Source organism: Balaenoptera musculus, chromosome 20 (assembly GCF_009873245.2).
Source record: "Balaenoptera musculus isolate JJ_BM4_2016_0621 chromosome 20, mBalMus1.pri.v3, whole genome shotgun sequence".
NCBI lineage: Eukaryota > Metazoa > Chordata > Mammalia > Artiodactyla > Balaenopteridae > Balaenoptera > Balaenoptera musculus.
This window is the reverse complement of record NC_045804.1, coordinates 25,612,349-25,674,316: the sequence shown is the minus strand read 5'-3', so window position 1 is coordinate 25,674,316 and position 61,968 is coordinate 25,612,349. Positions and strand designations below refer to the sequence as shown.

General features: G+C 43.2%; 1 protein-coding gene and 1 non-coding gene across 3 annotated transcripts; both read left to right on the top strand.

The window, feature by feature from the left end:
• The first annotated feature begins 18,396 nt into the window (after positions 1 to 18,396).
• Positions 18,397 to 39,791, top strand: CALCOCO2 (calcium binding and coiled-coil domain 2). Of its 2 annotated transcripts, none has more exons than XM_036837285.1 (13): positions 18,397 to 18,470; positions 25,040 to 25,229; positions 29,135 to 29,237; positions 29,394 to 29,527; positions 30,328 to 30,453; positions 31,323 to 31,411; positions 31,791 to 31,860; positions 32,368 to 32,490; positions 32,792 to 32,878; positions 35,400 to 35,495; positions 37,074 to 37,209; positions 38,212 to 38,240; positions 38,754 to 39,791. In XM_036837285.1, exons 2-13 carry the CDS (start codon positions 25,050 to 25,052, stop codon positions 38,925 to 38,927), a joined length of 1,347 nt encoding a protein of 448 aa, XP_036693180.1. In that variant the 5' UTR covers positions 18,397 to 18,470; positions 25,040 to 25,049; the 3' UTR covers positions 38,928 to 39,791. The 2 variants fall into 2 exon arrangements, with proteins under 2 accessions (XP_036693180.1, XP_036693181.1); XM_036837286.1 differs by having other exon boundaries at positions 18,443 to 18,489.
• A 4,626-nt stretch (positions 39,792 to 44,417) lies between these two features.
• Positions 44,418 to 44,490, top strand: TRNAG-CCC. The gene has a single exon. It is a non-coding gene; the product is annotated as a tRNA-Gly (tRNA).
• Positions 44,491 to 61,968: the final 17,478 nt, after the last annotated feature.

Genomic DNA, 61,968 nt, shown 5'->3' with positions numbered 1-61,968 from the left:
GGCCGCCGAGGGCTCAGGGGTCTTGGCTTCTCGAAGTAACACCTTGACTGTCCTCAGGTGGAGAATCAGAGTAGTGACTGGATTCAAATAATTGTGGTTTCCTAACGTTTCCACCTGTCTAAACTCTGAGTCCTGCCTGCAAAGGATTGGCAGCCAGTAGGGCTGTTTCTGCCTGGGTTGATTCAGGATTGGTGAAAGATTGAACAAAGGATAGATTTTAAGGTCTTGAACCATAGTGATTTGGAGAAACTCCCTTATGGATTGAGCCGAGGAGTCTTGTTGCCTGTGTCCATCCCTCTTCATTCTTTTTTTTTTTTTTTTTTAAAGTTAATTTTTTAAAGCAGATATTCATTTTTAATCAATCAATTAATTATTTATTTATTTTTGGCTGTGTTGGGTCTTCGTTTCTGTGCGAGGGCTTTCTCCAGTTGCGGCAAGCAGGCGCCACTCTTCATCGCGGTGCGCGGGCCTCTCACTATCGTGGCCTCTCTTGTTGCGGAGCACAGGCTCCAGACGCACAGGCTCAGTAGTTGTGGCTCACGGGCCTAGTCGCTCCGCGGCATGTGGGATCTTCCCAGACCAGGGCTTGAACCCGTGTCCCCTGCATTGGCAGGCAGATTCTCAACCACTGCGCCACCAGGGAAGCCCCCTCTTCATTCTTGAAATTTTTCCAGATGCTTAACTTTATGCCACTGAAGTGTAACTGCTCCTGTAAAAAAAGATCATTTAGTCCCAAGGAGTAAGATTTATGTAAGATTTGATCATTACTCTCTACTGAGGGTGGAGCTCTTTTCCAGCAGTTGAGGGGAGACATGTAAAAAGGAGAAACAAGGCCATCTCAGAAAACCTGTAGTCGAAACAACTAAGGAAAGAGGCAAAATCCACATCTCTGATGTGAAGCATGTTGGCGTTAGTCCAGGAGTGTTTCTTAGAGCATGTAAGCTTTTAGCAGATTCATTGGGAACATTCTGGTCAGTGACTATGCCCAGGACTTCATGCTACGCTGTGATAGGATATTGGAGAAACAGCAGGTGAAGGGACTGAAAAAACCCTTCAGGATGGTTTTTACTTTAAGGTGGAAACATTTGAGCTACAGCAGATGCAGAAAGAAATCTTGTCTGAACTTCGCTTATCTGAAAAATGCAGAGGTTTACAAGAGCCAGCAGTTACAACCCAGCAACACCCCCACCCCTCCAGGGAGACCTCCAGTCAGGGAGGCACCATCCTGGGATACACGGATATTCCAAAAAAACTGTCTAAATAAGTCTCATCAGAGCCTTCCATCCTTTGAAGCCTTAAACAACCCCCCCCCTTATTAAACTGATGTACAAACCTTAATTCCTAGCTATTGGGGGAGTTACTCACTCTTGACTGCTCTCGTATGCATATAAACTGTTACCTTTCAGACCTAAATTGGTAGAGAAAAGATTTCCTGCCAACACAGGACACCGCCCCTTTACCTGCTGATCTGACCAGGCAGGAGGATAGAGGCAAAGGCATAGCTTAACCCGAAGCAGACACTGAAATCCTGCTACGTGGTACTTAAATTCACACTGGAGGGCCCGAGGTGGAAGCAGCAGCCCATCTGCTGCTCTTCCAGAAAACTCTCTGCCGTCCTGTCCTCTTCCCTCTTCCCTTTTCCCTCTTCCCTCCAGGTGGCCCTAGGTCATCTTGCCCTTCCCCCTCTCCAGGGCCTTGGGGACCCAGGTGACCGTCATCGACTGGTCACTCAGCAGATGCTTCCCTAAGACCAACTGTCCCAGCTTGGTTCCCCTCCCCCATCCTGCCTCTTTCCCCAGTGTCCTACCAATCTGCTCTGGCAAGCTCACACTTTGGTCTCTGGTTCCTCTGGAGTGATATTGTGATGGAAATGAGGGAGAGGATGCAGGAGGGAGCTGCAAAGATTTACAGCTTCCAGAGGGCTTCCATTAAAATCCCTGACAACGGGTTATTTATGAGAGGGTTGGCTGCAGTGGGAGCCAATAGGCCAGAGCCTGGCACTGCTGTCCTTTCAGGGGTGATGACAAGAACAAACACAGGATGAATAGTAGAGCTGCCCCCACTGTAGAACAAAGCAGGCTTCGACCCCATTGGGCATCCTCTCCAGGGCTAGAGAGTGACAGCCAGGAAATCAGAGCGCATCAACGATTTGTAGCAGACAAACCAGAAACAGAAAAATCCACATGACAAATACTGAGGGGTTTTCTGAGCCTGGGTGTGAAGGTTGAAGCAGTGTATTGGAGGGTCCTTCCAGTCGTTGCAAAATGTGAACTATGTCCCCTCCTCTTAGCTCCTACTCAGAGGAAAGAGTGTGTGAAAAAATACAGGTCTGAAACTTCTGTTTTCACTTTTTGTTCCTAAGGCACCCACCTGACTAAATAAATAGTAAGACAATAACAAAACCCTCAGAAGGTTGTTTACTCTACAGTTGACACACACTCTGTTTCTCAGTTTGAGATGCTTCCTTTAAGTAATTAATGAAAAAAGAGAGAGTCCTGCCTTTACTCCCCTGAACCAAGGTCCCACCTAGAAGCCCTCTCTTCCTGTGCCAGTCAAAAGAAAGTCTTGGTATATGTACCAGGGATGAAGTAGGGAGCTGAAATGCTGCAATGTATTAGGGAATGTTATAGAACTGTGTCCAATCACAGAATCAGAAGTCTTGTTAAATCAGAAGAGATCTTAAACACCCTGGTATTTCTCTTGTTTTCAGATGAGGAAAGTGAGGCCCAGAAAAATATGGTGGCTTGGCCAAGGCCTTGCAGGGTTTCATAGAGAACTGATCCTTCCTTCACACATTCTTAGTACTGTTATTGGTGAAATAGAAACAGAAATTGCTGTCCAGCATCTCTTTTGACATCTCCCATTTTGGTATGTATCTGGTGGAACTGAGAGAGCCCCTGGGAATGGGGCTACTTGACGAGGGCAATGGAGCTTCCAGGCTTCTGGGTTTTCTTTGTTTTTTTGTTTTGTTTTTAAATTTATTTATTTTATTTATTTTTGGCTGTATTGGACCTTTGTTGCTGCACGGGCTTTCTCTAGTTGCCGCGAGCAGGAGCTGCTCTTCGTTGCGGTGTGCAGGCTTCTCATCGTGCTGGCTTCTCCTGTTGCAGAGCACGGGCTCTAGTTGTGTGGGCTTCAGTAGTTGTGGCTCGTGGGCTCTAGAGCGCAGGCTCAGTAGTTGTGGTGCTCAGGCTTGCTCCGCGGCATGTGGGATCTTCCTGGACCAGGGCTTGAACCATGTCCCCTGCATTGGCAGGCGGATTCTTAACCACTGCACCACCAGGGAAGCTCTCCAGGCTTCTGTTTTTATCTTGTCCTTCTTCATCTTCCCTCTGCCTTCTGGGGAAAACAGCTTTCCTTGAAAGGAGCTATTCATGGTTGTTTTTAGGGCACCCTTTTCTTGGCATAGATGCTCTTAGAAATAAGTTCCATAGAAAGTGCCCTGACTGCAGCTGAAATAACAGGCACATTACTTGAACAATTTCTATGTGCAAGGCATGGGAGACACCCAGACACATGCACTTATAAGTGCACTGCATGTAGCAAAGGATCCTCTGCAAAGTTGCCTTTTTATTTTTCTTCAGAGTGCTTGGAACACTCATTTCCCACCAACACTTCTTTTTGGTGGGCCTAACAATATTTGTGTGTGTGACATAGGTATATAGTATGGAGTCCTCTCACTTACACATTGGTATCATTTTATAGGGTAAAAATAGTAATGATAGTCAAATTCAAGAATTACAAAGCAGGGCTTCCCTGGTGGCACAGTGGTTGAGAATCTGCCTGCCAATGCAGGGGACACGGGTTCGAGGCCTGGTCTGGGAAGATCCCACATGCCACGGAGCAACTGGGCCCATGAGCCACAATTACTGAGCTTGCGCGTCTGGAGCCTGTGTTCCGCAACAAGAGAGGCCGCGACAGTGAGAGGCCTGCGCACCGCGATGAAGAGTGGCCCCCCCTTGCCACAACTAGAGAAAGCCCTCGCACAGAAACGAAGACCCAACACAGCCATAGATAAATAAATAAAAATTAAAAAAAAAAAAAAAAAGAATTACAAAGCAGTTAAATAGATGCAGAATCTTTGCTCTTTAAAAGTTGTTTAGGGAATTCCCTGGCATTCCAGTGGCTAGGACTCTGTGCTTCCACTTGCAGGGGCATGGGTTCAACCCCTGGTCAGGGAACTAAGATTCCGCATGCTGCACAGCACAGCCGAAAAAGAATATAAATAAATAAATAAAGGTTGTTTAATGCATAACCTAAATATTCAATGGTTAGAGAATGGGGAAGTAAACTGTGGTAGAATCACTTATGTAACAACAACCAAAAAAAAAACAAAAACAAAAACCAATCATTATGAAGTTTTACAGCAGTATAAAAGAGTTTTTTACCTAATAGTAGTAAGTGAAAAGTAATTTTATAAAGGCTATGACTATAATTATGTCAAACATGTATTTGTATGCATTAAAAGTTTGAAATACTAAGAGAATGTTCACCAAAAACAGTAAAACCGGGGCTTCCCTGGTGGCACAGTGGTTAAGAATCTGCCTGCCAATGCAGGGGACACGGGTTCAAGCCCTGGTCCGGGAAGATGCCACATGCCACGGAGCAACTAAGCCCATGCGCCACAACACTGAGCCTGTGCTCTAGAGCCCGTGAGCCACAACTCCTGAAGCCCGGGCGCCTAGAGCCAGTGCTCTGCAACAAGAGAAGCCACCGCAATGAGAAGCCTGTGCACTGCAATGAAGAGCAACCCCTGCTCGCCGCAACTAGAGAAAGCCCGCGCATAGCAACAAAGATCCAATGCAGCCCAAAATAAACAAAATAAAATAAATTAATTAAAAAACAAACAAACAAAAAAAATGGTAAAAGCATGACTCATACTGGTATAAAAGTGAATGCGGGCTTCCCTGGTGGCGCGGTGGTTGAGAATCTGCCTACCAATGCAGGGGACATGGGTTCGAGCCCTGGTCTGGGAGGATCCCACATGCTGCGGAGCAACTAGGCCCGTGAGCCACAACTACTGAGCCTGCGCAACTGGAGCCTGTGCTCCGCAACAAGAGAGGCCGCGATAGTGAGAGCCCCGCGCACCGTGATGAAGAGTGGCCCCCGCTTGCCACAACTAGAGAAAGCCCTCGCACAGAAACGAAGACCCAACACAGCCAAAAAATAAATAAATAAATAAATAAATAAATAAAGTGTTAAAAAAAAAAAGTGAATGCATGTTAAAGATGTTATTTAACTTATTCACTGAAGATAGTCAGATGGATTGTTCAGCTGGTTCAAAAAAAGCAGCACAATTTGATAAAAAGAATTGCCAACACAAATAATCAATAACCAAACTATAATAGGAATATAAAAGAGTTGTATTTGAGCCAACCAGGAGACAACCTCTCAGATAACTCTGAGGAACTGCTCTGGAGAAGCATGGTTTTCAGCACAGTTTTATATCTTGTCAGAACAAAGAACATCAAACAAGTCAGGGATACATTCCTTCAAGGTTTCCAGGAAAAAAGAAAAACAACAGATCAACATGTACACAGCAAGTCAGTATGGCCTTGGCACTTGGGAAGAGAGTCTTATCATCAGAAGAGTACCAGCACTGGTGTCCCAGGAACTTTATTTTTAACATGGATATTCTTTACTTCTGGTCAATGTCCCCTTTTCTTTGATGAGTAAAGCAGATGCATAATGTATGTTTGATAGGCCACAAACAGTCTGTATTAGTTAGCATAAAATTCAACTTAAATCATCTATAAGCCAGAATGACTTCCCCATACCTCTATATGTGAAAATTTCTTCCATTATTTCCCCCTTTTGATCGTAAATCTTTTGATAGAAAGCACTGATGATCAAAATATTTGTCCCTCAATTCTGGGGCGGTTGCTGCCTGCCCTGGGTCCATCGTGTCCCTCAGTGCTAGGCCTCCTTTTTTGTTTGTTTGTTTGTTTATATATGTATAGAGATTTCCCTAGTTATCTACATTGGGGAGAAACTAAACAGACATAGTGAAGAGAATAGAAGTAAATACTGATGGGGAAACATTTTATAGGCTATCCATTTTATCAATTATATCAAATTGTCATACAGACATTGTTCATGTGCTTTTAGCAGTAGGCTTAAAGAAAGCAGTGATACATGTCATGAATAGTTTGATAGCTAGGAAAAGAATAATAATACATACTATGACAATGATTCAGATAATTGTCTATAAAGCAAAGTGGAAAAATTATCTGTTCCTAAGGGGAGCCAACTAAATAGATCATTTAAAAGGTCAGTTTTTCTTACATCTTATAACCATTTTGCCTTTTGGGAAATCTTTTCTAGGTATGTCTGTACTTCTCCAGAGGTATCAGTATAAGTGCAACAAGTGGTATGAGCAATAACACAAATACCTCCTTGGTCAGCCAGTAGAAAATCTAAGGCAACTCTGTTATCTAATGCTATGTGGGCTAAGGAGATTAGGGATGTCTTTTGTGCAGCAGTGCTTTTTGCAGTCTCTGGCTATTTGATCAATGGTGGCTGATAGATTTCTGATTACATATAGTCCTGCACTAGGAATTAAGATTCCCAAAAGATTTTGCCACGTGGTATCTTGGTATCCTGCTAATGTGGATCTCTTGACTCTGTAATGGGAAGAGGAAGGAAGTTCATCTGTTTCCTTGTGTATAGACAATGGGGTAACATAATGTCCCAATAAGCAAAAACCTCCTATCTGCCAGCTATTAAGACATTTATGTGCCCATCCTTGGGAAGGTGGGTCATTTCCAATACCACATATGAGACAAAACCTGGAGGGGCACAAGTGATCCCTCCCAGAGTGCTCTCATTGATAACCTCATTAACTGGAAGTTTTTGTTAACAGGGTATTAAACCATGGGTCATTTCTCTTGCAGGCTTTCCAAAAGCCATCAATATGGTATTTGACATAAGGGAGTTATGGGCATAATTTACTTATTTTTTTCTCTTTAAGACATTTGTTTATTAAGTAAGGGATGGAGTGAAGGGATCCTAGGGCAAGTTGTGTCCAGTCTCTAAGGATTGAGGACAGTATCAGACAAGGGATGGACACATTAATACGTTGAAGAATTTGAACCTGAGAGGTTAGGCCAGAGGGAGGTAGGTCTAGGTAAATGGTAATGTTAGGAACATCTTAAAAGTTGGTGACAGGAATTATGAGGGACCTATATTGATCTTGTATTGACTGGGGAATTTGATGACAGATCCAACAATTGGTTAGATTACCCCAGTAGCTATACTCTGTGACAACTTTACTAAAGAATTTTCTTTCCATCCTGAATATTGGGGCAAAAGTATAGCTAGAAGTAAAACAATAATTTTCAATTTTGATAGGGAGACAAACATTTAGTAAACAGTACAATTGAATTAGTAGGATGAGTCTTACAAGCCTGGTTCGGATTCTTGTGTCAGCAGTTTACCACCGACGTTGTCTTCTTGTCCTGGTGTGGGTGTTGTTTGAGGTCAGCAATCCTTTCTATAGACCAGTCCAGTATAGAAACCCTTCTTAAGTGGGAAATATGAATTTAAGAGTAAATTCCCTTCATTTTCACTGCGTGTGAACTACTTAAGTATACCTGATAAGGGTCCTTCCAAATAAGTTGGAGGGAGACCTTTAAATGATGTCTTTTCCAGTATGCATAAACCCCTGGTTGCAGGACATGGAGCATCTGGTCTTCATCGAAAAAAAGTTTACTATGATCAGCTTCAGAAACAATCTTAGGGGCTTCCCTGGTGGTCCAGTGATAAGAATCCGCCTTCCAATGCAGGGGACACGGGTTCGATCCATGGTCAGGGAACTAAGATCCCACATGCTGTGGGCCAAATAAGCCCTCATGCTGCAACTACTGAGCCCATGCACTCTGGACCCCACGCACCACAACCAGAGAGCCTGTGCACCACAACAACTGAGCCCATGCACTCTGGAGTCCGAATGCCACAACTAGAGAGCCTGCGCACTGCAACTACTGAGCCTGCATGCTCTGGAGCCCAAATGCCACAACTAGAGAGCCCATGCGCCGCAACTACTGAGCCCCAGCACTATGGAGCCTATGCCACAACTAGAGAGAAGCCCCTCGTGCCGCAATGAAAGATCCCACATACTGCAACTAAGACCCGATGCAGCCATAAATAAATAAATAAATAAATTTACAGAAAGAATAAAAAGAAACAATCTTAGAATATCCTTTTAATAATTTAATTAAACTTTACAATAATGTAACATAGCAACAAAGAGGTTATCTTAGATGTAGAAAGTATATACAAAACTTCAATATCCACAAAGGTATATTATTGAAACATAATTTTTCTTTCTAAATTATCCTCATTTATACCAAATGTAGTCAAGTTAAGATTAATTTGTTTGCAAAATAAGTCTGGTTTCAATAAACTTGGCATGATTATTTACATAAGTGTAATTGATCATATAGCCTCTTTTAAACTTGTCTTTGCTGGAACTTTTTAAAGGCATCTTAAGGCCAGGAAATCCATGCCAAGCACTTGGCCATCAGATTCCACCTGCAATACCTACAGGTTTAAGTGGATTCCTCCCTTCTCAGGGTCCAAAATATCTTGAAGTTCTTGCATCTGCCAGGAAGTGGCCTTCCTTATTCACTTGGAAAGGCTGCTGAGAACCTAAGAGTTTCCAAATTCTGGAGGGATCAGGTAGAAAGAAAAGATAAATGCTTCAATTCTGCTTATAAAAGTATAATTTACCAAACTGCTATAAGCCATACTTAGCTTAAGGGGAAAAGTTCCCTTATATCTGGAAAACAAAGATTAAAAGCCAGTAGTATTTCAGATAAAAAGTCACAAAAATCATAATCATATTTACCAATTAGTCAAATCCCATGTAGTTGATTTTTGTTCTGCTTGAGTTTAGTTTTTCCTTTAGTTTTGTTGACCATGCCTGGTGATTGAGGTTGATAGTGACAGTAATAATTTTAAGAAGTTTGTAAGGTTTTTTTTAAGATTCCTATGATTGGGAATTCCCTAGAGGTCCAGTGGTTAGGGCTCTGTGCTTCCACTGCAGGGGGCACGGGTTCGATGCCCAGTCAGGGAACTAAGATCCCGCATGCTGTGCGGCACGGTCAAAAAATAAAAAAATAAAAAATAAAAAATTTTTATTTTTAAAAATAAAAGATTAAAAGAAGACCCCTATGATTTGCCCAGGGAAGTGGGTGCCTTGATCACTGGAGATTGTGGAAAGCATACCCCACATGGAAAATACATTTTCTAACAGTTTCTTTGTCCTTGGGAGGATGTCAGCTTTGCAGCAAGGGAAGGCTTTAACCCATCAAACAAAAAGAGGGTTGCCAGGGAGCCAGGAAGAGCCAAGCAGCTGTATTGGGTTTCCCGTAGCCCCAACTGTTTAATTTACAGCTATTGTTTACTCATCTTAATTTCTCTGATTTGGGAGCAGACTGTTGTCATGTTACAAAGACATCAAGACGGCAAAAGTCTGACAGCAAGGGGTTCATTTTTGCAAAAGCAGAATGGACTTTATCTACACGTGCCATAACCTTTACAGATTCTGTTGTTGTTGCCTTCGTATGAAAGTCAGCTAGAGCATTTCCCTAATACTCCGGTTCAGTCCCTTTAGTGTGAGCCTCAATTTTGATGACGAATGACATTTTTATGTGAGGACATATAAGACTTCCAGGAGGGACTTCCCTGGTGGTCCAGTGGTAAAGAATCCACCTTCCAATGCAGGGGACACAAGTTCAATCCCTGGTCAGGGTACTAAGATCCCACATGCCACAGGGCAACTAAGCCTGCCAGCCACAACTACTGAGCTTGTGTGCCTCAACAAGAGAGCCCGTGTGCTGCAAACTACAAAGCCAACGCTCCCTGGAGCCCGCATGCCACAACTAGAGAGAGAAAACCCACACACCACAACTAGAGAGAAGCCCCCGCACCACAACGAAGACCCCACATGCCACAGCTAAGACCTGAAGCAGCCAAAAAAAAAAAAAAAAAGACTTCCAGGAATTTCACATAATTTCTGGAATGTTTATAATATATATTTATATAGGCATAACATAAAGAAGGCTTAATGTTACCTTTTATTTGACAATGCTTCCCATGTAATTTAACATACCAAATAAACCCAATTAGTTTAATAACTCTCTTTGAGACACTTTAGGACAAAATTACTTTCTTTTCCCTTAACAAAATTCATTTCCATTCCTCATACCATTTTTTTTTGGCTGCATTGGGTCTTCGTTGCTGCACGCAGGCTTTCTCTAGTTGCGGCGAGCAGGGGCTACTCTTCATTGCGGTGCGCGGGCTTCTCATTGTGGTGGCTTCTCTTGTTGCAGAGCATGGGCTCTACGCATGCGGGCATCAGTAGTTGCAGCACGTGGTCTCAGTAATTGTGGCACATGGGCTTGGTGGCTCTGTGGCATGCGGGATCTTCCCGGACCAGGGATCGAACCCATGTCCCCTGCATTGGCAGCTGGATTCTTAACCACTGCGCAAGCAGGGAAGTCCCTCCTCATACCTTCTTTTACTAAAAACACATACCTATTTTCCTTGTATACTGAAATGTTTTCCATATTATTTCTAGTAGCTTTAATTACATATGTATTATAATTTTTAGCCCTTAAAAAACCTTAGTTGCTAGATTAAGAAACCAAGAAGCAAGCAACTGTAAACTGTTTGTCATACCAACATTTCCTGATTGGCAAACTTATGAATATATTCCCAAACTTCTAGAAACATACATTTTCTCTTCCAATAAACCCAAACATCTAAGAAGACAAAGTAGGTAAACTTAGACTTGCTTAGCAATTAATGTTTTAGTATTTTATCTTAGTTGGAAATGATCTGGATATTCAATGAGTTCCATTATTTAAATTAATTTAGCAAAACCCAAAAATCTGGAGAACCTATTTTTAAGTAGACATACCAGGGAGATCCCTGGTGGTCTAGTGGTTAGGATTCTGGGCTTTCACTGCTGTGACCTGATCAGGGAACTGAGATCCTACAAACAGCATGGTGGTGGCCAAAAAAAAAAAAAAAAAAAGACATACCATAAAATGTAATTATTCTCGGGACATCCCTGGTGGCACAGTGGTTAAGAATCCGCTTGCCAGGGGCTTCCCTGGTGGCGCAGTGGTTGAGAATCTGCCTGCCAATGCAGGGGACACGGGTTCGAGCCCTGGTCTGGGAGGATCCCACATGCCACGGAGCAACTGGGCCCGTGAGCCACAATTGCTGAGCCTGCGCGTCTGGAGCCTGTGCTCCGCAACAAGAGAGGCCGTGATAGTAAGAGGCCCACGCACCGCGATGAAGAGTGGCCCCCGCTTGCCGCAACTAGAGAAAGCCCTTGCACAGAAACGGAGACCCAACACAGCCAAAAATAAATAAATAAATTAATTAATTAATTAATTAAAAAAAAAAAGAATCCGCTTGCCAATGCAAGGGACACGGGTTTGAGCCCTGATCCAGGAAGGTCCCACATGCCATGGAGCAACTAAGCCCATGTGCCACAACTACTGAGCCTGCATGCCACAACTACTGAAGTCTGTGTGCCTAGAGCCTGATCTCTGCAACAAGAGAAGCCACTGCAATGAGAAGCCCGTCCACTGCAACAAAGAGTAGCCCCCGCTCGCCACAACTAGAGAAACCCCACGAGCAGCAACAAAGACCCAACGCAGCCAAAAATAAATAAATAAAAATTTAAAATTAATTAATTAATTCATTAAAAAAATAAAATTTAATTATTCTTAATCACCTAAAAACTCTTATCCTATTTGTCTCTATTTTATTACTTACGAAAATATCATCATACCAAGTTAATTTTCTTGTTGACAAGTTTTATAACAGAGATAACATAAGTTTATTGACTTTCAGTAAACCCAGGCACATTAAAAGTATTATACTTAATGTTGATGACTCCAAAGACATGCCTGTATTAATAAAACCAACAACTTAAACTCGTTTTCATTCATTAAAGATTAATCTTAGATCATGTGATCCCTTAAAAATTGGGGTTAGTTTTTTGTTACATGTAGAAATATTTGATTTGTAAGTGCTTACTTTTAAGTCAATTAAATAGAGCTCTTTTACAAATTAATTTTGATAATATCATCTGGAGGTAGAAACATCATATTTATAACACACACACAAGACACACGTATATCCAGATAGACACACACAGAGATCTCATAGTTTTCTTGCTTGAGTTTAAAAGGCCTCTCCCCTCCCTTTCCCCCCACCTGCCCTTTTGTTTTCAATTTTAGTTTCCAGTAATTGAGCCAAGGCTGTAGTCTCAGGCAATGTGGGCTGTGTTTGCATTTCAAGGACATGACAAGAGTTATAACTTCAAGTTTTCTCCTAGGAGTACTTTTGTTCTCTCAGGGTAAGAATTTTGAAAAGATGTTTTATCAAGCCAAATTTCTTTAACTGCACATGCAAAAACCAGTTCTGGAATGTCAAAAGAGCTCCATCCTGGCCATTTTAGGGTTAGATAAGTACTTGCAAGTATTGGCTCCGTAATTGTACATGAAGCCAACAGTTCCAGTGGGTCACTGTCTGTCTGGGAGCTGATAGGTTTTAGAAGCATAGTTTCCCACTTTTTTTTTTTTAAAGTTTAGTTTTACTATAAAGTACACATCTTTCCAATTTTAAGCTACATTTTTAAAAAAAGTTCAGCCGACCTAGTTCACTCCAAAGTTCCTTCTAGGTCCCTTGCTTAGAAATTCTCCCTAGGTCCCTGCCTAGGAATTTCCCCCTAGGTCCTTTTGTCTAGGAATTCTCCCTAGGTTACTTTCACCTAGAAAATGAACTGTTACCCCCTTAAGACTACAAATCTTAAGATAACAGCTCAAATAAAAGTCGCGGACCATTACTTAGTAAAAGGATATCCAGATATCAGGAAAAACTCACCAAAGCATCTGAAGAGTGCTGTGAAGCAGGGGTGGAGGGTGGGAGTCTCCTCAGGGAGCTTGGTACCAAGCACCAGCACAAAGTAGCATCCACGTGACCTCAGGCCAGTTTATCTGATATCCTGCCAACGACTCCAAGCATTGTCGATGTAAATAATTAATAACCAAACTATAATAGGAATAGAAAGGAGTTGTAGTTCAGCCAAACGGAGGACTATAGCATAGGACACAGCCCCTCAGATATCTCTGAGGAACTGCTCTGGAGAAGCATGGTTTTCAGCACAGTTTTATATCTTGTCAGAACAAAGAACATCAAACAAGTCAGGGATACATTCCTTCAAGGTTTTAAAAAAAAACCCAGATCAGCATGTACACAGCAAGCAGTATGGCCTTGACACCTGGGAAGGGAGTCTTATCATCAAAGGAGTACGAGCATTGGTGTCCCAGGAAGGGAGGCGTTTAATTTTTATTTTTAACATGGATATTTTTTACTTCTGGTCAATATAACCTTTTCTTTGATGAGTAAAACAGATGTATAATATATGTTCAATAGGTCACAAACAGGCTGTTTTAGTTAGCATAAAATTCAAGTTCAATCATCTACAAGCCAGAATGATTACCCCATACCACAATATGTGAAAATTTCTTCCATTAGAATATTGAAAGGAGGGACTTCCCTGATGGTCCAGTGGTTAAGAATCCGCCTTCCACTTCAGGGGATGCAGGTTCGATTCCTGGTCGGGGAACTAAGATCCCACACGCGCTGGGCAACTAAGCCTGCACGCCACAACTAGAGAGAAGCCCACACGCCGCAACGAAGAGCCCGTGCGCCGCAACTAACACCCAATGCAGCCAAATAAATAAATAAATACTTTAAAAATATATATTGAAAGGAATTGCAAGCAGAGGTAAAACTGATTTTTTTCCACAAGGAAAGGAGGGAAAACAATCAAGCCTCTGTCAGACAAGTCAGAAATTACTTGTCCACAAATTACTTAAAATTTACAGAATTGTGAAATAATTCCCGTAAAATCAATTTGAATCAGCTAATTAAAGGAAGAGTGTGCAACACACACATTTTTCTCTACAGATGGTAGTCTTAAAAACATGGGTGGGATTATGGAAATTTTTTTTTAGTTTATTTATTGTAATTTTAAAAAACAAATATATCCCTCCCCAATTTTTTTTTTAACATCTTTATTGCCAAATTTTTAACAGGACATTCCAAAGCACCTTTAAATATTAACACCCCCGGAAGTGCTTAGTAGGTGATTTGATTTGCCAGAACATTTTAGAAACACATGGTTAATTTGAGGCATATCTGGTTCCTGTTTCTCTCTCTCTTTTTTTTTAAATTTTATTTATTTATCTGTTTGCGCCGGGTCTTAGTTGCGGCATGTGGGCTCCTTAGTTGTGGCATGCAAACTCTTAGTTGCAGCATGAGTGTGGGATCTAGTTCCCTGACCAGGGATCAAACCCAGGCTCCCTGCATTGGGAGCACGGAGTCTTATCCACTGCACCACCAGGGAAGTCCCTGGTTCCTCTTTCTCCTGAGGTTTATAAAATACCATACTTGACCTAATTAATAGTCTCCTTCTTCCCACTGATTACTCATTCCTTCTGTTTCTCAAACCTGGGCATACAAGCTATCTCTGCTTTGTAAGTCATCAAATTGCAGGTTCTCTAAATGGTTACAGAGACAGCAATCTTCAGGGATAAAAATTCCTCTCACCTTCCTTTTCCATGGAGTCGAGAGTCCAAAGGCCAGAGGAGCCATTGCTACTGTAAAGGACTGGGCAGGGCTGGAGCTGAGGGCAAAGGTCAAAGTAGCAGCAGCTACTTGGGCACCTTCTCCAAGGTTGCCCCTGCTTCTCCTTCCCAAAGTCCACACCCCAGCCACCCAGATGCTGCAGATCTGCACTAGCCAGGACAATGATCACATAGACCTAGTTAAATTTACATTAAAAAAAAATCCAGTTTCCAGTTGTAATAGCCATATTTCAGGTGTTCAGTACCCACATGTGGCGAGTGGCTACTGGATCAGATAGTGCAAGTAGCGAACATTTCCATCATTGCAGAGAATTCTACAGGACAGCACCACTGCAGATGACCACTCCCTCCCTCCATCTCAGATTTCTCTCCCATCACTTTTTCTGCCTGTCACGTTTGTTATTCAAATAAATCAAGCGTCTGACAAAGACTCTCTCTTTGACCAAACTCCAGTTAGGCGCCTCTGAGCACTTTTCTCAGCTAGGTCTCAACCTTTGGCTTCTGTGTCTAATCCTTGCCAAGTCCAGTTTTAGCAAAAATCCTAAGTCAATTTAGAGGGAATCCTCCACCCCTGATATCTGATCCATCCCTAGCTTACCCTCAGCAAAAATCCTATTTAGTCAGTTTAGCAAGAATCCCCACTACCCTTGGTGTGTCCTCTTGGTAATTTTTCACCTACTGACCCCCTCACTCTGCTTAATGGCTATAAATTCCTACTTGTCCTTATTGTATTTGGAGCTGAGCACAATTTCTCTCCCCTGTTTTAATGTTCCTATTGCAACAGCTCTGAATAAAGTCTTCCTTACCATTTAACAGGCTTCAGAATAATTTTTTCTTTAACACCTCTTCTATGAAACCTTCCTTCTTGCCCCTAGGAAAAATTAATTCTCTTCTATCTTAGCACCACGTCAATTCCTCTTCTAAAGCCAATATCGTGGTATTAAACTCATTTATGTGTTTGTCTTCCCTTATGGATTACTGAACTCTCATGAAGAGTATAGTGATTAAGAGTACACTTGAGTCAGAATGCTGGGTTCAAAGTCTTCTAATGGCACTTACTAGCTGTGTGAGCCTGGGCAAGTGACTTTATTTCTCTAAGCCTCAATTTTATCATCTGTAAAATGGGGATAATAAAAGTGCTTCTCTTGTAAGAATTAAATGAGATAACCCACTGTGTCAGGCACAGAGTAATTACCCCAATCCCCAGTCTTCGTTCGACTCCATACCTGGAAGTTGAAGATAAAAGTGGAAGATTTTCTCTGTAGGTCTGAATATAAATTCCCATTGCTTCAATATTCAGTTATAAAGGGTTGTACTTGCAGGCTTCCCTTGACACTTCTACTGGAAATAAATAAATCAGACTAATTAACCTTTTTTTTTTTTTTATTCTGTGCTGTCAAATTTAGCTCCCCAAGCTATCAACAAAACAACCTATTGATAAGACAAAAGTGTGTTTATTCTTACTGCAGTAAAGAAGACTAGTATCTTGACAGAGTTATAGTAGTGGCTGACAGGAGGCAGGACAAAGTAGTAGTATTTATTGAGAATTTGAAGATTGGTTGGAGGCGGGGCGGGGGGGGGGCGGGAATCTTTCAATGCAGGTGCGGGGGCGCATGAGTTGATTAGAATTGGGCAAGGGTCATGATAAAATAGTTTAGGATTGGAGGACACAGCAAGGATTTTGAGGCCAGCGGTTCTAAGAGTCTTGGAGTGTACAGAATTGTCAAGTGATACTTCCTATTGAAAAGCTGATGGTTCTTTTAGGAAGTTCTTAAAATGAACAATGGATTTATTTGCATTTTTAACTTCCAGGCAAGAGTGTTAATAGTTGTCATATTAACATAGACAGTAAGCTGTGTGTGTGTAGGAGGTGTCAGTTCTCAGTGCCTTTAAGAAAGCTAATAAGTAAAATTAATGGAAATATATCCAAGATTCTAAAGTCACCCCTGTAGATAGAGTTTTAAATGGAAGAGTATTATTTTGGTAACTCAGAAGGTGATCTGAACTTTCAGTAGAAACCCCACTCCCAGGTTTATTCATCATTTCCCACCATCCTTTCATCTCAGTTGAGTGCCACCAGTCTTGTGAGAAGGCAGGATTAAGAATGCTCATTCTCCTGCCTGAAACCTCAAGTGGCTTCAGGGGCATAAATCCCTGGTTAGCTGACATGGAAAACTTTCTTTCCAGATTTAGACAGATGCTACTCCTTGGAGAAGGGGCACTTCTGAATTTAACCTTCCATAGACAGCATGTTCAGTGTTAAGAAATAATTATCCTGGGCTTCCCTGGTGGCGCAGTGGTTAAGAATACGCCTGCCAATGCGGGGGACATGGGTTCAGGCCCTAGTCCGGGAATATCCCACATGCCTCCGAGCAGCTAAGCCCGTGTGCCACAGCTACTAAGCCTGCGCTCTAGAGCCCGCGTGCCACAACTACTGAGCCCGTGCACCACAACTACTAAAGCCCGCGCGCCTAGAGCCCATGCTCCGCAATGGGAGAGGCCACTGCAATGAGAAGCCTTCACACCGTGATGAAGCCCGCGCACAGCAACGAAGACCTGACACAGCCAATAAATAAATGAGTAAAATAAATTTATAAAAAAAGAAAAAAGAATACGCCTGCCAATGCAGAGGACACGGCTTCGAGCCCTGGTCCGGGAAGATCCCACATGCCACGGAACAACTAAGCCCATGCACCACAACTACTGAGCCTGCGCTCTAGATCCCGCGAGCCACAACTACTGAGCCCGCGAGCCACAACTACTGAATCAGGATTCAGCACAGCCTAGAGCCTGTGCTCCGCAACAAGGGAAGCCACCACAATGAGAAGCCCGCGCACCGCAACAAAGAGTAGCCCCCACTCGCTGCAACTAGAGAAAGCCCATGCGCAGCAAAGAAGACCCAATGCAGCCAAAAATAAAAATAAATAAAATAAATAAATTTTTTTAAAAAGAAATAATTATCCTGACACTTGATAAAACAGTAACAGAGACTTTAACCAGGACTACTGCAATAGGGACATTACAATAGGGGAGAGAGATTGCACTCAACTCCAAATACAATGAGGACAAGTGGATAGAAAATTACTAAGAGGAGACGTCAAGGGTGGGGGAACTGTTGCTAAACCTACTTACAGGATTCTTGCTGAAGGCAGGCCAGGGTTTGATCAGATATCAAGGGTGGGGAATTTTCTCTAAACTGACTTAGCAGGATTCTTGCTGAGTTTATTCTTACTCCGATTAGGAAGAGCACTACCTTAACAGAGTTAACACTAAAGAATAATTTCTTTCTAGAGGGGTAATGATGAAACACAAACTGGGCTACTCAGGGAGGTTGCTGGGTCTCCTTTAGGGGCAAGTGGGACGCATGATTAAATGCCAAAGGGATTCTCATCTATAAGACTCTTAGTGAAGTATTACGTGGAGGCAGGAGAAAAATGAAGATGACCTCTCAATGGCCCTTCAAATGTATGGAGCTTTCACTCAGGACTAAAAGAAAAAAAAAAATTTTTTTTTAAAGGAAGGTAAATGGCTCTTTCTAGGGGAAGAAGTAGGCTCCTTGGGATGTGATCTTTGCTCCGAACTGGGGAAAACCATACAGGGCTGCGGAGCGACCCTGGGGCCCAGTCACCTAAACACTACAAGTCCCCAAAAGCACCGCGGTGAGGGCGGGGCTTGCTGACCGTTATGACGTAGTGGGCGGGGTCAGACGGGACAGCTCTGCCCTGGGTTTTCAGCCCCGCCCCTGTCCCTTTCCCCGCCCTGTTGCTGTGGCGCCGCCGCTGGCTGCAGCCCCTGGTGAGTCCCTGGAGTGAAGGTGGGCAATTAGGGACAGTTGGGCCCTCGGGTTCCCCGACTTCACACATCCAGTCCTGAGAAAGGGCCATGGGCGGGCAGTGGGGCCGGCTGGTTTCGGTTTTCACCTCCGTCCATTCTTTCTAGGGTGACCGTAAGTGAAAGTGGCGTCATGGGGCCCCTGGAGCCCCTCCGCGGCCTTGGAGGGTTGAGGGCAGTTTTTTCCCCGAGGAGGGCAGGGCTTCAGTGCCCGGAGCCGGGTGGGCGGCTCCTGAGGCAGAAGGAACCCTCTGACCCGAGTGAGGGTCTTGAAGTCATGGCGTCATGCCCCGCCCCCCCTCGCCGGCCGAGGTCGTGCTGGTTCCTTAATCCCCGTGCTTGACGTCATTGGTGGCTGTGGCCGAGGGCGGACCTTGCCCAGTCACCCTAGGCAAGTTACTTTCTCTTTGGGCCTCAATTTCCCAGTCTTGATCCCTCAAGCCCCTTTCCTTCAGTTGAGGCCGTTTGTAATTGGAGGAGATGTTCTAGAAGACCGAGAAGAAAGAGCACTTGGGGTGTGGTGACCTGCTTCTTTACCGTTGATCTCCGGTAGCCCCTCCCTCCCCACCATCCCTCCCCATCTCCCCCACCCCAATTTAGTTTGGGGCTAATGTTCCCACTCTAATTTATTATGATTTCAACCCCTCCTGGACATTTAAACTTTTTTCTATCACTTGGATTCTTTGCTTCTGATGTAAGCCAACAAGTGGCCATGGTTGGAGCTGAGTAGAATAATACAAAAGCTATGTATTATAACATCTCCACTATTACAAAAACTGTTAAAAGCAAAAGACTTTTAATACAATAGGTCTTTGTAGATTATGTAGAGCACATTATTAAGGAATATCCAGGTGACTCACTTTCACAGATACTTTCAGAGGGCCTCTATTTGAAACTCTACCCTTTTGCAGAAATGACAACTGTGGAGTGGAAAGGACCCTAAGAAAGGTAGTAAGAGTTACGTAACACTAACAAGTCATGTGGTCTTTGGAGTCAGATAGTACAAATAGGGCTCTTTAAAATTTTTGACTGTGCTTATTAATATAATACCATGCTTCCTCATTTTCTTAGATGAAAAGACAGTTAAACTCTTTCATTTCCTTTTTCCTTCACCTGGGATCATCATTATAGCTGGAAAGTTTCTTAGAGATTTTCTTGCCTGATCCATGTGTTTTACGGATGAGGAAACTGAGGCCTAAAAAGAGATAGTGTGACTTGGCCAAGATCTCAGAGCTAGTTAGTGGCAGAACTAAGACAAGAACCCAGGTCCCTTGGCTCCTAGCTTAGTCCCCTTTCTACTACACTTCAAACACTGTCACTACCCATGTCACTTCAAGGGTTAGCAGAATCACGCTTTTCACAGAAAAAGTATAAAATCTCAGTAAAGTAAAATGGAATAAAATGGAGATTTAGTCCACAGCTTTGAGCTTTTCGCAGTTTCTCCTGGTTGCCCAGAACAGTTTTTCTGTTCTTCCCTAGTACTTTTGGCACTGTGGTGTTGTGGTATGTGGAATGAAGGCTGCTTAGAATAAGCCGGGCAACTAATCCAAACAGTTGTTAATGAATTAGGTATTAAAAGTCTCCTGGGGGTACAAAATTTACTTAAGGCACTAGAAAGATTTTAGGTAAGGAACTGGAATGAACTTGGAAAATTTGGATTAGAGCAAGTGGCTCTCATAATTTGAGGACCAGTGACTATGTGTCTTTGCTTTTGCTCCGCATCTCAGGGCCATCTACACATCCATAATATCTATTGTCAGTGTTCTCTAAAGGGTAGTTTTGTGGAAGCATCTATTCCAGGGCCAGGGGGAGTGGAACTCAAATCAGTTCATCCATTTTGCTAATTGCTAGTAGTTTAGAAACTTAAGTAAGCAGAAGGATGAAGGAATTAGGTTGAATGTGTGTTTAGTTTTTACTTATTTTTGTTTTTACTATTCCCAAATGAAGAACTGATTGGCATTTCTCTCTCGGCTGTGGATTCATTTGGTTTCCTTCTGTGAATTGATCCAGAGAAACTTATCTATAGTCTTCACTTCTCTTGAAAAATGTGCCCACTGGTATAAAAGGCTAATGCAAAAATGTTGGGCATTCTTTGTGCTAGAATTTTAGTTTTTGTTGGCTGTCGTTTTATAAGGTTATTCTTTGTGGTTCAGCATACATGAGGAAAAATCTTTAGGAAAATTGGTGAGTTGATTTGGTTGAATATTTGCACTGTTAGAACCTAAACCAGAAAGCTTAAAAAAAAAAAAAGCTTAACATTTTTCAATTTTTCTGCTAAAAAGCATATCAGCGTAGTTTACAGATTCATTCAGAAAGAGCAGGAGTAGAACTGGCTGTTTGTTCCTTCAGGAGAATATAAGAGAATCTGTGCCCTCATGGAACAGTCCTGGGAGTACTGTATTAGACTTGAGAAGCTCATTAGATGAAAATGTGTCAGGTTTTCTTAGAAGCCAGGAGCCAGTTCAGGAGACTCATTTTAAAATATATTGCCTGTTATTGCCTTCCTCCTCTGAGGACCCTAATCATTTTGGAAACTGAGCTGAAAAAAAAAGAAAAAGTAACAACTGTGTCAGAGTCCAAGTAAAGTGCCTCTGACAGTTTGTGGAATCTCTGCATTATTTTCCCATGTTTGATGGTTTGTTTTTAAAATTTTCTATTTGTTTTCCCTGGTCACTCTTTATATGGCCAGTCTTTGATTTGAGGGTAGGAGTAAGGAATTAAGTGGAATACCATTCCATGACTTCTAGGGAGCCTAATTCATCCCACTGCTTTTTAATGACTCTAGGTTTCTAAATTTAACATTTGCTCTTTTTGTATTTCTTCTCTCTTCCTTGTCTCTGTGGATATTGCCAGAATTAGAAGTGGATGGTGGACAGGTTCTATAGTGGGAAGAGTGGTTAAAGGAGGGGAGCTGATGCTTAAATCATTCTTATTTTCCTTCCGCATCCTTCCTGCCCGCCCCCGCCATGAACAGTCATTTCTAGACTGCTTTGTCAGAAAGGCAATTTCCCAAGCCGTTGTTGGAGCCCATTTCTCCCAGGGAATTTTATTGCTGGGAGGAAGTATAAGCTTTAAGGGTCACTGACCTTAAAAATCAGTAGATAGCTTCCTTCCAGGAAAAGTTGAATGATATACCTCCTCACTGACCCAGTTCAGATTGACATGGTTATGCTCTAGGTTTACCCATGGCCTTTTCTAAAAGTCGTTGGCTTTGGTAAGAAGCAGAAAAGCCACTATTGTTCTTCGCTCTACCTCCTCAAACCCTTCTGCAGTCTTGGCAGAAGAGTTATTTATTTCAAGAATGATTGAGTTCCGAACACCCAGAGTGCCATTGGGTGCCCCCTGAGTCCTTCTGGGAGTGTGATGAGATCTCTGAAATGGGAAACTTCATGGAGTCTGTTACATTTTTGATAAGCAAGGAACCAAGGCTGTTGACTTTTCCATACAGATGTTAGGTTTTCAGATGAATGACAAGAGATAAAGTTTCCATTGGCTGTACACTCAAACCTCAGAATATGAGCTCTTTCATGTCATTTTGTGTATGTATGCTGTCCTTTCTTCAGTGAGATTCTTTCAGGATCTCAGTTCCCCAACCAGAGGTTGAACCCGAACCACAGCAGTGAAAGCCCAGAATCCTAACCACTAGGCCACCAGGGAACTCCCTCCTCATCCTATTTTAGAAAAGAGAAAGCTGAGAAACAGCAGCTTCTCCAAAGGTACCCAACAAATTAAGAGCAGGGTTAAAGATAAGAATTAGCCCCACCATCATTCACACCGTTGTTTACCTACAAAGCCCCTTCCTTTCACTTTTTGATGAATTGAATACATATCTTATTCATTCATTTATTCAATGAGTAAGTACTATGAGTACATAGCAATAAGTGATTGCTATGGGCTAGTTGTTTTGTTGTGTATATAGTGGTGATAGTGTTATGAAGGAAGAGAACGGAGTATGATGGTATTTAGGTTAATTGAGAGACAGGCCCTGAATTCACTCTTACCTGAATGTTCTCATGATCCACAGTAAAGGACAGATTAAGTCACATGCTCAAATAAAAGGTGCTCCAGGCTTAGGACAGAGGGGCTATGCTGGCCTCAGTGTGACTGAAGACCACTGGGAAAGACAGGGGTCTGCAAGCTGAGAAACCTCCCTGCCCAACCTCCCACAGCATCCAACAGATCAGTAGTCAACGGCTTATCATGAGGAACAAGTACTGGCCTAGACTGGAATGTGACCTCTTTCTTCCTTAGAAAAACCGATCTGAGGTTTGAGGTTGAGGATGTGGCCAAACTGTGTCACAAACCAGAAAGCTAGTACCTTTCTTAGTTCCTTAGCTCAGTCTCGAGAACAGACAGTTCAGTGCCTCAAAGTCCTCTTACCTTCTCTGTGAAAAAATTGACTTCTGGGGTAGCTGGAAGAGGAGGCCTGTTTGCTTAGAGTTCAAAATAAAACCAGGAAATTAGTGGGGTGGGGCAGAGCTAGAAGAGCTACTGTGTTTTTTTGGTTATTGTACTTACTATTTTTTTAAGGGGTGTGTGTGTGTGTGTATGTGTGTACAGTCTTCCAACATGTTCTAACAGCTGAATTTGTAAGATACCAGGTAGTAGTATTTGCAAATGTACAGCTCTTTCTTCATCTGCTGTGTAGAGCTGCAGTATTGTTTTCATTTCCCAGTAGAACTCTGGATTGAGAAACATAGACTCACTAAATGCATTTAGAAGACAGGGCATGTGGCTTTTGAGGGGCAGGAAGTATCAGGTCCCGACAATTCAAAAGACTTTGTTTCTTTTGTGTATTGTTTTTATCTCCCCAATAGTTCCCATCCTTGATCACATTTTATCTGTACTATGACCTAGAAAGGTGAAATACAGCTTAATATCCCCATTTTATAGATAGGGATCCAAACTTGCTTGCTGTCCTCCAAACATGGGCTGCATTTTTCCGTTTCTTTGCTTTTATGCATGCTGCTTCATTCATCTGGAATTTCCTCACCCCCCAAACACATTTGTCAGAATTCTAATCTTCCTTGAGGGCTTATCTAGGATTCTACTCACTCCTCGAAGCTTTTCTTCATTTTCCTAACCAGTTTCATCTCTCTCTCTTTTGAACCCAAGAGCATTTTGCACTTACTCTTATTTGGCAGTCACTTAAATTCTCATCTAACCTCCATATCGGATTGGGACTCTTTTGAGGGCAAAGACTGACAGAAAAGAAAAAAACACAAACGTAATAGTCACTAACATCTGTTAAACCCTCTCTTTATCCAGACTTTGTGCAAGTGCTTTATTCTGTCACTCAGCCTTTACTTTGTGTGAATTGCCTACTCTATGGCAGGTACTGATTTAAGGACTGACACTGTACATTGCAGGCATACCTATCTGCTTCACAGATACTATTTTTTTTTTTTACAAAATTGAAAGTTTGTGGCAACCCTACCTTGAGCAAGTCTGTTGGCGCCATTTTTCTAACTGCATTTGCTCACTTCATGTCTCTGTGTCACATTTTGATAGTTCTCACAATATTTCAGACTTTTTCATTATTATTATATTTGTTATGGTGCTCTGTGATCAGTGGTCTTTGATGTTACTTTTGGAAATTTTTGGCATTTTTTAGCAATAAAGTATTTTTTAATTAATGTATGTACTTTTTTTTAGACATAATGCTACTGCACACTTCATAGACTACAGTATAGTGTAAACATAACTTTCATATGCACTGAGAAACCAAAAAAATTGTGTGACTCGCTTTATTGAGGTATGTGCTTTATTGAGATGGTCTGGAATTGAACTTGCAATGTCTCCGAGGTATGCCTGTGTTTCAATTAATGCTCACAAAAAAAAGAATGAGGTAGATGTTATTAGCCCCATTTTACAGATGAGGAACCATGCGCAGAGTCCAGTTAAGTAAATTACCCAAGGGCATGCGTTTAATAGGTGATGAAGCTGGAATTTGAACTCCAACAGTTTGATTTCTGAACCCATGCTCGTCACCACTGCATGTCAAATAATCTCCTTCTCTCATCCCTATCTTTCTTTCTGCACCCATCCCCAGCTCCTAGCAGAGTGCCTTAATATATAGAAGGACCCGATAATTACAGGATAAATGAAATTGAATAGAGAAGCTGAAATCTAGAGAAATTGACATTCCAAAAGTCACAGGGCTTGTTGGAATGAAAAATCTAGAATCTAAGTCTTAACAGTTCCCAGCTCAGGAACCTCTAGGCTGTCTTACTTAAGGCATTTAGAAGAAGGGGAGCAAACTAGCTGTGAGCAGAGAACAAGGGTATGTGAGGGTGGTGGTGCCTGTGGTGAAGAGGTCACAGAGACTCAGAAAATTCTTATAGCACAGGAAGTTATGAATGCAAAGTGGCTCATAGTGAAACCGAAAGCAAGTTGTGTGATCTCAATACTTGTCAGGCTTTTGCTTTTCCTGACTTGCCCCGAACTGAATGTTCCCTGGGTGAGAGCCCAGAAATTTCCAGCATTTCAGACAACCCTTTTTGAGCCTTATTCTATCCCATATCTCATAACAGGACCCCTACCATGGAAGAGACAATAGAAGATCCCCCCACATCAGCTGTCTTGCTGGACCATTGTCATTTCTCTCAGGTCATCTTTAACAGTGTGGAGAAGTTCTACGTCCCTGGAGGGGACATCACATGCTATTACACCCTCACCCAGCATTTCATTCCCCGTCGAAAGGATTGGATTGGCATCTTCAGAGTAAGTGGTTAATTTAGTACCAAGTGACTGGGAACTAGAGGTGAATCTTAGTTACCTGAGTGTGTGTCTGGCTCTGTATTATAAGCATTTTGCATATATGTGTGGCCAATGTTAAAATCCTAAACTAAGCTCCCTAGCACTTCTCCCTACACACACCAGCATGTGCTGTAGGACTCAAATTTTAATTTCAGTCTTAAGCTAAAATAAGATAGCAAATCATACAATCCACAAGTTTCATTATACTTTCAAAAACCAAATGTAAATGTTTTTTAAATTATCCTATTTTGAAATATTCATCTGTGACTTGACTGGGGTAGGTGGCCCCTTACATAATTTCTGTGAATTTAAACATCACTTGCTTACTTAGTACAGTGTTTAATTTGTTTTAATATAAGTATTACAAATCTGGAAAGGATGTTGAAAATTTACCTTGTCCTATATCTTGCACCCAAGAAGTTTGTTCCTGAATAAGCGTGTCTTGCTTCTTTGTGAAGATTTCCAAGAACGGAAAGTTTATGAGCTCCCTCGGTTTCCTCTTCCAGTGTCTAATCACCCTGTCAGTTCACGTACAGAAATGGTACTTTTTATTATAGTCAACTTACTCTCTAGCTCCTCTTCTTTCCCCCTCTGTATCTCTGTCTCTGACATCCCCTCACACACAAACACACACATACATGCACACTCTCGTTCACTCACTCACACACCATAATGACAAATCGTCCTATTTACAGAGACAGAGATAAAGGTCAAACGTAAGTAACTTACACTGCTGAGTCCCAACATAAGTGACCTTTGTTTTGACACCTCAGTATGTCATGTGCTTGTTTACCAATGCTGTTCATCCTAAAATCAGACATCGTTCTTGAGTGCACTGTGTAGGAGCTGATGCTAATTCACATTTCCTCATCGAATTCCTTTTCCTTAATTGTTTGGAATTCCAAGCTAAGTGATAGAACGATGGAAGCTGGAGGTAACAAGGCTGGTGTTTAGAGGTGGGGGTAGTGGACAACCGGAGGGACAGCCGGAACAACTTCCAGTGAGGACTTCACTCTAAACCAAATGAGAGTCTTATGCTTTTTATTTATTTATTTTGTTTTTATAAATTTTTATTTATTTATTTGGCTGCGTTGGGTCTTCGTTGCTGCGCGAGGGCTTTCTCTAGTTGCGGCGAGCGGGTGCTACTTTTTGTTGCGATGTGTGGGCTTCTCATTGCAGTGGCTTCTCTTGTTGCAGAGCACGGGCTCTAGGCACGCGGGCTTCAGTAGTTGTGGCACGCAGACTCAGTAGTTGTGGCTCCTCGGCTCTAGAGCGCAGGCTCAGTAGTTGTGGTGCACAGGCTTAGTTGCCCCGCGGCATGTGGGACCTTCCCGGACCAGGGCTTGAACCCCTGTCCCCTGCATTGGCAGGTGTATTCTTAACCACTGCCCCACCAGGGAAGTCCCGAAAGTCTTATTCTTTTTAAAAACAAATGTTTAAAAGCATTGTTTTTAAATGCATCTATACTTCATTCATTTCAGAGGTATTGCGTACCACAATAAGGAAATTGTGGTTAACCCAGAGGTTCATTGTCCACAAAGCTATTGATTTGAACACCTACCCTAAAGTGTGCAAGAAAAGTTTAAGACTAATAAAGAGAGAACACAAACTTTTTGAGAACATATGATGTGCTAGGTCTTTGATGAGGGGGGTGTGTGTGTGTGTGTGTGTGTGTGTGTGTGTGTGTGTTTTCTAATTTAATCCTTACAGCACAGCAGCCCCCTGAGGTAAGTAGTAGTATTGCTTGTGCAGATGAATAAAGTGAATGTACTTAAGATGGTGACCTTCCCAAGGTCTCCTAGCGGTGAAGCAAGTTTGTTTGACTCCCAAACCTCTGCTTTTCTTCCTCTTATTTTCTGCTGAATTCCTTTGAACAACAGATGGTCAGTTAGAGAATTAAGGGCTGACTGTAAAGTTGTGTGCTTCCTAGCTCACTTCTAAAGTGCTCCTGGTGTTCTTGCAGTGTAGTCTTACTCATACCCCTCAACCCCTCATCTGCCCTAACACCACTGGTTCCCAGCAGCAAGTAGGCACTCACAAATGTTTCTGCACATGCAATATGCTACATCTTCTCCATAGAGTGAAAGCTACCACCAGTGATAAAGCCGAAAGTGGATGGGAGTTAGCTTTTCTTCCTTCAGTGTAGAGCCCTGTGCTCCATACTCTCCTTTACCCGGGCATTTATGCGATGTTCCAGGGTTTCAGGGAGGGGAAATGTCATACCACAAGAGGCAGGCTGGGACTAGGACTGCTCAGATGGAGGAGCCAAGGACAGAAATTGCAGGTGACTAGAAGTTGCTTCCTTGTTCCAAGGCAGCAGTAATTCTTAGGCCTTCCTAGATGATATTTTGGTCACAGTGCATTAAGAAACTCCAGGATGTGAATGAAGACTCCATAAAATTCCTGCTTCCTGTACCTCCGCAGGTGTCAGTGGCTCAGAGGTGCTTACAGCAACGGGGTGGGTGTTAATGAGACACTAAAACATGCCCTAGTATGTGTGATGCACTTACAGCCTTTTCAACCCTGCTCTGATTCCTTAGTATATGAACATGGAATTTATTTTTAGTTCTTTTTCTTCCCACTGGGCTCAGGCAGGGTCACAATACGGCAATAAATGTAATTTTGCTTATTTGCTAAGTATTCTCCCCTTGAAGACACAATGGCTCCTTTTCTATTCTCCGGTATACTCTTATCTTCCAGATAGGATTTGAGCCGTCTTTTACCCCTCTTCACATTTAGTGAGAATATTTTCCACTTAGCCAGCTTTCTGCTCTGAGGCATATTTTACAGTATCTTTATATCTTATGACTTACTGCATTCCATACCTAGAAGGGGCCTTTATGACTACCAGATTGTTGTTATCTTTATCACCAAAAAGCCTTCATTAAACATGCATTAAGAAAAACACTGAAGAAAGAAAACTCTACAGGTTGGACTCAGTTATCTGGTACCTCATAGTCTAAGAACTCTCTTGTCCATCCAACCCCAACACACACATTATTTTTATTTTTATTTTATTTATTTATTTTTTAAAAATAAATTTATTTCTTTATTTATTCATTTTTGGCTGCGTTGGGTCTTTGTTGCTGCACGCGGGCTTTCTCTAGTTGGGGCGAGCAGGGGCTACTCTTCGTTGTGGTGCGCAGGCTTCGCATCGCGGTGACTTCTCTTGTTGCGGAGCACGGGCTCTAGGCGCGCAGGCTCAGTAGTTGTGGCTCGCGGGCTCTAGAGCGCAGGCTCAGTAGTTGTGGCGCACGGGCTTAGTTGCTCCGCGGCATGTGGCGTCTTCCCAGACCAGGGCTCGAACCCATGTCCCCTGCATTGGCAGGTGGATTCTTAACCACTGTGCCACCAGGGAAGTCCTCACACACATTATTTTTAAAATGCACTTTTAAACGCAGTGATATAACCGGGTTGGTATAGGTGACAAGACTGAATTGGACACAGGAGAGGACGAACCAGTGGAGAGGGCAGATCAGAAGTGCTTTCTGATTAAGAAATTCCAAGAACACTGTTGTAGGAAATTAGCAGGATCAAGGTTCACAATCCCACAACTTTTTTCCCAATCACTCTCAGTTCTGTGTCTGACTTGGAGATACAATATTTGGAACTCTTGTCCTGGGTGTTGAATGGCCAGTTTTTGTTTCCTTCTAAGACAAGTAATTTAGACTGTGTGTGTGCATACCAGTTTTTAATTGTATATATAGTTATCATAAGTCAAAAAACAAGATTTGATCCATTGTGGGTAGATCTTATCATAATGAACTTACTCTATTGTAAAATCCACATAACAAAAAGTGCATTTTAAGAAGACATGGCCCAAATCTAAGCACTTTCAGATGCTGAACAAGAGCCTCTTGTCATTGCAGGTGGGATGGAAGACAACCCGTGAGTACTACACCTTCATGTGGGTTACTTTGCCCGTTGACCTAAACAGCAAACCTGCCAAACAGCAGGAGGTCCAGTTCAAAGGTGAGAAAAATACTGGATCAAAGGTAGAAGACAGCTAGCAGCCAAGACTAATTAATTCCCTTGAGCTTGAGCTTTCTGGGGTAGATAAAAGACTTCCAGATTTTTAGTTTTCTGAATAGACCTTATTTTGGATTAAAAATCATGTTCTGTTTTCAGCTTATTACCTGCCCAAGGATGATGAGTATTACCAGTTCTGCTATGTGGATCAGGATGGTGTGGTCCGGGGGGCAAGTATCCCTTTCCAGTTCCGTCCAGAAAATGAGGAGGACATCCTGGTTGTTACCACTCAGGTCTGTAAGCATCTCATCGCAATCCCTTCCTGCCATTAAGAGGAGCAATTCCAGGATAGGGTAGAACTTCAGTCAGTAAGCCTTTATTGAATGTCTAACAGATAACTGTTGGGAAAATGTTATACAGTACCCATTCAAACCCACCATTCCTAAGGGAATGACTTAGGAATGTTAACAAGAATCATAACAATAAGTGATTTCTCCTTTCTCTAAAACTTCTGTAACTCAGTTGACATTCAGTTATTTAACTTTCCCAGTTACTTAATTTTTGTCATCTGCACATCTTATCACCATAGTAAATTTTATAAGCTCCTTTGAGGAGAGACACACCAAATAGTCTTCTTTGTATTTCTTTGCTTACTCAGTTATTTAACAGGACACCTACTTCCATCCAACACTCTGGTAGGCACTAGGGATGTAGTGAAGAATCAATTAAAACCCTGTCCCAGTCTCAAGGAGCTAAGTCTGAGAGGAGAGACAAACAATATTAAGTGTTTGCAAGAAAAAACTATGTTCTTTTGTCATTTCCCCTTTTAACTTTTTGTGGCCTTAATTTTGTTTATCTTTCTTTCTTGGTAATGGCAGCCTCAGTGCTGCAATTATACAGGCACACCTCTCTTACCCCCTTCCCTACATACTGAGGGGCTGCTTCCACTTGGGGTACACAGATGTCAATACAGTGAGTGGGAATCAGCTAGACCCTAACCATCCTAGCTTATGGGAATTTTCTGCTAGAGGGACTTGAATATCCATTGAGCTATAAAGGGCCAAATCTGAGTTTATGGAACGTTCTTTAATAGGGCGAGGTGGAAGAGATTGAGCAGCACAACAAGGAGCTCTGCAAAGAAAACAAGCAGCTGAAGGACAGCTGTGTCGGCCTCCAGAAGCAGAACTCAGACACGCAGGCCGAGCTCCAAAGGAAGCAGGTACGGGTGCTGGTTAAAGGTGAACTGGGAGGATGGAGATCAGAATCATTTTCTGTTTTTCTTGTGATCTCACGCCCTGATACTAATACCTGGCACAGATTTTAGTATATTAGATATTTCCTTTTTATTGTTTACATATTGAAATGATATTTTCATTTAATGGATTATATACTATTAGTAAAATAATTTCATCTATTTCTTTTTACTTTTTTTAATGTTGCTACTAAAATTTTTAAATTATGTATGTGGCTTTCATGAATTAATTGGACAGCACGTTTCTAGGAGAAAAGCACCTTTATTTTGCCCACTGCTGTGTCTGCAGTGCCAGAACAGTGTCTGGTGTGTAATAGGCACTCATTAAATATTTGTTTAATGAATTAATGGACAAATATAAGCTCTACTAGAAGAGAAATTCGGTAGATGTATTTTTTCTTCCTTTTTTTAATTGAGTTGTAGTTGATTTACAATGTTGTGTTAGTTTCAGGTGTACAGCAAAGTGATTCAGTTATAGATATATATATATATTAGATACTTTTCCCTTATAGGTTATTACAAAATATTGAGTATAGTTCCCTGTGCTATACAGTAGGTTCATGTTGGCTATTTATTTTATATATAGTAGTGTGTATATGTTAATCCCAAACTCCTAAGGTAGATGTATTTTTAATATGGAAAGAACATATTAAGAACATTTTAATATAGAAATCCTAAAAAAAAAAAAGAAATCCTTTTACTTGGATATTTCATTCACTGCTGTGTCATGCTATATGCCTGACGTATAATAAGTGCTCAATAAATATTTGTTGGCTGCCTGAGATACTAAACACTGTCTTAGAAACGTTAAGTCCCTTTGATGTTTCAATCTACAGGAGGAGCTAGAAACCCTAAAGAGCATCAATAAGAAATTGGAACAGACGATGAAAGAGCAGAAGGACTGTTGGGAGACAGAGCTTCTTCAGTGAGTGCGACTCTTGAATGGGAGGAGCTGCTGTATCATAGACACCCTTAGGCAGGGTCCGATTAGATTTTAGAACAGTCTTCCTGTTATGATAGTGATAGGTATGATTCTCCCTCTTTGATTCAGGAGCTCTTTGATTCTAGGTTAGAGAATTAGTATCAGAATTGTAAGGACAAATGACCTGAATTCAAGTATTAACGTTAAGTATTGAACACTTACAGTTTGAGGTCAGGAAGCCAAAATAGGACTGAAGAAGAGACTAGTGGATTTAAAAATAACTCTGCAGGCTTAGGGCAAGGCAGCCTTAAATCGTTTAAGGTCTGGGGGAGCTGACCTAGAATCAGTATTTTTTTTCACTTAGTCATCTCCACTTCCACAGGCTGAAAGAACAAAACCAGAAGATGTCCTCAGAAAATGAGAAGATGGGAGTCAGAGTGGATCAGCTTCAGGTAGGTAATGCCAAACCTTTGCCAAAGTATATTTTCTTAGCCTTGCCACCACTCCACTGTGGTGGCCCAGGAAAATGCAGCTCATTGTACTGAGTGCCTAGTGGTGGACCTCTCAGAGCATCACACTACAGTTTCAGGGTGTGTGTTTTCCGTTCTTGGCCCTCCACACCCTTTTTAACTTTTCTTTTAGCTACAAAATCCTTTCAAGCAAAATCTTACTAAAAAGCCTGGAATGTAAAGCAGGTAGCAGCAGAACTGCTCTCTTTTTTAGGAAGCTGTGCCTTAAAGAGGGGCTTTAAAGGGTGGCTTGTCAAATTTTACTCAGTTGAGTCTTAGATTCTTAGGTGTAAGGTAGAGCAGAAGAGTGAAGAAGTTCTTAGGGATATTTGGCAGTTGGGAGTTGCTGGGGAACACACATCTCTTTATGTTACTGTACATTTAAAAGCATTGTTCCTGTTTAGTTTTCCTTCTTTTTTATTTTGGTTATATTCACCATTTTTGCTTTAGGCCCAGCTGTCAACTCAAGAGAAAGAAATGGAGAAGCTTGTTCAGGGAGTTCAAGATAAAACAGAGCAGTTGGAGCACCTGAAAAAGGAAAATGGCCAGCTGTTTCTCAGTTTAACTGAACAGGTAGAGTCATGGAACAAAATATTTTTAGGCATTTGTGAAAAAATACATACATTGTTCTTTCTTGGCTCTATCATATACCTGGGTGTCACTGGCTGCGGGAAAGGTCTCAGGGGAAGCCATCTGAAATGAGATATCTAACGGCTTTTCTTAGAAACTAATAAGAGAAGACTTGCTTTTCTCTCTGCACCCTGCTCGCTCATTAGCTCAGCAGGCCTTTCCCCAGTGTGTGCGCACATGTGCTTGTGCGTGTGCGTGTGTGTGTGTTTTCTCAGCAGTGGTACTGAAATCTGTTTTTGTGCAGAGGGAACATCAGAAGGAGCTCGAATGGACAGTGGAGGAGATGAAGCAGAAAGAAACTACTGCAGCGAAGAAACAACAGGAGTTAACGGCATGTCTGTCTTTGGATGGCTATGTGGGAGGGAGCCTAAAGAAGGGATAGGGCCTATTTTCAAGGGATGGACAGGATAAATGACACAGATTAGAACAGCATTTACCTCTGGACTTTCTTCTCTACCCAAAGGGACAGAGAATCTGCCATTTACAGACTGTTTAGGAGAAGTGGGCATTTCTAATATGTGACGAGTGAAAAGGAATATTGGAAGTTAAACTTCATGAGAGGTTGTAGTAAATAGAGCCTTGGGCTAGGAATCACACAGAATAACCCCTACCCCCTTCTTAAAGAGTTTTTGTCGGGGCAGACAAATTAATGATTGTAAAATGAGCTCTACAATTAGAAGATATTATAGTAGTCAAACAAATTTTGTTATAATTAATGTAATGTTAGCAATTATCATCATTATAAATTATTCTGAGCTATGTAATATAGTAATGAAAGCCTAATTAACTAATAATTTCCTATAATATATTGTTGGAAACGAGGCCTCATGGTGATAACAAGTGCCTAGTAGCTCCATTTTCTGAACTGTTGTAAGGACATGAGAAATCCTGATGTGTGGAGAATATCCAGTTACTGAGAATGTAACTCATATCCTCTATGCATCATTCATTTATTCAATCATTATCCAATTGATTATTGAGTACCTACTGTATATAAGATACTGTGTATTTTAGCTTGATATAGTAAAGAATAGATGCAACAAAGTTTGAAAATCATCAACTCACAGGTTAAGTATAGCCCACAGGAATGTTTTATTTGTTCTAGATGGTGTTTTTTAAAAAACTGATTTGGTGACCAACACTTAAAAGTGGGAACATTTCCCATTAAAAGAAATTTGTATTTCCAGCTTTTTGAAAAATCAGAGGCTCTAGCAACATATGAGCCGACACTCCCGCCCAGTAGCAGTATCTGGAGCTGAGTAGCTGCTGACCCTTTAGATGGGTCACGCGTTCCCCATGTGGCTGCAGTCCTCATTGTTTCGTTGCATCCCACTCCTTCATTCAGTTCCATTACTTGCCAGGCCCCTGTTGGCACTTTTCAGTTTGTGACCTCTGATGTAACAAAGAAATCTGCTTTAAATAATCTATAGCCATTCAAAGGTTTGAACCTCCTTGGTTTTCATGGAATACTTTTCAAGATCCAGGGGCTCCCCAGCTGTCTGATAGCATTTCTTTATTCCTCATGCATCCAAAAGGCCCCTAACTCTGAGGACTATGTATCTTAGGCTTCAGGAGCCTAGGAACAAGAAAACAGCAGTGGAGGAGCAGTTAGTACAAGAGGTGGAACGCCTAAAGGCAAAGGTAGAGGCCGGGAAAGCCTGTTTCTTAGAGAAGTACAGAGTGTCAACGGCTCCACAAACAGATCAGGCAACTCAGGGCTGCCGCACGGGTAGGTGACAGAGATGAGGGGCCCAGGAAGCAAAGGATGTGAAGGTTTGTGGTTCCTGGACCAAGCCCAGAGGATTGTGCACCCTCGTTAAGGAGAATACACCCTCTGCTAAAAAGAGGGATGGAGTATGGGGCCAGAAACCAGCCTGGAGATCCCCAGAAATAGAGGCCCCAGCTCAGCCGTGGGTCTCAGGGAAGGTTTTTATAACCACTGAGCAGACAGACTGACAGTTTCTGCACAGACTCAGATAGTGCTCTCTTACTTCTGCCTTTTGAGGAAGTGAAGCAGGACCAGAAGAGCCAGCATGAGCCAGTGGGGATGGGGAGCCAGGAGCCTGCAGTCAGCACTGTCGTCGGGTAGCCCCTTTCGCGTTACTACCTCAGGGTCAGCTAGAAGCGCACAGCAGTTTGGGCACCAACATTCAAATAAAAAATCTTGAAAAAAACCCCACAACTAGGAGGACTAGCTTAAAGTGTTTTTGTGAGGTATTCGCATGTGTATATATATAGGCAGGTGTCGGGAAGCGCTGAAGCCATGCCTATGAGTTTTGGCTCCATGAAACTAGTCAGGTGAACCCATCATACTGGGAAGCCCAGGACCCCAGTCTGGGTTCCTTGTAGCCTTGGATAAATGCCTTCCAGGGTTCCTTCTTCCTCAGTGTAACTTGAGTCCACATGCCTGTCTTCACACTGGGAGGGAGTCACACCAGCCTAACTCAGTGCTTCACGCTGGGTTGAGTGAGATGTTTATTCAAGACAAAGAAGATGATTGTTTCCATGGTTGCATGGGGTTAAAAAAAGCTCAGTTTATCCCTAATTCTGTTAAGCCAGTCTTGAGGTTTCCCCCAAGCTAACTCTTTCTCTCTTTGGTCACTTACTCCCAGCTAAACCAAAAGAAACTGGCATCTTGATGCCAGCCCAAGCCTTCAGGCATTTTGTTAAGTCATTTTTCTGTAAGTCAGCATCACCTCCATGGTACCACTCCTCCCTACCCCCATTTCCTTCTCCACCACCTCAGTCCCACCACTTTGGAAAGCCAGATGCTCTATGATCTCCTTGTTTTACCCCACCTTGGATCCAGACTGCAATAGGTGGTCCTAATCCTAATTTTTTTTTTTTGACAGGACCAGAACTTTGACTTGTCAAAAAGACTGAGTGAGAACAAGATTATGTATAATGTTCTGCAGAAAGAGAAAGAGAGAATGGAAGAAGAAAATGATGTAAGTGTGTAAAAGAGTTTTAAAGGGAAGGAAAGAGTTTTAAAGGGAAGGAAGGAGAGTTTTAAAGGGTGACCCAGAGATGTGGTGATAACATAAAAAGTTAAACAAAAGAGCCCTTTCTGGGACATTGGATGGGACAGTTGCTCCCAAACAAAGAGTACATTTCATCTGGTTTCCTAATCTACCGCAAAACCCATTCTTTGTTCTGTAACTGAAGCTTGTTTGGCATGGCAGTAGTGACCTTGAAAGGAACAGCCTTGATGAAGATCTAACTTATTATTTTTGCTTTTAACTCCACAGCTATTGTAAGTATTGTCTTTGGGGAGTAATATCCTACATCATTTTTATGCTAGCTGAGGGACACTTTTCCTTCAGCACAACTTTTGTCTTTTTCTCTGCTGCCAAACCAGGAGCAGAAGTGGTGGTCTGTACCAGTGCTGGACCCATGGTAGGCCCCAAATAAATACTATGCATTCATTCATTCATCAGTTCATTCTTTCATCCAACCAGTATTTATTTTCTACTGTATGCTAAACCCATTATTATTGATTGATTGAGGATGATGGCAGCAAATAAAAAGGTTGAGCTTGAAGTCATTCTCACATTCTTGCTGGCATCAAAGAGCAGGTGTCCATGCATTCTGGCTGCTCCTCCGATCTACACCTCCAGCCATTCTCCATCTCTACCCTCTCCATAACCCTTCTGGGCTGTGCCTTCAAGTGATCATTTCTACCTTTGATTATATCGTTTATGCCAATGTGTTTCAATTTTGCAGAAAGACTTTGGGGTCTGTTTCTGGTCCTGTCATTCTCATCCTCTTGATTTAGTTAGCTGTACCTTGACTTTGAAATAGTGTGGGCCAGGGGTGGGGAAAGGGTGTGCAGAAGATGGGGAAGGAAGAATGCACACAACTTGCAGCAAGAAGAAAAAGATCTGATATTTGGAAGCTTTGTTAAGAACTAGAGTAAAATCCTCTTAAGATGTTAAGAGGAAATTTACTGATTTTCTTTTTTCTAAGAACTTTAAATGTTGCCTGTCCCCCTTGTGGCTTGATCTCTTACATTCTTTCTCTCTCGCATTCCCTCCCTCTCTTTTTTCTTCCCTCTCACTCTCTGTTGGCATATCCATTTGATGGGATAAAACATGAAGAGGGAAAATTATATCAGAGGAATATTCACACTATGTAAGAAAATAGTTCTAGGAAGGAGACTAAAAGAACCATTCTGCTCTCAATAATGTGTAACAGTTTCAATCTTAATATAGCTCCCACCACCCTCACATATCCATACAACTTCTGTACCCCCTTCAGTTGGTGTGTATTTAAAGATTTTAAATTCCTTTTTGCATTCATTCTAAATAAAATACAATACATATTTAAATTCAGATATTAAGAACTCAGATCTTTGGAATACTGAGGCTGCTGCTTCCCCTTTTGAAGAATGATGGTTTATCATTTCTTGGGCTTCTCCAGTGCCACATTGTTAATTGAGAACTACCTGTAATGGGCATCCCTGGCCAGTTCCTTGTGGCCATTTGTTGTTGTCTTTTAACATGTCTCTGTAAATACTCTATCCTTAGCTTTTGAAGATGGAGAACAGCACACTGCTGAGTTACATGGGTCTGAATTATGACTCTTTGCCTTATCAAGCGCCTACTTCGAATCAAGGAGCTGCAAGACAAAACCCAGGACTTGTCTACGGAAACCCATATTCCGGTAAGGCAACTTTGCCATTCGAGCTGGAGGCCCTGCTTGCATCCCTTTCCTCCAATAAAGTTTTTTCTCTGAAATGCTCATTAAGACCAGCCTCATTGTTAAGACTTGTTGGGCAGAAGCTGAGTACCCAACAGAAAGACTGCCAGGCAAGAAGTGTTAATTGAGAAATAAATCTGAATCTAGAAGACACAAATCAGATCATTCGCCTAGAGGCAGCAGACACAAATTGAGTCCCGTGGCTATATTCCAAATACATAAATCAGAGAAATGTCTCTGTGTAGAAGATACATACATCTAAAGCTGAGGAAGCTAATTAAGATTTGGAACTGGAAGCACGAGAGGCGGACCGTGCCGCCCAGGACGGGCTGTTAGGCAGCCACCCCCATGGCCTGACCAAGGGTAGCAGGGACGTGCTCAGCAGAGACTCCTGAGTGGAAATGGGGTGACAACCCGTCTTGTCACTGAAGGACCCAGGGTCAGATGTCTTTGCCAAACACGGAACTTTCCTCCTTTTTTGTCTCCAAAAGCGATATGAGACCTCATTTGCTTTTTTGCGACAGTTTAAAGCAGTCCTGTTCTCTTAACAGTCACAATCTGATCTTTGCAACAGGCAGGGGTACAAGTTTATTTTTCCTTAAAAATATTTTTAAACATTTCATTTAAAAAATGACTGTGTGGATTTGGTCTTAAAATCTATTCTCAGACTATTTCCGTGTTAAATTGTTACTGTTTTCATTAAAATCTCATTTTCTGCACACTGGAAATAGGTTTATTGTTTTTTCTGATTATATAATGGCTACTGAAAATGCCACTTCATTATTTTTTCCTCTTTTCCCGCTATCCTTGACCTAGATCCCCTCTATCAAAGTAGATGGTATATATGAGAGTTAAAGAATCAGAAGGGGAACAATGAGGGCTACAAAAAACAGCTGCTAGAACACAGCTGGAGAATGCATTCTAGGGATGCATTTCATTGAATGAAATCTTTTTTATTACCTTCAGGTATCCAAGAAAGTTCTGCCCCCAGCCTGGTAAGTATTGGATTCATGAGATTGCCCACATCAGACCGTTGAGAAAATTTCCCTTCCCGCTCCATCCAGTTCTTGGGAGAACCATAGGGAGACGGGTTCACTGTAATAACTCCAGAAGTCAGCAGGGTCAATTTGGTCAGTGCCGAAAGCTGAGAGAGCCTGTTAGGGCAGGGAGAAGAAAACACAGTTCATCCATCAGTGTTCCACTGAAGATTTTCACCTGTGAATTGAATTTGGTAGCAGGACTGGGGAGGAGATATGGACCAGGCAGGTAGCCAAACAAGGTATGTCCAGTGCCCCTTCCAGGCAATGTTACATCCTTTCAATCCTAGGGTTAGAGAAATGCCCCAGTGAGTATCTCCAAATGTGAATTTGTTCATTCATCCTCTATTTCTTGATCACCTACCATCTGCCAAGCATTATGCTAGGTGCTGAGGATATAGTAGAAAGTGAGACACAGTCTCTGCCACATATAGCTTACATTCGGACTGACCTCTTTGCTCTTCCTCCCAGCTCTCCATCAAGAAATGCCCCACCTGCAAATCAGACTTTCCTGATGACTTGTTTGATCACACCTTGGAGCAGCACATGCAGACCCTTAGTTTGAATTGTCCAATTTGTGACAAGGCCTTCCCAGCAAAAGAGAAGCAGATCTTTGAAGACCATGTGTTCTGCCACACTCTCTAAGTGTCCCAGCCTCTTGGATCTATACTGTACATGGATTTTATAGAGTAGAACCTATAGCTTCTACTATGAGTTATGACCCAAGATCCTGCCTAACCTGAATTATTAGGGATTTACTTAGTCCTGCTGCCCTATAGGTGGAGTCATGTCGATTATCTGAAGCATAGTGTTAAGGGCTGTTACTTCCATCCTTGTGGGTTAGTACCTTTTAAGTCACATAACTCCAGCTGTGTCAGCCTCTCAACTAAAATGCCCATTCTTCTGAGGGTCTCCAGCGTAAAGGCCCTGGGATGGAGCTGACCTGGCTATTCACAGCAGGCCTGACTCGAGTACTAAGTGAGTAGTTTTCCAGGTTGTCCCACTGTCATTCAGGGTCAGGCCTTGAGTGTGTTTGTACTCAGTCCTCAGTCCTAACCCTGGGACTGGCGACTGATCAGAGGTTGAGAATTTCTTCCTCCTCCTCAGGCCTCCTTCTCCAACTGATGTAGAATAGTCAAAAATGGCATGGCAGAGAACCCAGACATCCAGTTTGGATACCAAAGGTTTCTCATCTTGATTTCCCAGCTCCCAACAGAAGCATTCCTGAACTATGGACATGAAATATTATTTCACTCACAGAAAGTCTTTCTCTCTGGATACCTCTGACTGGCATTTTCTACTCTGGTTTTTTTCCTGTGCACATAACTATTATTGTTGTAAGTCCTTTCTTAATGGTTAGTGGGACTTGTTAGAAACTGTATGGGTTTGCAACTTTCTGAGCAGGTGAGTTTGGATATGGATAAGTTAGAATGAGAACTATTGTTAATCGCTTTAATACTAAAAATAAACTAGTCCTCTACTTCAGGGACTTTGGTAATTTAAAATAAACCTTGAGTTCATGTTTTTTTATTTTTAAGCTTGTGGGGAAAGTATAATCAAAAGGATTGTTGGAATTATAGACCCCACCAAAGATTTCTCTTCACCTGTCTTAACTAGTCAACAAAAGAGTCTCCTGGCCATTATCTTGAGGTGGAGAGGGAGGTGACGAAGCATTAGTTTGAGAAATCTGGAGCCCTGACTTTCTTGTTCTAACTTTCTGTGCATTTTTGAAAGGGTGTGGATTTGGGCACCTTTTGTGAACTAACTTCAGTTCCCTCCATCCAGATCTGCCTAATTGAACTATAAGAAAGCAATTCCATTTTCTCCACCCCAGGGACTGAACAAATGGAAATGACTCCCAGGCAGTCAGCCAGCTGGTCACTGTAGAGACTTTTACAGAAACTTTTGAATGATGTGAAACATGATGTTGTGCATCAGGTTGAGCCAACTATAGCTCTGCATTCCTTCTGGGGTTTTCCCTGACGTGACTGAAGTTAGGCCTTCGACTAACTGTATTGTCCTGGTCACAGCTCCTCACCTTTATTTCTCCTTTGATAAAATGAAGATGAAACTATACTCCCCCTCCTTCTCCCGTATCATCATTTCGATATGATGTCTCTTGGACTCATAAGCCTTTGCCCTGTAAGAATCAGATGTGACATTAAGACAAAGTCTAGAATAGAAATATAGGACTTCCCTGGTGGCACAGTGGTTAAGAATCCGCCTGCCAGGGGACAAGGGTTGGCTCCCTGGTCCGGGGAGTTCCCACATGCCCCGGAGCAACTAAGCCTGTGTGCCACAACTACTGAGCGCACATGCCGCAACTACTGAAGCCTGCGTGCCTAGAGCCCGTGCTTCGCAACAAGAGAAGCCACGGCAATGAGAAGCCCGTGCACCGCAACGAAGAGTAGCCCCCGCTCACCGCAACTAGAGAAAGCCCACGCGCAGCAACGAAGACCCAGCGCAGCCAAAAAATAAATAAATGAATGAATGAATAGAAATATAATGGGGAGACAGTAACACAGTTTTTCTGGCAGATACCCTTCCTGCAAAATTTCTGTTGCTCCCGAGATGATTCCAATGAAGAATTGCAGTTTCATTTATTTTATACTAGTCAGCTCTTAATTAAGCACATGAATGGAGAGGAGCAGTGGTGCACATAACCCAAATCAGTGAATACCATTTTCTGGTGAATTACCCACCCCTTTGCCCCTGCTACCCCGAGGGTTACCGTGATTATCAACAGCAGCAGGAGCCCTTCCACGAGCTTGGTGAAAAAAAACAGTTGAGGTGTTAATGATCCTTTTTGCTGGATGTAAAACAAAGCATCTTTAACCACTGTTCATTATCCCCAGCTGCTCTTACCAAGGCTTTGAAGGGGGAATTATGCTCCAGGCATCTACTAGTGGTAAAGGAAACAGTCATTCTTATATAATCCAGTCATCACTCCAGCCTTTCCCCTCTATACCTCTTACACCCACAGATTTTAAAGCTGTAAAATTCCTGCAAGAAGTAACAGCTTGTGGGAGCAAAATGGTATCTACATCTAAATTGGATTTTAGAATCTTTGTACTTATTATGGCAACAAGTTTTCCTTCCTAGTTCATTTTCTTTTTTCTAATATTAAAATGTTTTTGCATTACCTTAGCACAGTTACTCACTAAGCAGTGGGAAAAAAAGTCACGCATGAGTGTGAGTGGTGAAGGAAAGCTAACCTAAAATCAGAGAAGGGAGAGTTGGTAAGATATTTGGTAAACTTAGGCCCCTAAGAACACCTGTAGCTTTAGCCCTTTTGCCTTGTCTTGCTAAAAATTGGGATGAAATGGAACTGCCTTGATGTTTAAATATGATCCTGTGATTCGAGTGATTTTCTACAGTGGCTGTGGATTGCACTGAGCTAAGCACTCTCTAACCTGGTCTCCTAGCAACAAATGCTAATGAGATGGTAGGCTGTGGCTAAAAGATGCCATCCATTACCTAGGGAAAAAAGCAAAATGGACTCAGCATAACAGAGAGATCAAATCGGAAGAGATAGCACCTAATTACCCTGAGTTAACCAACAATAGGCCACAAGCTCGGGGAAATTACAGAGATCTCCTTAATTGATCTCATATAAATATTAAAATAATGGCTTTATAAGCATGTAGTGCTTTATAGTTTAGAATGCATTTCATATAATCCATGTATACTTTCAGTAATCCTTTGAAACTGAGAGCTATTTTTTTAAAATATTTATTTATTTATTTTTGGCTGCATTGGGTCTTCTTTGCTACACGGGCAGGCTTCAGTTGTGGTGAGCGGGCTCTTCGTTGTGGAGCATGGGCTCTAGGCACGTGGGCTTCAGTAGTTGTGGCACGCAGGCTCAGTAGCTGTGGCTCGCAGGCTTAGTTGCTCCACAACATGTGGGATCTTCCCAGACCAGGAATCAAACCCGTGTCCCCTGCATTGGCGGGCAAATTCTTAACCACTGCGCCACCAGGGAAGTCCCTGAAACAGACAGCTATTAACTCCCATTTTTATAGATGAATAAGATGAAACATGGAGAAATAACCTGCTAAAAGTGGAAACAACCCAAATGTCCATCAATTGATGACTGGGTAAATATGGTATAGCCATACAACAGGATATTATTTGGCAATAAAAAGGAACGAAGTACTGAGATGTCACAACATGGACGAACCTTGAAAACATGCTGTGAAAGAAGCTAGTCACAAAAGATCACATATTGTATGATTCCATTTATATGAAATGTCCAAAATGAGAAAATATTCTATGGAAATAAAATAGATTAGTGTTTTCCTAGGGCTGGGTGTTGGGGGAAATGGAGAATGACTGCTAATGGGTATGGAGATTCTTTCTAGGGTAAAGAAAATGTTCTAAAATTTATTATAGAGATGGTTGCACAACTGTGTGAATATACTAAATACCACTGAATTATACACTTAACAGGTGAATTGTATGCTATGTGAGTTATATCTCAAGTTGGTATGTTTTTAAAAGGTTAAAAGGATGTCTTTTTTTTTGGCCATGCCATGTGGCATGCGGGATCTTAATTCCCCAACCAGGGATCAAACCTGTGCCCCCTGCATGGGGAGCATGCAGTCTTCACCACCGGACCGCCAGGGAAGTCCCTAGGATGTCTTAAATACAGATACAGAGCAGGTTCAGCACTGTTGACCTTGGTTAAATCACACTTGTCAGTACAACCCCTGCCTCAGCAGTGTTGGGTTCTCCCCCTGTCTTGGGCTGGAGGCAGTGCTTCAGTTGTGATTAGTAGGGTCAGGCCAATTAATGGTAGCCTACCATCTGGCCAGCAGCATTAGTGGTCTCTGGGAATATCTATTTTGTGGAGATGAATGGACCCAATAAAGTTGGGGGAAAGAGTCACCAGCCCACAAATCCCAGGTAATCATATTAAGGGATCCAGCCTGCTCTGCCTAGTGTTATTACTTTCTCCCTGTGGAAAGAAAGAATATGACACTCCGGGGAACTAAGTCTGTCGTTTACCCAGTCAGTCAGCACTTAGTGAGCACCCACAGTGTGCAGAGCTAATGCAGGGCCAGGATTTTTTTTTTTAATAGAAAAGTTCTTCCCTCGAGGGATCTGCAAGATGAATGAAGACATTCTGTCTGCCCTCTGGGAGCCCTCGAACTGCTGGGGGAGAGATTCTCAGGTTTCAGGGGTCTCCTAATCTGTTGGGGAAATGAGATTAACTGCCCAATTTAAGGACACAAAGATAAGGGACATCATCTCGCAGACTGAAGACATGAGGGCTATGGGACCTGAGTGTTAATTAAGATGTGAGCAAAGCCCAAGTTAATGATGTCTTATAAGAATGTGCTTTGGAAGAGGTTGAGGGACAAAAATGGCAGACCAAAATGGGGAGGGTATCCTGAGGGTCTCTACAAAGGCGGAGAGAGAAGCAGCTCCAGAATGCAAAGAACTTTTAAGCAAAAGTACTAGCATATAAAAAGAAAAGTTTCTGTCCTGAAGGACACTACAGTCTAGTTGAATCACATCTAACAAGCTCATTTGAGTTCAAAAGGGACAGGAGGGAGGGTGGCGGAAGGGTGTCAGTTTTAAGAATATAGGAGTGTCTCAGAGCCCCAGGCTTAAGATTCCCAGCCCTCAGGGCCAGAGTGCTAGGTGACACGCAGACATCATCCCTTGCCTTTTGTTATCCTGATTCTTTGCCTCCCAGACTGCTTGATGTAAAATGGTTGCTGCTTATCTGAGTTTTTAGGCTACTCTGCTTTAAAAAAAAAAAAAAAAAGTTTTGAAAGGAAAGGATGGGAATCTCAGTCCAACTCTAGATTCCCTGAGGGAGGGACTTGTTCGGCCCTGCTAGGGTGAACCAATGCACTCACTCCTTGTTCAATCAACTGTGGCCAGAATGTGCGGTCACCCTGCACCAACCTGGCTGCTCTGAGTCACTGCAAGGATGGGATGGGGGGTGCATGGGGAGAGGAAAATACCAGAGAAGATGGTGTGAGCTGAGCATACAACAGATAATTGCAATAACTTATAACAAATGCTGCGGGTGGGAGGATGGGGTTCGAATCTGATTAAAAGATGAGTGGCCTTTAGGTGGAGAAAACCGGGGAGGATGCCATAATAAAGCACAGGATGGGGACTTCCCTGGTGGTCCAGTGGTTAAGACTCTGCACTCCCAATGCAGGGGGCCCAGGTTCGATCCCTGGTCAGGGAACTAGATCCTGCATGCTGCAACTAAAAGAGCCCGCATGCCACAGCTAAAGATCCCACATGCCACAACGAAGGTCCTGCACGTGGCAACGAAGATCCCGCGTGCCACAGCTAAGACCCAGCACAGCCAAATAAATAAATATATATATATATTTTTGAAAAAGGCAAAGGATGGAATACTACCCATCAATAAAAAGGAACAAACCTGGCACATGCAATAACTTGACTGAAATCTCCACAGAATTAAGCTAAATTTGAAAGCATTTTAAATTACATACTATATATTCTGTTCATTTAACGCTCTTGAAATTTCAAAATTATAGAAATGGAGACTAGGCTACTGATGCTAGGGGTTAGGTAGAAGGGAGGTGGGGGTGTGAGGGCTATGTGAGGAAGGGGTCCTTGTGCTGTATCTTGACTCTGGTGGTGGATCCACAAACCTACATGTGATAAAAATGCATTGAACCGGGGCTTCCCTGGTGGCGCAGTGGTTGAGAATCTGCCTGCTAGTGCAGGGGACACGGGTTCGAGCCCTGGTCTGGGAAGATCCCACATGCCGCAGAGCGGCTGGGCCCGTGGGCCACAACTACTGAGCCTGAGCGTCTGGAGCCTGTGCCCCGCAACGGGAGGGGCCGCGATGGTGAAGGGCCCGCGCACCGCGATGAAGAGCGGTCCCCGCACCGCGACGAAGAGTGGCCCCCACTTGCCGCAACTAGAGAAAGCCCTCGCACGAACCGAAGACCCAGCACAGCCAAAAATAAATAAATAAAATTAAAAAAAAAAAATGCATTGAACCAACTATGTAATGAGAACCAGAAAAATGGGAAATTGAATAAGGTAGGTGAATTGCATCAATGTTGATATCCTGGTTGTGATATTGTACTAAGGTTTTGCAAGATGTTACCACTGAGGGAAGCTGCATTAAAAGGTGCACGTGATCTCTCTATTATTTCTTACAATTGTACATGAATCTACAGTTACCACAAAATTAAAGGTTTATTTTCTAAAAAAGAGCAGGAGCTTCAAAAAGCAGGTCATGACAAGGAAATTGCAACAATCCGTGTGATGAGAGCACAGCGTTCCTATTGGGGCAGAGTGAGAAAGGAGGCTGGAAAGAAGGTTAAATCAAGCCTGGGAAAGGCCTTGTATACCATCCTGAATGGAATAATCCATCCTGAATGGAATAATGGAATAATCTGGACTTGGTCCTATTAAAGGCAGTAGAGAGCTTTTGAGGTCTCTTAATAGGGGAGTGATGTAGTCAAACTTATATTCTAGAATGATCCCTGTGGTTCTAGGTTGTGGAAGCACTGTGGAGAATGGATTGGGTGTAGGGATAATAATCAGGGGAAGCCTGGAGGAAGGGAGACCAGTTAGGAGACCACTACAGTGGTTCAAGAGAGCGCAGGAGGGCCCGGACCAGACAGTGGAGATGCAGAAGGGAGGGAAAACCAGAGCTATTTAGGAGTTGAAGTCAACAGGACTTTTGTGATCAATTAGGTGCTGAAGAATGAGGTTATATTAATTTCCATAACAACACTAACTGGGTGCCTTAAAGCAACAGAAAGTTATTCTTTCACAGTGGCAGACTCTGGAGGCTCTTAGAAGTTCAAGGTGTTGGCAGGACCACACTCCCTCCCGAGGCTGTAGGGGACAGTCTGTTCTTTGAGTGGCTGTTGGCATCCCTTGGCTTGCAGCGTCATGCCAGTCTCTGCCTCCGTGGTCACAATGCCTCCTCTTCTCAGTGTGTCTTCTCCTCCATGTGTCCCTTAAGGGCACTCCTCATTGGATTTAGTACCCACCTAGATAATCCAAGATAAGCTCCTCTCAGGATCCTTAATCACATCTTTCTTCTTATAAGGCAGTGTACTTTATCCATCTAAGGTAGTAATTATAAGACGTGGTCATCTCTTTTCAACCTGCTACAGAGAGGTAGGGAAGAATAGATGATAACTAGGATTCTGACCCAGGCCACCAAGACAGATGATACAGAAGGAAGAGCTGCTCTCAGGCAGAGAGTTTAAGTTTTAAGCATATTGAATCTGAGGGGCTTGTAGGGATAGACAGTAGGTGATTGGAGAAATGTTTCTGCAAGAAGATGGGTTGGGGGACTTCCCTGGTGGTCCAGTGGTTAAGAATCCGCCTTCCAATGCAGGGGACATGGGTTCGATCCCTACAGAGAGGTAGGGAAGAATAGATGATAACTAGGATTCTGACCCAGGCCACCAAGACAGATGATACAGAAGGAAGAGCTGCTCTCAGGCAGAGAGTTTAAGTTTTAAGCATATTGAATCTGAGGGGCTTGTAGGGATAGACAGTAGGTGATTGGAGAAATGTTTCTGCAAGAAGATGGGTTGGGGGACTTCCCTGGTGGTCCAGTGGTTAAGAATCCGCCTTCCAATGCAGGGGACATGGGTTCGATCCCTGGTGGGGGAACTAAGATCCCACATGCCACGGGGCAACTAAGCCCGTGCACCACAACTGGAGAGAAGCCCGTGTGCCACAATTAAGACCTGATGCAGGGGCTTCCCTGGTGGTGCAGCGGTTGAGAATCCGCCTGCCAATGCAGGGGACACGGGTTCGAGCCCTGGTCTGGGAAGATCCCACATGCCGCGGAGCAACTGGGCCCGTGAACCACAACTACTGAGCCTGCGCGTCTGGAGCCTGTGCTCCGCAACAAGAGAGGCCACGATAGTGAGAGGCCCGCGCACCTCGATGAACAGTGGCCCTCGCTTGCCGCAACTAGAGAAAGTCCTCGCGCAGAAACAAAGACCCAACACAGCCAAAAAAATAAAATTTAAAAAAAAATTTAAAAAAGACCTGATGCAGCCAAATAAATAAATAAGAAGATGGGTTGGAGCTGCAAGTTGTTACTGACACAGGGCAGTGTAGCTGCAGCCATGGGAATGAGTGTGCTAACCCGAGGGTCAGTCGAGGACAGGCCCTGAGTAACATCAACCTTAGGGGCTAGGCAGCCATCCAAGAAGCAAAAGAAAGCTGCCACCTGAAAGCCAAGCGGTAAAACAGCTTCAGAAAATGAGTTCAATAGTGTCAAATACTAGCAGGTAAATTAGGTGCAAAGGAATCATTAACAAAGGAAAAGAAAAACATATGGAAAGAAGACGTGCAAGTGAAGTATAAGGTGATGGAGGCCTAACTAATTTAGTCAGTTTTAGCTCTATCAATAGCGCTGGAAAGAAACCTTTGATTTCAGGAACTAAACGTTGACAGGCAGATGCGCTTCTTTTCTCTCTTTTTAAAAACCAGTATTTGCTCATTAAAGAACATTTGAGGGGCTTCCCTGGCGGCGCAGTGGTTGAGAATCTGCCTGCCGGTGCAGGGGACACGGGTTCGAGCCCTGGTCTGGGAAGATCCCGCGTGCCACGGAGCAGCTGGGCCCGTGAGCCACGACTGCTGAGCCTGCGCGTCTGGAGCCTGTGCTCTGCAACAGGAGGGGCCGCGATAGTGGGAGGCCCGTGCACCGCGGTGAGGAGTGGCCCCCACTTGCCGCGACTGGAGGGAGCCCTCGCGCAGAAACGAAGACCCAACACAGTCAAAAATTTAAAAAAAAAAAAAAAATTGCTTTGAATATCAACTACTTTACATTAAAAAAAAAAAAAAAAGAACATTTGAAATGCATGAAATAGAAATAAAATATAGTTCCATCAAGCAATCACTATTAACATTTTGATCCAGTTCTTCCTATGCACAGGTGACCTTAAAAAAAAAAAACGTTTAAGTATTTATACGTGTGTGCTCACGTGTGTGCATAGCCACCTGACTTGATTCCAAACAAGGATCCTTCTCTAAATCCTCCTGGAGGATCTGTCTCCAGGTAGGGAGACTGAGTTCTGGACCTTGGTGAGGCTCCCCCAGGGCGAGCTGCAGGACCCTCGGCCTCCCAACCTGGGCCATCTTCCTGCACCTCCTCCCGCAGAAGCTGCTGCACTGGTTTGGCCTGGACAAACACCAGGCACTTTTCTCTGGGTCAGTATTTCACATCCGTTGTCAGAGGCTAATCCTTCCTCAACATCTGCTCCCTGGGATGTTGTTCTCTGCCCCGCTACCTCTGATACCACCTGGTCTCTCTACAAGCCCCCGAGGCAGAGGTGCTTTCTCCACCTTACTGCTTCTTGGTGTTGATCCTCCTCTCCTTTTTGAATCCTATACCCTTTGCCTGAGCCAATAATCTCCCGCCGATTAGTAGAAGAAGGCCCCTCCATCTGGAAGCCTTCTCTGATTACTGAACACACAGGTGCCTGGTAGATGCTTGTTGCCTCCTATTGAATTCGGTGACCCCTGCCTAGTCTTCAGCCAGCACAATCTAGTCCCTAGAGTGTGCCATCCCCTCCGTGCTTTTGTAGTGAAATGGTCGATTCCCCAAGTCAATTCCCCAGAATCTGCCAGGGGGCCCAGAACACATTCTGACCAAATGTCTGGCTTGCCACCATGTGCTTCCTGACTGCTGCTTCCTGCTGTCAGTCTGTGGGAGCCCGGAGGACACACTTTTATTTGAACAGCATCTCAAAATAGGGATGAGAAAACCAACACAAAAGTGTGACAAAATATACTGCAGAGAGTAACTAGAAATTCTTTCCAATATTTGTGTTTTGCTCCCCACCACTGGCTGGAAAAGGCATTTTCCAATTGCATTTCTTTTGATTTATGCCTGGCTTGTTCCTCTAATCAGCTCCCAAGAAAAGGGACAGACTCTCTTCTCTGTTCCTTCCCCTCAGTGCAAATCTCTGACCTCAGGAGTCATCACCTATTATATTATTTAAATCCAAGATACATTGAGTGTTTACTACCAGTTAAGTGCTCTTGTCATCCCCTTTTATAGAGGAGGGAGCCAGGGCTTAGTGAGGGTGAGGACTTGACGAGGGTGGCACAGCTGCAGGAGGCCAAGCTGGACCAGGGTTTAGGTTTGTAACACAGAATCCTGCTGTGGGGGAATGGGCGGGGTGGGTGTGGCGCCTGAGGCCAACTTCCTGTCACCCACCCATTCTGCCCTCTCTGCAATAAAGTTCATAGTTCAGGAAATCCCCTGCAAGTGACAATGACTCTGAAAATTCCCTGAAGATAAAAACTGCTTGGCCGGGGCCCCACTCACCACTTGCCATCCCTTCAGCTGACGCTTAGTAACTCTTCCTTTGCCAGTAGTCAGGCTTTCCAGCTACCTTCAAGTCAGGAAAAATTCTCTTAAAGAGGCCCTAGTGACATCCAGGCCCAGATTCAGGCCCATCCCCCATTATGGAGGACCCATCCCTGCCACCCCACCCAACCCACTATCCCTTCCTTCCTTTCTTCCTTCTGGGAGTTTTTGCAGCTCAGCTCTCACTCAGCCAAAGGGAAGCAACTGCTAATGTTAAGCAGTAAGGAGACTTAGGTAGGGGCCCAGGAGGCACTTTTTAAACAGAAATTTACTCAGGTTCAGGAAACAGCTATAAAGGGCATCTTGGCAATGCGGGCGCTCCATGTCCTGGTTGTAAACCCCAGGCAGTGCCATACAGAGTGTCTGTTTATCAGTTGTCGTGGATTCAGGGAGCCCACATACCTGCCCATCACCAGGGCATCCCCAGGCCCTGCCTCCAGAAATGACCACCCCTGAGTTGAAATCCACTCTTGGAAAGAAACTGAGGAGGAGATTTTACAAGTTTCTTAGGCTTCACACCCTTTGTTGTTAGGAAATTCTTTCTATAGCCAACTTCAGTCCCTGTTAATATATTCTGAACAATAGAATTGTTTTTGTTGTTGTCCCCCATTTAATTTGAATAAAATAATAGGCATTGAATGTTTGTATGACAAGCATTGTATTAAGCACTTTGTACTTGGTCATTTTAATTCCCACAAAAAGCCATTAATCATTACTGTATAAACAGTTAATGAGTAAAGGTATCATTAATATACCCATTTTACTGATGGGGCACCAAGACTTAGGTTGAGTAAATTACCCAACATCGTACAATAACAGAGTAGGGATTTGAATTCAGATAGTCCCAACTTCAGGGCCCATGTGCTTAATTAATTATTAATGCTCTGTGTCTCCCTACAATTTTCCTTTCCCCAAATGGGATCGTTCCACCTGCATATACCTGACCACAATATTTCCCCTTGAGGCAGGCAACCTAGAACTGCTCCCAAAGGCCCTGAATAGAGTCATATTAGGGACCAGGGCCATGGAAGCTTTCCATTCCATCTCCTAATTCAATCTCTGACCACTTCCACACCAGCCTTTCCCCTGTATGGCCCCATCTTGTTAATATCCTTCTCAACAAAGTGGTTCCTGCGCCTAACTGGAGGACTGTGTGAGCCCTTCAGGAAAGCTCCGACAGACCAGTAGCCCTGGTCACCAGGGGAAAATGAACCCCTCTTTGCAAAGTATTTGCTAATTAAAAATTACTTCAGAGCTTCCCTGGTGGCGCAGTGGTTGAGAATCTGCCTGCCAATGCAGGGGACACGGGTTCGAGCCCGGGTCTGGGAAGATCCCACATGCCGCGGAGCAACAGGGCCCGTGAGCCACAATTACTGAGCTTGCGCGTCTGGAGCCTGTGTTCCGCAACAAGAGAGGCCGCGACAGTGAGAGGCCTGCGCACCGCGATGAAGAGTGGCCCCCCCTTGCCACAACTAGAGAAAGCCCTCGCACAGAAACGAAGACCCAACACAGCCATAAAAATAAATAAATTAAAAAAACAAAAAACAAAAAAAACCCAGTGCAGCTCTGGAGGTCTCAATCATTAGACAAATCTAAAAAAAAAAAAAAAAAATTACTTCAACAAAATGCCATAAGGAAAAGATACCTGGGGAGGCATTATGTTCTCAGTAGTTTTGGTAGGAACTCAGCATTGAATTCCAACTGAGGAAACAGCAGAGAAAAACACTGTGATCAGCTCCTGTGGCTGGGTTCTCCCTCACACATCACATAGATCACTACATCCCTCCCTCTTATTCTCTACCCCACTGGGCCTGTCACTGCCCCAGCCCCATACCTTGTGACCCCATAGAGTAGGCAGGCTTGTGGTAAAGAGCCCAGACTCTGGAACCAGACAGCCTGGCAGCCACCTTCAGCAAGTTACTTAGGCTCTCTTGGCCTTGGTTTCCCCATTTATGAATGGCAATGATGACTACATCCTCTACTTCAGCTAAATGAGTTAAAACGTGCAAAGCAGCTAGAACAGGGTCTGACACATTGACTGGAAGCACTCAATAAATGTTCCACTCTTCCATGTAATTCATAGCCCTGTAAAACTGGGCAGGCCACTTTGAAAGAGGGCATGATGTAGTGATTAAGAGCACTTGGTTTGAAGTCAGATAACCTTGCCCTTGAATCCTAACTTTCAACAACTTATTTAACCTCTCTGAACCTCAGTTTCCCTATTTGTAAAATGAACCTAATAACATCTACCTCTCATTAGGATTGTTGAGAGGATTAAATGAGACAATATATGTAAGGGGCTTAGCACAGGGTCTGGATGGAAGTAAGCACTCAATAATTGGCCCTTGTTACTATTATTATTAACTCTCTGAACTTCAGCCCCTTCATGTGTGACTTGGAGACACCACTGCCCTATGAATTCTGTGAAGCCTGAAGGACATGTCATCTAGTTTCCCCTCCACTCTCTCCTGCTCTTTTAGGATGTTCCAACTACTGCCTGTGTGACACTCACTCACCTGTCAAAGCCAACTCAAAATACTGCCTCTTCCCAGAAGCCTTCCTGGGTCCCTACCTAGTGCTTTAGAGCCCCTGACTGGTTCTGACTTGAATTCAGAGTCACTTGGTCCCGTTCTTGTCTCCTGCCCATTCTACCCTCTGAGCCAGAAGCCCCAGGGGACAGAACCCCTTCCTATTCAATATCTTCCCAGTGGAGAAGCTTAAACCACCCCTCTGCCATCTTACCTTGAGACCAAGAAAGATGGTGGCTGAGGTCAGCCTTTGTTACTGACCAGGCCTGGGTAGGCATGGCTCCAGAGCCCCCAGCAGGAAGTGGGGAGGCAGATGTGGGTGTGCGAGCCTTCAGCCTCAGACTCATTGGGTAGCTGAGCTAAAGAGCAGGGCGCTGAGCCCTCTGGTGGGGAGTCTGGGCTTCCAAGTAACATTCCATTCCGCTTCCTCCCTCCCAGGGCCTTTTCAAGGGCACCAAGGGCACTCAATGCTTTAGGACCGCCCACATAATGACAAAAACTAAGATGCACTCACATGCCACATGAAATGTCATTTATACATAAACTATGTACAAGTGGAGCTGCAGTAAATTGGTTGGCGTTTTTGTCTTATAGCCATTTATTTAAATATGAATTTTCATTTTGCAATTTTCTTTGTTCATTTTGAAACCAAAAACTTTTTTCCATCTTTCAACCATAGTCCCCAGGCCCTAAGCCTGTGTCTAAGGTATGGGCTGGCCGTGCCTGGTTAGAATCCCAAATCCCAGTGCTTGTCAATTCCTGAGCCCATCTGGACCACCCGACCATATCTATCCACCCACCTATCTATCATCTATGTAACATCTATCTACCTACCTATCTATCTATCCATCATCATCCATGTAGGCTGCCTAAAGTAATAAAGGCAACTGGACAGAGGGTAGAAAAGCCGCATGTGGTGTGAGACTGCCCTCTAGAGGTTGCTCCAGGAAGGTGCAGGTGGGGAGCCCCCTCTGCCATCAGGCTGAGATCAACCCCACCATTCACTCACTGACATTTATTGAGCGCCTACCTATACCAGGAGTCCTGTACGCACTTTGGGAACAAAGGGTAATAGACAGGAATAAAGTTCATCCCTGTCATCTGGGAGGTCACCATTTTGTAGCAGTGACTACAAACACAAACACAATTACAATTCAGTGCAATGACTACTGTAATATATGTGTGTACCAAGTTGCATGGGAGCACAGGGGGGATGTGAATAAGTCTGGGACACTAGGGGAAGTGTCACCACAGGGGAAGTGACATTTTACTAAGCATTTTCCAGGCAGTGCTAGAGAGGAAAGACATTCTGGGCAGAGGGAACCGCATGAGCAAAGGCAATGCACTGTAGAAGTGTGAGCTTGTTGGGGGGCAGTGAGAGGTGCCGTGCAGCTGGAGTGTGCATAGCATGGAACAGTGCAAGACCCGCCTAGAGAGGCAGGTGGCGCCAGATGGTGACGCAACTCCCGTTTGAAAAACAGGGACGTGCTACTCTGACCGGGACCCTGTGCCCAGCAAGAGGGAGGAATGTCTCTCCATTCCCATGGGTTTGGTTAAGGTCTTGCATTGGCCTCCTTGTTTCTCCCCTGCCCCTCACATCACTACCTAAGGATGCTTGTAAATCACAGTCAGGTTGCTCCTGACTTCTGCCTGCTTAAACCTCTCCATTGGCACATCAACAGGCACAGGGCAAAGGCCAGACTCCCAGCCTCACATATAAGGGCGTGAGTTTGGGGCTCTTTCAAGAAGAAGGTTCTTTACATAATGGGGGTTTATTACGAGGCCACACGAGGAAGGCAGGAGGACAGGAGTCTCAGCCGCCAAACAACCAGGCCGTGCAGTGACTGGAAGGCGACAGAGCAATCCCGAAGGCGGCAGTGCAGCTGTGAGGGAGACGGTCCTTTACTGGCAAGCGTGACACATTCCTACAAAAGTGTATGAGAGCGATATGTCTGAAAGCTGAACAATAGATTCGTGTGTTAGAGGAAAGAAAGTCCTGGCCCCGGAAGCAAAACAAAAAAATATCTCAAAATACCTAAACATGGTCCAGAAGCAGAATAAAATAGTGACTAAGAGTATTGGTCCTGGCACCAGGCTGCCTGGCTGCATCACTTATTACCTATGAGATTCTGGGGAAATTAATTAATTGACTGCTCTCTGCCTCAGTTTCCTTTCTATACTAGTGCCCATTTCATACATTTTTGTGCAGATTACAAGTTTCACACATGTCCTGTGTTTGAAATAGAGTGTCCACATAGGAGCCACTCAATAAACATTCTCTATTATGATTCATGCAGGCCTTGGGGCAGAGAGGCCTAATTACCCCCTGAAGTACTACTCTCCACTACCTAGTCTCCCTTTCTTCTGGTTGGTAATGGAAACCCCACCCTCAAGGATAAGTGGTAGTCCAGCCAGAGACCAGATTTCATCACCCTCCTTGCAGCCCGGTGTGGCCATGTGACCGAGTTCTGGCCAATAGGAGGCAAACAGTACTGAGGTGCCCAACTTCTGGATCCCGTCCTTAGAAGGAGAAAAGGTGCTTGCCCTTCACGTCTCCCCTTCCTGCTGATGAGAAGTGGCTTAGACACAGAGATGGAAGCACATGTTGAAGATGGCAGAGGCACTCCAAAAGCCCCAGGCTGCTCACCTCTTACTGCTACATGAGAAAGAATTGATCTTCTGTCTTACCTAAGCCACTGTATTAGGGGCCTCTTTGTTACAGCAGTTTAGTGTGTACCTTTAATGAATGCAGTATCTTTTTCTAAAGTAATCCTTCCCTGTTAGAATAGTGGGCAAGAGGCACAAAGAGATAGTTTACTCACATACATCAGAAAAAAAATCTAAAAATGCCCTTTAAATAGATGAAAATATGCTCAATTTTACTCATGAAGAAGAGAAATGCAGGGCTTCCCTGGTGGCGCAGTGGTTAAGAATCTGCCTGCCAATGAAGGAGACACAGGTTAAATCCCTGGCCCGGGAAGATCCCACATGCCGTGGAGCAACTATGCCCATGTGCCACAACTACTGAGCCTGCGCTCTAGAGCCTGCGAGCCACAACTACTGAAGCCCGTGTGCCTAGAGCCCGTGCTCCACAACAAGAGAAGCCACGATAACGAGAAGCCCATGCACCGCAATGAAGAGTAGCCCCTGCTCGCCGCAACGAGAAAAAGCCCACGCACAGCAACAAAGACCCAACACAGCCAAAAATAAAAACAAATAAATAAATAAACTTAAAAAATAATAATAAAAAAATTTTTAAAACAAGAAGAGAAATGCAAATTAAAAGTACACTGTAACCCTATTTCTCATTTATCAGATTGACAGAAATGCAAAGGCTTGACCACATACTGTTGGCAAGGCTGTATGGGAAACACACACTTTCATATTTTGCTGCTGTGACATAAGAAAAATATATTTGGTCTCTGCCACTGTTGCCTGACACTGAGCCCCTAAAACCCTGGGAATTTCCTGAGTGTAGGGGTGATAAGCCCCTTTCAACTTTACCTGAATTTATGCTAGTGAGGTGACTCTTGGAGGATAGGGGCCGGTTGCCAGAGGAATCAACCACAAGACCAGAGGGTTGGAACTTTCAGCTCCATCCCACCCCCACCTCTGGGGAGGGGAGACGGTCTGAGGATCAAATTAATCACCAATGGCCAGTGATTAAATTAATCAAGCCTGTGTAATGGAACCTCCATTAAAATCCTAAATGAATGGGTTCAGGGAGCTGCACATAGAGGTGCTGTGTGGGTGGTGCACCTGGAGAGGGTGGGGGAGCTTCGCACCCCTTCCCCACATACCTTGCCCTGTGAACCTCTTCCATCTGGCTGTTCCTGAGTTACGTCCTTCATAATACACCAGTAAGAGTATGCAAAGTGTTTCCCTGAGTTCTGTGAGCCGTTCTAGGACATTATTGAACCTGAGGACAAAGTTGTGGGAAGCCCTGATTTACAGCTGGTTGGTCAGAAGTATGTGAGGCCTGGACTTACGACTGGTGTCTGAAGTGAGGAGCAGCTTTGTGGGCCTGAGCTCTTAACCTGTGGGGTCTGCTCTAACTCTGGGTAGTTAGTGTGTGAATTGAATTGTAGGACACCCAGTTGGTGTCTGCAAAGAATTGGAGAATTGGTTGGTGTAGGAAAAAAACCCACACATTTGGTGTCAGAAGTATTGTTGGTGTTTAGAGGAAACAGTTTTCCTTTAGCTGGTGGGAGTGCAAAATGGTACAACCCCTATGGAGGAGGATCTGGCAATATCTAACAAAATAGGCATTGACCCTTTGACCTGGCAATCCCACGTCTAGAATTTACCCTGAATATAACCCTCCAACACTATTTAAAAAAAAAATACACACAGGTTTTTCAGCATTATTTGTAATAGCAAAGTATGAGAAACAAACGCCCAAACATAGGAGATTGGCTAAAGAAATTCTAGTACATCCCTGCAGTGGAGTACTATGCAGCTATAAAAAAGGAACAAGAAAGTTTGCTTTGAACTGATATAGAATCATGGTCAGGATGTATCATTAAGTGGAAAAAGCAAGATACAAAAGAGTTTGCAGATATCCCCTGCTTCTCAAAAGTTCACTTTACGCCACTTTGCTTTTACAGAAGACCTACATTAGTACCTGTTTTTGCTAACCAAAAGAAGTCTGAAGAGGATTTTTGCTTTAAGAAAAAAGGTGAGAGGGGGGACTTCCCTAGTGGTCCAGTGGTTAAGAATCCACCTTCCAATGCAGGGGACGGGGGTTCGATTCCTGGTCTGGGAACTAAGATCCCACATGCCGCAGGGCAATTAAGCCCGCGAGCTGCAACTAGAGAGAAGCCCACCCACCGCGACGAAGATCCCACATGCTGCAACTAAGACCCGAAGCAGCCAAATAAATTAAAAAACAAATATTAAAAAAAAAAAAAAAAGGTGAAAGGGAATTCCCTGGCGATCCAGTGGTTAGTGCTTTCACTGCCAAGGGTCTGGATTCATCCCTGGTCAGGGAAATAAAATCCCATAAGCCGCCTGGAGCGGCCAGAAAAAAAGAAAGAAAGAAAAGCGCTCAGCTTTGCAGCTAGCTGGGCAGCGGGAGCGGCGCCACCAGGCTCCTTCCCTGGGAACTACACTCAGCATCTCAGCATCAAGCCACTGCAGCTTTGAAACGTGCCTGTGAGCACCTGTGATTTATCTCAGTTTATTCTGTGCATCCCATTAGCAAGATGTGTCCGAAGGTAATTGTTTCTTCACTTTACGCCATTTTATTTTATGAAAGATTTCATAGGAACACTCTACTTTCAGATAGCAAGGGAAACCTGTATATTTATAGAAGACTACCTTTCGTATAAAAGAAATATTCCCAGTCACAAATGGGATTAAGGAAGGGGGAGGGAAGAATTAGTAGTAGCTACAAAGAAAACTAAACAAATGAAAGAATGAGACAATTATTTCCAGGCAAACCAAAAAACTGCATAAGAAAGGAAATGTAATTATAGTATAATATATGGCTTAGCTGGGAGTCATAGTTATTTAGTCATAAAATGTAAATGTTAAATGTTGAATTAACCAAAAATTATGGTATGTGAAGTGTGGAGGTGTACAAGAGGAGAAATCAGGAATTGAAGGGGGCTCTATGCTCATCTACCGTAATAATAAGTAAAATGGGTAATGTCTAATGTTGAGAAATTAGGAGTTAACGGTATAAGCGTATTACTTAGAAATATGGTGGTAATACCAGAGGAAACAGCTAGAAATGTTAGATGAAAATAGTGGCCTCTGAGGAGTAGGACTGGGAAGTAGGGCGGGGTCAGGCAGGGAATTGATATTTTCCATTATAAGCCTTTTAGTATCATTTGCTTTTAAATGGTGTAAATATATTATGTTGACTTTAAAAACATGTTTTTCACTTTTAAAAAAATAAATGAAAAATTAAGAACAGGAGACCCCATACTAGCGGTAAAAGCTAGTAGAGCGTGAAGGGAACTGGGGAACCCACTTCTGTTCTCACTTGGTCAAACCACCTTCTATCCCTCTGATGTCAGCAAAGACTGCACACAGGGGAATATTACTGGCAATTATCTGACCAAATCCTGAGATGTTTGGGTTTTTAAAACAGAACAAAGGACTTAACTTGGGTTCCCCCAGAAGCAGACCCTGAGTCTGTTTTTGAGGACAAATAGTGTTATTGGGTGATGATCCCAGGAAGCATGGGCAGAGGAGGGTGTGGGGGAGTGAGGGGAGGAATGCAACACAAGATGTGTTCCGCAGCAGATGACTGCTATGGGCAGCTGGGGCTCAGTCCTTACAGAACCCACCTTAGAGCTGTCCCAACCACGAGTGAGAAAGCTGGGGTATTTATCCACCAACTCCTACCCACCACTGGGTGAGGGCCACCCCCAGAGCTGTTAACTCCCACCAGCTGCCCCGTTTCCGGCCTGCCCCAAGGAGGCCACCTCGCTTCAACAGCAGAGCGTGCCTCAAGTGGGAAGTTGCAGGTGCGTGATGTCGAGAACCATGTGTGTGGAAGGGAAGGTACATGAGGGGAGAGCGGGCGTGGAAGGGATACGGGAGGGACACTGACGTTGTCTGCCACAGGACTGAAAGGAACGGAACATGCTTTTCTTTTGGCCGGGGGTGAAGCTTCTCGAGAAGGGGCTGGGATGCACTGTACTGTGCGTCCTGTAAGAGGGGAAAGGGGGGAGAACTGAGGGGACAGAGGAAGCTGAGTGAGAGGGACCGTCCACATTAAACACCCTCCTTTCTAAGGCCTAGGATGGGAAGACCCTTCCCTTTTATGGTACAAGGGAACACGTAACATAAAGTTACCGCTTTTTTTCCCCATACTCTACTGCTCTTTTCAGCTCCTTTAGTCATTGTTGCCTGGTGTGTGTTTCATGAAGGGAAGACAGGACATCACTTCACAGGGGTCTTCTGTTGAGCTAGCCCAGATTTCTAGGTGGAGTAACTGCTAGTCACCCCCTGACGGTGTCCGCTTTGCCTAAAGACTCTTCTGTCACGGCCGCCAGGCAAGTACAGCAGTTCCAGGCATAAATCCAGACAACAACGTCCCGAGTAAGAAAAACGATTATTTATCCTTCTTGTATCTCTTTCTTAGAAATCCCCTGGCAGACTTCCCCTCATATATCATTGGCCAAACTTGGGTTTGATGTAAAGGAACCAACCATCCTGGTTTGCCTGGGACTGAGGGTTTTCTGGGATGTGCGTCTTTCATGCTAAAACCAAGACAGTGCCCTCAACATAAAGACAAAAACAAACAAACAAACAAAAAAATGATTAAAAAATGGGCAGAGGACCTGAGTAGATATTTTTCAAAAAAAGGCATACAGATGACAAACAGACACATGAAAAGATGCTCAACATTGCTAATCATCAGGGAAATGCAAATTAAAACCACAATGAGAGATCACCTCACACCTGTCAGAATGGCTATCATTCAAAAGACATCAAATAACAAGAGTTGGTGAGGTAGAGAACAAACGTATGGACGCCAAGGGGGGAAAGCGGCAGGGGGTGGTGCTGTGATGAATTGGGAGACTGGGATTGACATGTATACACTGATGTGTATAAAATGGATGACTAATAAGAACCTGCTGTATAAAAAAATAAATTAAATAAAATTCAAAAATTCAAAAAAAAACCCAAACAAACAACAAATAAGAGTTGGCGAGGATGGGGAGAAAAGGGAACCCTCATGCACTGTTGATGAGAATGTAAATTGGTGCAATCACTATGGAAAACAATATGGTGGTTCTCCAAAAAGTTAAAAATAGAATTGCCATATGATCCAGAAATTTCACTTCCAGGCATTTACCTGAAGAAAACAAAACCTCTAATTTAAAAAGATATATGCACCCCTGTGTTCAACCTAAGTGTCCATTGATAAATGAATGGATAAAGAAGATGTAATATATATATATATATATATATATATATATATATATATATATATACACACACACATATACATACATATATACATATATGTAATGGAATATTATTCAGCCATAAAAAATGAAATCTTGCCATTTGTGACAACATGGATGGATCTAGAGACTATTATGCTAAGTGAAATAAATCAGACAGAGAAAGATAAATAATGTACGATCTCACTTATGTGTGCAATCTAAAAAACAAAACGAAAACAGACTCATAGATACAAAGAACAAGTGGGTGGTTGCCAGAGGGGAGGGGGTGGGAGTTGAGTGAAATAGGTGCAGGGGATTAAGAGGTACAAACCCCCAGTTATGAAATAAATAAGCCACAGGAATGTAATATGCAGTATAAGGAATATAGTCAATAATATTCCAATAACTTTGTATGGGGACAGATGGTTACTAGACTAACCATGGTGATTGTTTCATAATCTCAAATCACTATGCACTACACCTGGAAACTAACATAATATTGTATGTCAACCACATTAAAAAAAAAAAAAAAGAAAAGAAAAAAAACCAAGACAGTCCCATGCAAACTGGGACAGTTGATCACCCTAGCTCCATGCTATAATACATGCCTTTGGTGTCCCGCTCAAATTCCCTTTGCTGGGCTGGGGATTCCTCTGAGGGTTGACTACTAATGACCCACAGATTGTCTCCCAACTCCAAAGAATTGCCTTCAGCTGAACCAGAGCCACCTTGCTATGGAGGTTACACCATCACCCCCCCAGCCCCTCCTCAGGGGAGCCTGTAGCCAGAGATTAACTGACGGGGGGTACAAAAGGTTGGCCCCTAGTTCCAAGGTGGGAGGAACTCTGTGGTGCAATTTACACTCTAGAACTCCCCATGGACTCAGATTGAAGCTAATCTCCAAATGAGACCATGTCCTCGCTTCCCAGATTCCCTCATTTCCCTTCTCCCGAGGGCAGTCCATCTATCAGTCAAGCATCCCTGTCTTAGGCTGTGCCCTAGTGAACCCAACAGAAGACACTCAACCATTGCTAAACCAGTCAACGACAAGGGCAATGGAATTGCCATGATTCACTTCAGGTTCTGCCACTGGAGTTAGGATAGGGTCCCCTTCCACTGACACATATAACACCGTGGAGAAAAAACACCAGCACAAACTGCCCTTCAGAAGGAAGAAGAGGAAGACATGGTTATTAATCAGGCAATCAAACCAACAGAGGCGCTCTAGCAAGTAAAACTCTTGGGAAAGAATGGAAGTAATCTGATTACATCTGGGCTACACATTGTATAAGGAGCAAAGTTTGGGGTTTTATGAAATTTAAGCTTTTACTCCCTGTGAAACACCTCTGTATCTTTATAATAAGTCCTCTTATTTTAAAAACAAACTAAGTTGCAACCAAAGAGTCCTAGGTGACATAGAAAGGAGCATCCAGAGTAGGGTTCATGTCACAAACCTTGAGAGATACTGTGGACTTGGCTGAGTTGGGCAGAGGGGTGCGAGAAAGAATATGTGACCACAGAAAGGGAAGCTGGCAGCCCTTGCTATGTGGTAGTGAAGTGGTTGGTTAAGCTCTTCCCTGGTGTCTTTTTTTTTTTTTTTTTGGTAGTTTCTCTTTTTTTTTATTGAAGTATAGTTAATTTACAATGCTGTGTTAATTTCAAGTGTACAGCAAAGTGATTTAGATATATATATATCTCAATACATATATATATATATATATTCTTTTTCAGATTCTTTTCCATTATAGGTTATTACAAGATATTGAGTAGTTCCCTGTGCTATACAGTAGGTCCTTGTTGGTTACCTATTTTATATATAGTAGTGTGTATATGTTAATCCCAAACTCCTAATTTATCTCCCCCACCCCTTCCCTGGTGTCTTTTGGTGCTCAGTC

Excerpts from the sequence above, each read along its gene's own strand:
- CALCOCO2 (XM_036837285.1), top strand. The coding sequence starts at position 25,050 with ATGGAAGAGACAATAGAAGATCCCCCCACATCAGCTGTCTTGCTGGAC. Across the intron at positions 25,230-29,134 it reads ATTGGATTGGCATCTTCAGA|GTGGGATGGAAGACAACCCG; the intron begins GTAAGTGGTTAA and ends TTGTCATTGCAG. Across the intron at positions 32,879-35,399 it reads AGAAACAACAGGAGTTAACG|GACCAGAACTTTGACTTGTC; the intron begins GCATGTCTGTCT and ends TTTTTTTGACAG.